The sequence below is a fragment of the Amborella trichopoda genome, chromosome 8 (assembly GCF_054954075.1).
Source record: "Amborella trichopoda isolate Santa Cruz 75 chromosome 8, AtrichopodaSantaCruz75HAP2 v2.0, whole genome shotgun sequence".
In the NCBI taxonomy this organism is placed as follows: Eukaryota; Viridiplantae; Streptophyta; class Magnoliopsida; order Amborellales; family Amborellaceae; genus Amborella; species Amborella trichopoda.
The window spans coordinates 14,824,664-14,896,752 of NC_142343.1; the positions used below are offsets into that span (position 1 = coordinate 14,824,664).

Below are 72,089 nucleotides of genomic sequence, written 5' to 3' on the forward strand. Positions count from 1 at the left end.
AGCCGAGGCAGGTACCGTCTCGCCCCGTATGACGCAAAAAGGTCGAGTGTATCCAGGGCACAACCACCATGTTCGATGGATCCCGTCTATCCCCGAATTGATGTAAAAGGGTCGGGTGTATGCTTCATCGTTGCATGACGCTAAACTGTTTAGAGGGCTCTATGGTTGCAGGAGTTAAACTGCTAACCATCGGAGTTTTTCGAAATATCTTTCTCTTTTCAAAATTTTCACTATATGTCTTGTGTTTTCTAAAAACTTTAATTTCTTTGTTAAAATCGTAACATGTCCTTACTCCGTGTTCTATTTCAAATCTCCCCCTACTTTCAAAAAATTCTAAAAAATGTTTTTAAAAATATGAAAAAGCTTGGACACCCTTATATGATGATTACCGCGTTGCCACAATTGCCACGTTGCTGCCTCGTCTTTCACTTCGGATTCAGCTAGACAAGTCTCTTCTTATAGAAATCTTTTTTTTATAGACAGCCTTAGGAAACCTTAAAGAGATTAAAGAAAATGTTAGGGTTAAAAATTCAAACTACAAAAATCCCTGAAGTTAAGTGGCATGGCTAGAAAATTCAACTCGAGTTTCAAGCTTGTATAACTCACCAACATTGCACGTCGAAAACCCTATGAGGAAAAATGCCCTAGGTGGGTGAGCTCAGTGTGCGCAATGACTTGGAGGGATAGTTGGTGTGCCCCCTGACCACGTGACCTCAGGAAGAAATTTAAAATATCTTCTTTATCTTTGACGTTCACCTGCCCCTCAAAGGATAGGGAATGTCAAAGTGTCTACTTCTTTGTCACTTACCTGTCCCTCAAAGGATAAGGAATGAAAAAGAGGGGCAACTGTAGACACTCCATTTTAAATCTGGCAAATTCTATGGTTTTCTAACTCTTAGGACCACATTATCTATTAGAACCAATTTAATTACCCCAAAACCACCCAAATCCTATCCCAATTTGAAGTAGAGCCCAAGAGCTTTCCAACAGTCTAAGAATCGCCTGAATTTGACTTACGGATAAAATGATATAACAAATGACAATTTAGTCCTTATGAGACACAATTATCAGGCTACGGGCCGGGCAGTAACGGGCCCAACATGCCCAGACGCGGGCTGATGATGCAATAAACATGTTTTTTTAATTAGATAAGGCTAAAACTTCAAGATAAATCCAAAAAATTCTGAAAAAAACTCCAAACAATTTAGAAAAAATCAACAATTGAATCTTATAAATACCCCCTCTCCCTAAGCCAAAAGGAGAGAGAAAAAGATACCAAAAAAATCTTAGAAATTCCCGAAATTAGAAAAATTACCCAAAAATACCAAAAATAGGAAAAACCCTTAGAAAATTTCGAAAACTTTAGGAAAAATCCTAAAATATTAGAAAAAATGTTATAATTCATATTCAACCTCAGGAGATCACAAAACCCTTAGAAAACCAAGGATATTCTCCTCCAGACCCCAAAAAGATCGATAGCTTTAGAAAAATCTCTAAATTGAAAACCCTAAGGAATATAGAAACCCTAACCTCCTGAAGTCCTAGCCCTCAAAGACTGAGAAAACCTAGACCTAGGGCACAAAACCCTAGATCAAAACTAGAATTAGGGCACAACAACCCTAGATCTAACCCTTTATACTAAAGATCTGCTGGTCAACATCCGAATCAAAGAGGCAAAGAGGACTGGTTCTGATACTGGCGAGCCCTCGAAGGCGAGAATTTCGGGCCATTCGGCCCGGTTTGGTATAATTTCTTCCTCTCTCTTTCTTCTTCTTTTTACTGTTCTACTTTTTTTATTTATTTTCGATCTGTTAACTTGTCTTAAAAATTATATTTTAATGCTCTCGATCATGTTGGCTCTGCCACATATCTGAAAGTAGATCTGCTCATTTCCCTACAAATCTTGCCTCAAATCTGAATTCGATCTATCCCACTTTCTCTACCACTTTATTTACATCTTTTTAATTTGTTTAAGGTGTTAAAAGTCGAGAGAACTTCATCGAAAAATCTGTCAGATTTTCATTGTAAAGAATCCTCTCAAAGACAAATATGCGAACCCATTTCTCAGCAATGAGATATATCCTCTCAAACACAAATATGCGAACCCATTTCTCATCTGCTTGCTCGGCTTTTATAACCCTTTCCAAGTGATCGACTTCAATTTTCCTTTTACAACCAACAAATATCATCTTCACATCTCCATCGTCGATTTCTTGATGATGTTTATCCTCTTCCTAGCCCCCATGCTAGATCCTCACTTTGTCTTTATCTTTTACATGAATTTGAATTTGTGAGATGATCAGCAGATTTTATGGATTTGAATTTGAACTCAAGGCTTCACACGAGTTTAAAACCATGGGTAAACCTGTTGACCCCAATCTCAATCACACGTAAATTTGAATTTGTACTTATCATGTGTGGTCAACCATTACCCATATGTGAATTTGAAATCATGCCCATCACATGCAGCCAACCATCTCTCTTTGAATTTCAAATATGCGATCTTGTGAGTCAATCGAGCTTTCTGATCAGAAAGACTACGATGTGTCCCCCCCTTTCTTTACTCGTTGGTTCACCTTTCTGTTCATCACGCTCAATACACTTTCTTCATTTGTACATAACATTTCCACACCTTTTAAGGGTGATCGAACTGAGGATCCAATGGTCTCAATATCTTGGGAAATTCCTCACATTAAGGGAGAAATTACAATATTAGTAGTCAAATGTTGTTATATCTGGAACACACGAGACATGGGGCTTTAAAGCTCCAACTGTTGATATATATGGTCAATGAGCTATCCAACCTCCGACTAATACGAAACTTCGAGAAGAGGGGCACAGTAGTTCAGACATCATTTCCTGAGAGTCTCAATTCGGTTCCGAAGGTATGGAGCTTCAGGGTGTCAGTTAGGCATATCCAAGCCGACGGTGGATACGGACATGGGTTAAGCCAAGTCCAAATATCGTCCAAGTCATATCACCGTTGGACTTTAAGGCACATGAGGCCTTAATATATACATTTTCAAAAGTCACCTCAATATATTATGCTGAGGTTTTCTTTAATCTTCATCAGTCAAAACCCCATTATTTCAATGTATCATGGATCCTTTAAAGAGTCATATCACATATCACCCATAACTCCTACAATATCCAATGGAGAGGCAGGGAATATATGCATTCTGAAGTTTCATCTCAAATAGAAATGCCTTCATGGTCTCTTATCATCGATCATAAGTTATAGCACATGTGCACAGCCGACGATGTATGCCAATATTAAGCTATATATGTTCCTCCTCATAGCACATGCATATTAATCCTGTAGCTCAGAGCAATCCAAAGGCTATAACCACACGAGCACATGACTCGAGCACCATCCTTTCCACTCCTCCTTCCTTCCACGCACGAGTTAGCCCCGGCGGCAGGACTTAGGATAGGAGCACACCCTCGGCGGAAACCAGTCAGCATTCCCTCCTTCATACAAATCTGAACCCCCAAAGCCGCTTACGAGCACCCTTCTTCCCGGACACCACACTCTGCCTGTTAATCGGCTTTGCTCGCACATCCATCGAGCGAACTTAGCAAGAAGAAAACTGGAAACGTTTCCTATTCTGGGGAAAGATTAGCGGAGCTTGCGGCTTAAACAAGCAAAGGGGATGGAAGTGCCACCCCTCCAATGAAAAGTAAAAGTCTTCTAACTCATAAGACGTACAAAAATGAAACCGGTTCCACTTGTTACAAGACACGAAGGTACCTGAGACGAACGACATTGTTCATTGCAATGTCGTAGAAATATAGGAGGGTGAACCCACTTCGCCCAATCCATGGCCCCAAGGCCGTCAAGAGCTGTTAAACGAGATATGGCTCCAAGGCCGTCTCGCGCTCATTCAAGTCAAATGATGGCCCCAAGGCCTTCAAACGCCAGGCTCAACATCAATCCGGCCCCAAGGCCATCCAAAGTCGGTACTCACATGTGCTACAAGGCATATCCAAGCTCAAACGGGGCAAGCCCAGCTCTTGTTGCTCGGTGTGGTAGACCGAGGTATGAAGAGGACCAGGATCATCCCCCTGCCGAATTACCTGACTTTGACGAGTAGATTGAGGTAATGGTGGTAAGCCATACTGGGAAAGACCCTGAAAACCCCATGGCCCACTTTGAGAGTATACTAAACAACATCTTGGACAGGCTAAAAGGCTTGAATATGCTCGGCCCTCAGTGACCTCTCACCAAGAGGCAAACTCACCTCTCAAGCTGCAACACGGATAGGAAGAAAGACCTCAACCTCTCCTTATGGCCCAAACCCCAAGGCCTCCAAATCCTCCAGTCTCCTTTGAGGACCAACCCAATGTAGCTTCCCAAGCTATGCCATCGATGTCCTCTTGCCAGCGGATGATCAATAAAGGCATCCAAGACTTACAAGCATCAAAAACACAATAAAGTGTTTCATATCAGAAGCCTTACCCACATTTTATTGATCAAATCCCCTTGCCTATCATGTACCAAAATGAGAGATTGTCGGTCTTTGATGGCACGGGCTCACCTCAGCAGCACGTGGCCCATTTCATGTCTACATGCTAAGAGTCAGCCTCGGACCCCAGACTGCTGCTCCGGCAGTTTGTAGAAACTCTCATTTGGCCCGCTTTCAAGTGTTACGCCTGCCTGCCACCAAAATCAATCCACTCTTGACAAGAAATGGAGCAGTTATTCTATAAATGCTTCTACGAAGCAGAGCTGAATGTCTAAGCCAAAGAGCTCCTCACAATTGCCCAAAATGCGGATGAGTCAGTGGGCTAGTACATTCAAAGGTGGAGAGAACTTGCTATGTGCCAGAGCAATCCCATGGGTGAGATTGAGGTTGTACAACCACGTATAAGGAATATGAAGAAAGAAATCTCCTTCCATGTTGAAGCTTACAACCCCACCACTTTCTCCAGCATGATCACAAAGGCAGCTAAGATTGAAAGCTTACTAAGACATCATGGAGGAGACCAAGCCCAAACCTCAGGCGGGGGTCAAGCTCATAACAACTGGTCTAACCCCCCCGCTAACCAACAAAAGAATCTAATCAGCACGGTGGTCATGACCACCTCTAAACTCGTAGCTAATGTTGCTCCTTTGCCAACATTAGATACCTCTCGGGTCCTACGGCCAAAAATCAAGGGGAGCCGCAGCAGCAGGCAACCCGAAGGCAGAATTATAATAGGGTGCCTCCGCCACAAAGCTATTATCGAACTGAAGAGTTCGAACGGAGACTGAATCAGCAATATAGCTTCAACAAGTCATGGGTCCCGACTCTCTTGAAGATGCTGATCGAGCAAGACATGGTGGTCCTTCCTGCCATCAAAAGGTCGGAATAGGCAAAACTTGTAAACCACCCCAACTATTGTGCCTATAACCGAACGCTAGGTCACCCGGTGCAAGACTGCATTCAGCTGAAGGAGCACATTGAGGCCTTAATTCAAAAATGGCAAATCAACTTGGAAGACCTTAAGAAGGCTTTCGAAACTCCGGAAGCTTCCCAGATGGTCACAGTCCAAGAGGAGCCGACTGACAAGGCCTCTGCCACTGAACTATCTCCTAGCTGATTTCCTGCCCTCTTCGACATAATGGTGCAGCACGAGATGATAGCGCCTTGCACACCCAAGAAACGAAGGCAGACTGCCGAAAGAGATCAAGACTCTTGGTACCGCTATCGTCAACTAAAAGGGCACAACTTATGCCACTGTTTCGAATTCTAATCCATCCTGGAAAGGTATCTATGAGGTAGGATCGTCCTAACTGATGGACCATCCCCGCCTTTGGGAGAAATTCATGAAGCTAAAACCCCACAACAAAAGGAGGCCGAACAGGCTCGAAGTCCTATCCCCAGTACTTTGGAAGAACACATTTCCTGCGTTCCTAAAAGAACACCCACACCATGGGATATGTATCATGATCGCAGCAAGATGAAAAGCCTCAAAAGGGAGGCTTCTCATCAAGCAGATGTGGCACCCGCACCCCGAGCTCAGGGACACCTCCGCATGAGGAAAGGGAGGAAAATCAAAAGAGCCCAACAGTGCAAGGTCGTAGTTTCAAATCCCCTCGACACCCCGCCGAGGCAAAATCCTTCCCCCCTCTTCCTACCTTGTATGACTTCATCCTAAGGCAAGTTCACTTTGCTGTGGAAGGTCAACACATCATTGCAAGGACTATCCAGGGTGTACCCCATACTGGTGAGAAACTCTGAAGCGCATCGTGTTAGCAGTATCGAAGGCAAGACTTTAAACATGCCTCACCATGGTCACGGCAGTATAACCTTAAAGCTACCTCCCAAAAAATATATATATAAAAGCCTTGAACGAAAACCCTATCAGGCATTCAAGACAACCATGAAAGAATTCAAATGCCTTCTCAGTAGGGCTTTGAGTTCATCCCTTCATTTCCCTTCTCAAAGAAAGCAAAAGACGAGGTTTGGGGCTGAGGCAGGAAAAGCAAACCACCGATGGACTAGGCATGAAGCAAGAAAAAGATAGCCAATCATTATATACATCGATCAAAAAGGTTACAATAAGATGGGGGGGAAGTAAGTAAGAAAATGAGGATTCCTCCAGGTCTCAAAAACTGTCGAGAGCCTCACGCATCTTTACCTTCAGCCCCAACACGCTTTCCAGTGCAGCCTGCACCTGCTCCTCATCGCAGGCAATGTTCTGAGCGACTAATTCAGACAAAACAAGGATTGCCCTTGCCTCAAAGCTCAACTACTCCAGTCTGCAAGAATTGTGGCCATCACCTCCCGATACCGGTGTCGACGAGCTTTCGAATTAGCCACACGGGCCTGCAATAGAGCGATCTCATCTTCTGCATCCAGAATTTCGTGAGATATGCTCGCCTCTTCCTTCATGAGGTGAGCCTGGTGAGAAGTGATCTGCTTCTTCCTTTCCTCATGGACCTTCACGAGAGTTGCCTCACCCTCAAACAGGTCAGGCATTCCTCATGAGCGGCCTGCACCAAAGTCTTGCGTAAAGTGCCTCAGCTCCCCGATCCGCAAGATTTTGCAACAACTCTTTCAACTGGTCAAAGGTCTCTTCATCATCATACACGGCATTTAAGCTAGTTGTACAAGCTTTATCTGCCTCGATCTCTTCTTTGAGATCAGAAAGGGCACACTCCCTAAGCCCTTAAAGTGCCGACCAGAGCATACACTTCACAGTGAGCGCCTTAAAATTCGGCGTTCATGGAGCTGGGGTCGAAGAACCAATGGAAGAAAGCGGTGGAACATCAAGCACTGAACCCCCGAGAACAAGGGCTAATGATTCGGGGAGGACGGCGTGACGTCCGGATGAGGGCTCCCCAGCTTGTGTCCCTGAAGCGGATACCTTCGGACCTGACGACCCCACCAACACTGAGGAAAGAACTCCTGAACCATATTCCAACCTCCACTCCCCTTCGGGAACAGCCGAAGCAGAAGTCGCTGGAATTGCCACAGCAACCCTCATGACCTCGTCCTCAGCCTTGGCAACAATTAGCATCGACGTCGTAGGAGGTGGGGTCGAAACCACACCAGCACCAAACTTCACACGCTTGGTAGAAGGAGTCACCGGTGACTCACCCGCAACAGATGAATCCCTCCTTTTTGAACAGGTGCTCCTCTTCAAAACTGAGGAGACCGACTGGGGATCCTTGGTCCCTTCGCTCCTTCCTCCCTCTCGCCTCTCCTCCCCTACTCCCGAGGGAACACTTTGCGACCTCGCACTTAAAGGAGTCCTCTTGCCACGTTCGAGCCTGGCAGCCTGGCCAGAGCTTAACCCACTTCCCGTTGGGACACCCATGACATCCTCACAACTATTAGGCTGAGCAACTCCTTTGGCATGAGTAGTGCTCGAGAGTCGCTCCATCACACAAGAGGGTGCGAGGGCCTTAAGAGAACTCCCCCCGACAAAAGAAATATCAGTATTGGGAGCAGCTCCCAATTGCCCTTAACGGGGCAGGCAGTCTACATCCAGGATCTCCACTACAAAGGAGAGTCAAAAGGAGCAAAAAGGAGAGTTAGCCCCAAAAGGAAACAATATCATGGTCATGCTGAGGGCACCATCAAAAAGAAAGAGCGGCATACACTTCCTAGAGGAGGAGTCAAGCAGGTGCCGGCCATGGTCGTTAATGGAAGCACTCAAGGGTAGCAAGAGGCTCTACTCAAAAGAGCGATAACGAAGGAAGGCATAGGTAGAAGATAGAAAAAAAATAATAGAGTTTTTACTCTGGGTAAAAAGGACCTGGTAAAAATAAGAACTACCCCCGCACACCCCTTTTATAAAGCCAAAGGGAAAGACAGCGCATCGCAGAAAACTGGCAGATTGACACGTGGCCCAGTCATGAAGGAGCATAGATAGCACGCAGAGCGAAGCGTCGTGTAAAAGTCGGGGCACAGAAGAACAACCAGCATGCGAATTGAAACACCACATAAGCAAAACGTCACATGTCTCAGAGGTACAGAAGTATGAACAGCACACGAAGCGACATGTCACACGTGTGAAAGATCATGCCCTGTCCGAAGGAGGCACATAGGACATGTAATCGAGATGTTGCGCAGTCCCGATGTAGCCCTCTGATGCAGCATTTACTGCCCAACATGCATGTCTCTAATCGTCAAAAACGGCGTGCCCACTACTGGAAAAACAGTACTCAGGTACACAACACTACCCCTCAGCCCACACATGTCTCGAGCCCATTCAAGAGCTCAGCGTACACTCACTCGTCGCTACACTGGGTGGACAAGCGAACCACATTCCTTACGCTATCCACGTGCACAGTGCTCAAAAAAAAAAAAAAAAAAAAAAAAACCATTGCCGGGGACCTTGCAAAAATCAGAAATGACGCATACCCCGAGGGTTGGGATGAAAACCCGCAAGGGCATCACAACCACCCAAGTCAAAGCAAGCGGTTGTTGCCCCACGGGCAAAACGAGCATCCTATGGATCATTCCTTATCCTCACCATCAGTAGGGATAAGAACTGAACAGAGGAAAGAAAAACGAGCAAACCATGGCAAGAAAAAGAAAGGCGAAAATATAAAGCCATAAGGAGAATTCAAAGCAAACGAGGATTTATTTCATGAACAAAAAGGGATTACAAGATTGTTGTTACAATAAAATCTTCTGAAATGGGTCTCTCATTAAGAGATACCGCCTCCAAATGCGTCGCAGCCTTCTAAGGCGGCAATCTTCTCCAAGACGCATTTTCATTCTCTTCAAAGGGAGATTGAAAATAATGAAAATGACCTCTTGCTCTTTCTCGCCCCCTCGTGAAGGAAAAGAGTCGTATGCTGGTTAAAAGGAGCAACCAAGAGCGAAAGCTTCAGCAAAACGCTCACGTCAACCATAGCAATGTTTCATCCAAGCACTGAACAGTGGAACTGACCAAATCACCCGATTGGTCAGCGGGCACAAAGAGGATGTTGGGTCAACAAAGACCCTCACAATCAGCCATCATGACTGGATGGACGAGATTGTGTTCAGGCTCGACAACCCTCAACATCTCACGCACAGCCTTGGACCTCACGCTCTGAACCCCAAGCAAGCAGAAGGGCCCTGAAGGCACAAGCCCATACTCTAGGATCCGGGACCATGAGCCATCCTCAACAAAGGACATGGCCTTACTGAGGAACGCCTTAGGAAAAGAGACTCTCTTTGCCTGCTACAAAGAAAGATGGAAGGAAGAAGCTTCTTCAAGGAAAAGCGAGAAAACAACCTTCCCACTCGCTCCACCTGGCCTTCTTATAGGCACATCATTAAAGCATTTCACTTCCCGAGCGACACTTTGCCCAACCACACGGATACGAGTCATTGCGACGGTGCCTAATTTGACTGTCATTCAATTCTTCTGCCACCTCGCTTCCCAGGCGTCACTGTTCAAGAATCATCGGTCACGTCCTCCACTGCTCCGCTTCCTAAGTGTCATCATCGACGAATCACCAGGTGAATCTCCTGCCTCTTTGCCTTCCAGGTGTCATTATCTTCGACCATGTGTCAGTCGACCGATCAAACCCCGCCTTTCGGATGACATTCCCCATATACGCAGGCTAATCATCGAAATGGCATGCTTTCCTAGCAACAAGGGACCACTCCGCAAATCCATTCCACCTCCTCCATGTGTCGTTGTCAGCAATCAGTGGCTGACAAAGACAAGCGCTCCGTGCTTCCACATGAGAGCATGACTAAGTCGCATTCACCTCCCGCTCTAGTTAAGACTCCTCTAAAAAAGAAGCCAGGCACAATGAGAATCATCATGAGTAAAAGAAAAATGGCTTCAGGCAGACATAGCCACTAATGCTATGAGCAAAATTGCTAATAAAACAAAAAAATGGGCATGGTGAAAACCCACAAGGCCGCCATGAGTAAAAATGACAGGCGGGCCCTACCACGAAGCAGCGAGTAAAAGTGTCCTGAGACTAAGAAAACCAAGCATGGAGAAAATCCGCAAGGGCGTCATAATTACAAATGGAAAAACAAAAGGTGGATGTGACTTCGATGTCCCGAGAAAAAATACCTCAATAAAAGGACTTGGTGAAACCCACCATTGTGGCACCACTTCCATCCGGTTCAAGTAAAAACCTGCAACGGCGCTTGAACCAAACAAAAAATCTCTGGCCTCAGTGCCAACTTCAAATCTCTGGCCTCAGCGCCAACACAAAAATCTCTAGCCCCAGTGCCAGCCTCAAAATTTTCGGCCCCTGCACCAACACAAAAATCTCCAGCCCCAACGCCAACACAAAAATATCTGGCCACAGCACCAACACAAAAATCTCCAGCCTCTACACCAACACAAAATCTGCAGCCCCAGTGCCAGCCTCAAAATTTTCGGCCCCACGGCCAGCCTCAAAATTTTTTGCCCCAGCGCCAATATAAAAATCTCTGGCCCCAGTGTCAGCTTCAAAATTTCAGGCCCCAACGCTAACACAAAAATCTCTGACCCCAGTGCCAACCTCAAAATTTTTGGCACCAGTGCCAACTCAAAATTGTTTACCCCAATGCCGACTCCAAATCCAACTTTTTGGCCCCAGTACTAGCCTCAAAATTTCCAACCCCAGTGCCAACACAAAATCTCTAGCCCCAGCACCGACTCCAAATCAAACTTTCTGGCCCCATTGCCAGTCTCAAAATTTCTGGCCCTAGGGCCAAAACAAATCTCTAGCCACAAGGCCAAAACAAATTTTCTTTTTTTTGCCGGCTAGATAGGGATCAACACCTACAAAAGGGCACCCACTAGTTGGCCCCAACTTCAAAACTTCGGCCCCAATGGCAAAACACAAAAATCTCTGGCCCAAAAGCCAACACAAAATCCCCGGTCTCAAGGCCAAAACAAATTTTCTCTTCTTACTAGCTAGATCAGTCCCAACGCCCACAAAAAGGGAACCTGCTAGCTAGGCCATCGGGAGGTTCTGTTGACATGGAATGGTAAGCCCTCCACGAGGCAGCCTATCAGCATGCTTTCCTAGAAAATAGACTCCAACAGAATTGGAAAAAAGCCCCTAAGCGAGGCTCCAGTCTGCCAGAGACCACTTTGGTCACCCCACATAGAAAAGCTCAGCATAGTGTCCCCCTCAAGGATTGCACTAACGCCGGTGATTAAGAAGAAAAACATCTATTGAGAGGCAATAAACACCTCTTAGTGAGGATTCCAAAAATGAACTTCAAGGACAAAGTTTTCATTTCGAATGTTGCACTTCTCGCTTCTCTCGAAGTCCAACATCCGTTGGGGCAAGTTGTTATATGTCATTTTTTACATACTTACACCCCCCAAACGAATAAGGAGAGAGCCAGTGATGACTTGGTCCTACTGGTACTCAAGACACTAATAGACCAAAGTTGTACTGTGAAATAAGCCTCAAACTAGACAACTTGAGAAGAGTATTATCATACCAATGAAAGAACTTACAATTGTAACCCTATGCTAGCGGCTTCAAAACAATACCAGACCACCATCGTCATGTTCAGAATGTCAACAAAACCCCAAGGATCAAATTTGGGCTCCATCGGACCATCCAAAGGGTTCTGCCCCAAACCATGGAGGCTGTGACTTTATGTCTCGAGATGAACTTCGAGGATTCACAGAACCTTCGTTTGGAATCATGAAAGCCCCAAACTTGGACAAGTTCTAGATCACGATGACCACCTCGTCATTTTTTCCTGGAGCATGCACCATGGAGCGACCCATAGTCAATCTTCTTTTAGAGAGATGGTGACCACAAAATCAGAAAAATTAGGGTTTTAAGAAGAAGATATCTCAAACCTCGTGAAGCACAGCTCGAGATCCGTGCATTGAATGATCGCGAAAACGAGTTCAATGCAACCACCTCGCGAAGAGCTGCAAACTGGTATAACTCATATATTTAATCCAAGGTCAGATAAGCACAAATCCCAAAGTTACAAGAAAAGCATGTCTGCTCGGTCGCCGAAATCCCTTTTTTGGGTGACCTTTCAAATTAAGAAATGACACAAATGAAGACCTAACCATACAAAACTTCGTCCAAAACGACTGTGACAATCTCCTCTTTCATCTGCAAACAAAATAAAGACTCAAAGCATCATAGGATGAATAACATTAGCAACCAAAGTTCACGGATCTGGCCACACTTCCACGCCATGGGAAAAGGCTACTTCAGCACTATTAAAAGACACCAAAATGCTCATAATCGAACAAGCATTGAAGATATAATGGCAAATCGTCTAAAACATCGCTACAAGTTTCTGGAAAAGCTTTCAAGATCTGGCAATGGCGGGAGGCCCCTCAGAGAGGGATGGTTTCATCATTAGCATAAATGATTTCAGCGGTGTTTTGATTATTGTACCTAATTTTAGGATTTTATTTAAATTCTTTTAATGCCAATTCAACTTAGTTTTTGAGCATTCACCTCTGTTTGGTGAGTTCTTTATATAAATAAGCTTAAAGTCACTTGTAAAAGGGCGGATTATTCATCACTCAAATAGAGGCATTACGCTTGTTTTCACTCGTCTTTTGCTTCTATACCCTTGATCTCCCCAAGAGGAGAGAGAAAAAATTTAGAGAGAGAAAATACCTCTAAGTGTGTGGTCCCATTCCCTCTCTTTCCGAAACTAGGGTACATACCTAGCCCTGTCTCTCTCTTCTCCTCTAATCATCACCTGCCCGCACGAGTAATCCATGTTCGCAACAAATGTGTGGCCTCGAGCGATCCCAAGAATTCCAATCTTCAGGTCCTTCCTCACCCTTCCACTAGCCAGTCAGCCTCTTTAAGGAAATTGCCACATAGAGGGATAATCGAACCCCCATTGCAATCGCATGCATGAGAGAGAGAGAGAGAGAGAAAAAATAGATCTTTTGAAGGCCTAAAGAGAGTCCCTGTCCAAACCACGCTGGCAAACAGTCAGAGGGCTTCGTAATTTTTCTAAGAGGGTGAACCACCTGAGTGTATCCCCCGAACCCCAAGCGACGAGGGGAGCATCCGAACGCATCCTTGCCACAAAAATCTCTCTCGTTGTTGGTTCCTATCCATGCTCAGGAGAGCTCACGTACACACTCCCACGAACGTGAGATGCGCGTTGACCCTCCGCAGTTGTTTGAGAGAGGATTTTCTCCCCTGTTTGCGCACTGCCCTCCCCTCCACCCCATCTGCATGAGAATCGAAGCGAAAATCAGGCCCCGGTCAGGTATCTCTTCTATAGCTCATATCTTTGTGGGATCTATCTCGATTCCATGATGTTGAACGATGAAGCCTAGAAATTTCCCCAACCTCAAACCAAACACACATTTTAAAGGGTTCATCTTCAGTTGATGCTTCTTAGTCTTTTGAACATAGTTTCCAAATCAATGTGATGAGTTCTTTTGACTTGACTACCAAGTCATCAACATAGCACTCTACGACATCATGTAGACTATCTTCGAATATGACAGTCATAGCACATTAGTAGGTGGCGCCCAGCGCCCGTGTTCTTCAAACCGAACGGCATGACTTTGTAATAATAAATTTTCTTTGTGATTCTAAATGCTATCAATTCTTCGTCTTCTGGAGCCATTCTGATTTGGTTATAACCAGAATAGCCATCCATGAATGAGAATACCTTACAAGCTACCGTGGAATCAATCATGAATATCATGAGGGGCAGAAAAAAATCATCTTTTGGGTAGGCAGCATTAAGGTCGCAGAAATCTATGCAAACCCTTATCTACTCATTCTTTTTCTTGATTGATACTACTTTAGCCAGTCATTTGAGATATATCACCTCCCTAATGAACCCAGCCATTACCAACTGATTCATATCGACTTCGATTTGAGGAGCTATGTCTAGATGGAACTCTTTTTTAGGTTGTTTCACAAGCGTGATGCTAGGGTCAACAGCAAGCTTGTGAGTAGCTACTGCGGGGTCCCAACCTGGCATCTCGTGAACACTTCATGGTTGAAGTGATGGAAGTCTATGTGCTGCTCCTTCACGTCCAGGTCTAAAGATGAACTGAGGAAGGTAGGTATGTGATCACCTACTTCACCTAAGTCGATCTCGGTTAGCTCATCAATAGTGGTTTGCCCTTCTTCTTCCAATTGTCGGGGGGCAATTTCTATCCCATCATCATTATCAGAATCAATGTTACTATGGCTGCTCACAGATGTCCTAGAACACTGAATCATCCACCTCCTTTATGCATGCTCTTTGAGGCGAATTCGAGCGTTACAGTGTACCTGAGTCATTGAGTACTAGGCCTCCCTAGAGACACCTTCTTAATGGCTTAAAAAGGGGACACCATTCCTCTTCCATCATTCAAGCCTTGATTGGTGGCCAGTTTGTAATCCATATTCATCATAATCTAATGAGCCTGGGGGCTATACAGCTTCCATTTTGTCTTAGAGGTTCCATCCTTTATCTTCTTTTTGGTGCACTTTCTTGAACTTTGCTTTCAACGGAGGGCTTATTAGACCATCGTTGGTGTGGCACAACATGTCATGCTAAACCTTCACTAGCACTACAGAGGTGAGAGGTCGCGTACCAGCTTCAATATCTAAACCTTCAAATACTTGTATTAGGGCTTCTCCGAGTCCATGATCATCATCAAAAACACTCTCACTTTTCGACATCTCCACAGAGTAGGAATCCGGGTTTTCGAGGTTATAAAATTTGGCATCTGCGAAATGAGACTACTTTGGTGAACGGCCTTTGGTCTATGTAAACCGTAAGTTGTTTACCCTTGTGGAAATATTTGAAGCACTAGTGGGGAGTGGAGGGGATAGTGTCATTGTCATGCAACCGTGGGCGTCCTAGTAGAACATTATATGATGCTTCGGTTTCTATGACTTCGAATGTGGTGTAAGCCTCTAGCTCCCTAGTTCTTAGCTTCAACCTGACACTTACTATGCCTACTAAATAGCCTGATTGAAGCCTTTGATTATCTTATGCCCTTTTTGTAAGTTTTGTATGTCCATCCCTCCAACCTTCAGTGCCTTGAGAGGGAGTAGGTTTACAACTGACCCTTCATCTATCATTATTCGATTGACGTGGGTGCCACATAGAACTCCGACTACTATCAACGGGCGATTGTGAGGTTTTTCCCATAACTATAAGTCTGTATCTGAGAAAGTGACTGGCATGGCATCAGCTAGAACTATCGATTCAATTTCTACTTTTCGACTTCACCTTAGAATTCCTCCAGAGATGACAGGACCTGTATCAGGGCTGCCCGAAGCTCCTTGGATAGCGTAAGAACATCATAAACACTTATGGCAGCTGGTATTCTTCTCAAGTGGGATGCTACATTGTAATCACCAATCTTCCTAAACGTGGACAATTTTACACTTTCAGCCGCATTAGAAGTTTCAGCCTGTATTTCTATGGCAGGCATAACCTTCTTCGACGTGGTACCTTTGGGTGATTTTATCTTAGCAGTCCTTCTTCCAAATCTCAAGGCTAGTCACATGACAAGAGGTTTTGGATCAGCTTCCACCATCCACGTCATGTTGCAGGTTTCTTTAGGGTCGCAGGTTTCTTTGGGGGCTTCATAGATCTCCTTTTACCCATGAAAGCCATGCATCATTAAAGGCCTTGGTATGAAATCTTTCAAGGTGGGATACAAAGGCAAAGTTGGTCGAATGACTACATTCACCTCTCTTACTCGTTTTCTTTTTATCTTATTTGTGCCTTTGGAAGAGGATGGAGCAATCCCTTCTTCATGTCCTTCTGTTATTTGTGTTTGAGAAAGTGTCGTCTTCAATGCTTCTAAAACTGCTTTTCTCAGGGCTTCAGCTTGCATTCATTTCTCCTTTCGACTAACATAGATAGTCCAGCCCCTATCCGTAACTTCCTCTATGTCAGCTGAAGATTTGAGGGTCCCCAAATACTCCGAGCACAACTCAAAAAGCTTCGAGTGAGGGAATCCTTCAACTTTTTATAGAATAGGGACTTGATGGACATGTCGTTCGGGAGGGGCATGACCCACGGATATAATCCCATTATCTATTTGCTCTTGTATAAATTCCTTCACAGGCCAATAATATTCTAGCCTGCACGTGCGGGGATCATAATATCGACAGTACGGAGTACCATTCGAGGAAGGTTTCCTCCTTGATGCTCTATTTCTCCTCCAAGGGGTTAGGAGTCCCATAGCAAGGAGTTGATCATACTTGTCGGACACCATGGTTCTGTGTAAACCATAAGGGCCCTCATATGAAGAATCCTTCACCATCTGCAAGGGCTCACTTTCATGGGTCATAAAAGAGATTACATTAGCTGTCGCAGTTTCAGAAACTAGCACCTCTCATTCCTTTTGTCTGAGTTTGCCTTTTGTGATGAGATCCTTAATAATATCTTTCAAGGGAAAGAAATTTATCACTACCCTTAATAATGTCTTTCAAGGGAAAGGAATTTATCACTATGTGTCCCAACATTTGGTGGTACACACAGTAACTGAGGTGATTAGTCTGGTCGACCTGATCAGGATATTTTGATGGAGGGACCATAATGGTCCGAGCCACTAAGATTCTTTCTAGTATCTATGAAACTTGTTCCCTACTAAAGGAATATTCTCTCTCAAGGCGTTCGCAAAATGTGCGATGTCTCCCCCTTTGGCCTCCTCATCCATGTCCAGATGGCCGTGGAGCGTCGTAGCTTTTTGGAGGTGGGATAGCAGCTCCTCTTACCCCTTATGCCACCACAGAGGTGGTTATAGAGGTTTTAGCTTGCGTAGTCCTGGGCTTGCTTTTATCAAAATCCCTTCTCATGATTATTGACTAGGTGCCGATACTGAAACTCTCCATGAGATTCTCAAGGTTCACAATACTGGAGACCAAATCACTGAAAGTGCGGGGATTGAAGGTATGCAAAGGTATCCCAATCTCAGGTCTCATATTTTTATACACATGTGCACTTCTTGCGTTTTGGGGAGTGGGGTCCCCTACCCCACACTGAGGTTTTACCATCGGGTGATGTATTGTTGTCCTGGTTCATGAGCCCTTTGCTTCTTGTTAAGAAGCTTAAGCAAATCAACATCCCTTTCGGTACTGTGGAAGCGTGCTAGGAATGCTTCCTGCATCTGTCTCTAAGAGAATATACTCTCAGCAAGTAACTGTGAGTACCAAGAAAACGTCGGCTCAGATAATGATTGGACAAACTACTTCATCAATAGGTAGTCATTATTCGCCATATCTATGCATAAGGATACAAAATGGCCTAAGTGCTGGTGGGGGATCCCTGCCCATCAAATTTAGGAAATTTGGGGTAATGGTACCCCGCAGGGTAAGGTGCTTCGTCAGCATATGTTGAGTATGGTTTATGGTATGCATGTACTGGTCATACACCAGGGAGGTGCAGCAATTGTAGACTTTCGATAACCATGTCGTGCACTGTCTCGGTAGTCAATGCTGCATTGTGGATGTGCGGAGGCAACACAGGTTCGTGTATCGATCGATTCCTTGTCACGGGGTTTGGGGACTGTTGCCCGAAAGGATCCGCTGATGCAGCAGCTATTTGAGCGGCTCTCAGTGTTTCGAGCACCGCAGCCTGTGCCTAAACTTCGGCTTCCCCTTGAGCCAGTGCAGACCTTAAGCGTGCCCTTTCTTCAGATTCGTCTGGATTATTTACCCTATCGACCATCATCACATTCATGATAGGCTGCTGCTCGATTAGTCCGGTGGATTCGCTATCCGATATTAGCACATCGAGTTCTCATAATCCAAAGCGAAGAGCCAGGGTATTCTCAGTTGCCGAGCAGGCTTTCCTTGCCTTGGCTATATTGCGAATGACATGGGGGATGGGCACAACTTGTCGGTTCTTGTTTGCCTTATTTGTCTTTTTGGTTGGTGGCTTGATGGGCAGAGGCCCGTCATTAGATGATAGAGACGACACATCATCGAACCCAAGAGCAATCTTTTCTCTTGCAGGGCCCTCCTATTAATCGAGGAATGTCCTTATCATGTTACACGGCCATACCTCATTAAGATAGTCCCTCGAGTCATATACTATCTTGTTAGGCTTTTATTAAGGAACCCTATCAATGTCTTAATCATTGGCTCATCATTGGGTCGATTATCCACTTGGGTGGTCCTTTCGCAAACTTACCGATCGAGGACCTCTCATGCATGCTTAAGAACTACCTGGACATGCGCCTTTTGGGGCCGCATATATCTCTTCAACCATGCTTTGGGGATACAGGGAGGCTCGTCATCACCTTGAATTAGACCACGAAAGTCGAGATCTCGAAAACTATCAACCGTCCAGGGATGATCAGCCCTGGGTCAATCGATGCTCAAAGCATTGGTACCAATGAGTGGTTGGTTAAGACAATTAGGAGAGAGAGCGTTGACGTCATGAGGATATACAACAGTTAGGGTATGAGAAAAATGACGCGAGCTAGCGAGGCTTGTATCACGAGGATGGCTAACCGCCAATCAATAATTGGAGTACTTAGGATGCGAGCCAGTGGGGTTGGTAACACAAGGAAGACCAGCCGCTGGTCCATAATTGGATTAATTGGGATGCAAGCCTATGGGGTTGGTAACACAAGGAACACCAACTGTCAGTCGATTGTTGGAGTACTTGGGACGCGAGCCGATGTGGTTGGTAACACAAGGAAGACCAACCGCCTATCGATTGTCGGAGTACTTAGGACGCGACCCGGTGAGGTTGGTAACACAAGGAACACCCACCGCTGGTCGATAATTGGAGTACTTGGGACACGAGAGGGTGCGTTGGTAACACAAGGAAGACCACCGCCGGTCGATTGTTGGAGGACTTGGGACACGAGCCAGTGGCGTTGGTAACGCATTGAAGACCAACCTCCCATTGATTCTCGAAGTACTTGGTACTCGAGCTGGTGGAGTCGATAACATAAGGAAGACCAATCACTATCGATAACTGGAGTACTTGGGACTCGAGCAGGTGGGGTTGGTAACACAAGGAAGACCAACCGCCTGTCGAATGTCGAAGTACTTGGGACGCGAGCCGGTGTAGTTGATAACACAAGGAAGATATCAGTCGATAATTCTAATACTTGGGACACAAGCTGGTGGGGCTGGTAACACAAGGAAGAAACCATCGGTCGATGATTGGAGTACTTGGGACACAAGTCAATGGGGTTGGTAACACAAGGAAGACCAACCACCAGTCGATAATTGGAGTGCTTGGGAGGCAAGCTGGTGGGGTTGGTAACACAAGGAAGACCAACCGTCGGTCAATGATTGGAGTACTTGAGACACAAGTTGGTGGGGTTGGTAACACAAGGAAGACCAACCACCTGTCGATAATCAGAGTACTTGGGATGCGAGCCAGTGGGATTGGTAACACAAGGTACAACTGGCGGTCAATTTCGGAGTACTTCGGATGCGAGCCGATGGAGTTGGTAACACAAAGAAGACCAACCGCCAATCAATACTTGAAGTACTTGGGACACGAGCTAGTGGGGTTGGTAACACAAGGAAGACCAACCACCGGTCGATTGTCGGAGTACTTGGGATGTGAATTGGTGGAGTTGGTAACACAAGGACGACCAACCGCCAGTCGATAATTGAAGTACTTAGGACACGATCCGGTGGGGTTGGTAACACATGGAAGACCAACCACCAGTCAATTGTTAGAGTACTTGGGATGCGAACCAGTGGAGTTGGGAACACAAGAAAGACCAACCGCGGTCGGTAATTGGAGTACTTGGGACGCAAGCCGATGAGGTTGGTAACACAAGGAAGACCAACCGCCGATTGATTGTCGGAGTACTTAGGACAAGAGCCAGTAGGGTTCGTAACACAAGAAAGACCAACCTCTGGTCAATTATTGAAGTACTTGGGATACGAGTCGGTGGGGTTGGTAACACAAGGAACACCAATCGCCGGTCGATAATTGGAGTACTTGGGACACGAACCGGTGGGGTTGGTAACACAAGAAAGACAAACTGCCGATCAATTATCGGAGTACTTGAGACACGAGCCTTTGGGGTTAATAACACAAGGAAGACCAACCACTGGTCGATTGTTGGAGTACTTGGGACGGGGTTGATAACACATGGAAGACCAACCACCAGTTGATAGTTGGAGTACTTGGTACATAAGCAGGAGGGGTTAGTAACACAAGGAAGACCAACTGCCGATCAATTGTCAGAGTACTTGGAATGCAAGCCAGTGTTGTCACAGTAAGGTCGCATAGCAGTCGGAACTGAGTGCACAAACAGCGTACTCAATGACGCAAAGTTAGACCCCTGAAAGGAAGGGACCAAAAGGCTCAGGGTCTGTGGCTCTTTCCCGACCTCTCACAGAAACCAAACAAGGATTGTTCCCATGAGGTGGGGTAGTGGAATTCGCGTAATGCGATGAAGGCATGTGCTCCTACATGGGGTTTATCCATAGCACAGCCGCTACTCCTTTGAGTTTTGTCGAGGTAGGTGAGAACTATCGTCAGCAGCTAGATACCTGGGACTAAGTCCACCTGGGGTCGCAGCTTGGGGGCTGCAACCTTTCGCCTTGTAGCTCCTGGGTTACCCTGATTATCAGCAACGACAAGATGATTCGCGCGTGAGGGGAAGCTCAGTGGAACCTCCATAGTGTTGACTTGAAAGGAAGTCATTATCGCAGCCATCAGTATCTCCTGACAAGCTGTGTAATAACACAGGGGATCACTCGTCAGAGTCATAAGGAAGTGAGAATATGAAAGAGAAAGATACTCGTACTGAGGGTCTATCTAAAAGAAAAAGATTTCGCTCTTTTCTATACCCTGCTAAAAATGAAGGGTGAACTATTTCCAGTGTAGTCGTTAGAGATTTGGACGCTCCTAAATATGAATTGCCGTAAGAAAGGGGTATTTGATGGTTTAAAAGGCAATACGATTTAAAACATGTTGAGACTCCAATTAAATACTTTACCAAAGAGCATCACATTCGAGGCCAAATTCTCTCATGTATTCCATATAATAAAAACACATGTTTTTATATTATATACTGTGATCGGAATAGTTCCAGGAGTTTAATCCCCTATTACAATTTACATTGACCAAGTAATGCAGTAAAACTAAATAAGGCCAACTGCCCTTGATTATAGCCTTAAGACCTATACATTTGTTTATACCAAAACAAGACGTACAGAAATCTAAAAGGAGATAACATCAAATGGGATACTAACCCATATACCTAATCTATGACAAGGGTGCTAATCCTACATCCTTGTCTCTTTTAGAGAAAAGACCTCAAGCGGGTATTATCAGATATGGGGTTTTAAATCTCCAACTATTGAGCTATATGGTCAACAAGCTATCCAACTTCTTACTAATGCGATTCTTCAAGAAGAGGGTCATAGTGCTTAGGACATGGTTTCCTGAGAGTCTCAATTCGGTTTCGAAGGCATCGAGCTTCGGGGTATCAGTTAGGTAGATACGGACATGGGTTATGCTATGTCCAAATATCACCGAAGTCATAGCACCCTTGGACTTTAAGGCACATGAGGCCCTAATATATGCATTTTAGGAATTCACCTCAATATATTATGACGAGGTTTCCTTAGAGCTCCATCAATCAAAACCCCATTATTTCAACGTATGATGAATCTTTTAAAGAGGCATATCACATCTCACCCAAAACTCCTCTAGTATCCAATAGAGAGGCATTTATATGTCTGTGAATATATGCATTTCGAAATTCCATCTCAAATAGAAACTTCTTCATGATTTATTATCATCGACGTAAGTTGTAGCACATGTGCATAACCAATGATGGATGCCAATATTAAGTCGTATTTGTTTCTCCACATATGACATGGATCGACGTACATAGAGCCTTAGGAGTATATGTATCCTAGAACCTGTCTCAAGATGAGGTGGCTTTAGCATTTATGTCAACTTTGAATATGTTTAGCTAACGGGCTCTTGGCATTATCAGTTGTGAGTCAGGACCTTAAAGGACTAACCTATGAGTCAATATTCCTTTAGGCATATCAAGCCTTTTATATGATGGATCTTGATTATATCATATATTTTGTATCACATGAGGTAAGCTTATCTGACATATCACTATCAAAATGCATCAAGTCCTTGTACGTTACTGAAAACATACCCAATTGCTCGAGATGCCTGAATTTGAGGATGGCACCCGTATCAGGACCACAAGTTATTTACATCTCTTGCCTTCAATTTTCTTATTGAATTTGGTTGAATTCTCCCTTTCAAATTTGTTAAAAATCTTCGCTACAGATGGTTAAAAGAGGTTAAAATTGAATTAAGGGTTTGTAGCTTAGATCTAGGGTCATGGCTTCTAAGATCTAGGGTATGAATATTAAGGCTCTACAACTAAGGTTTAGAAGACTTAGTCTAGGGTTTTATTCTTTGGAATTTAGTTTAGAAAAGTAGGGTTTAAGTCTCTAAAGGGTTAGGCACTCTAAATTCTAGGGGTACTATTTAAAATTGGGTGTTGAGATTTGGGATTTGGGTCGTGTTGTGAATGACTCGACATAGAACCTTTATATAAGCTTCAAAAGTTGGTTCCAAGTCGGTTGGGAATAATTCCACTAGATTACACTTAAAATTTTGGGTTGATTGCATCAAAGAATCTAGACGCCGTGGTATGTGTGATTAGGTAGTTTCTAGGCAGACGCCTCGAAGTGCTGCATCTAGGGTTTTCTGGCCAAAGAGCTAGATTTTCGGGGGTCAGAGGCTTAGATGCCACGGTGTGCAGCATTTAGGGTTTTTTCTGTCCAAACGCCACGTGCCACGGTGTCCAGACCGCTATGCAGCCAAATTTTTGATATTTTGTTTTGGTTGATTCTTAACTCCATTCTTGTCACTTATTGATTGGATATATCCAGAAATCCCTTATCCTAGGCTGGTTTTATCCTTTAGGATGACTTTTCTAGATTTTTAGGATGACTTCCTCTGTTTTTAGGATTCTTGAGAGATTCTCAAAGATATTATTGCAGGCTATGGACATGTTTCAAGGGATTATGGATCATATGAAAAGTAGCCTAAGGTCTACTAGGATAATATGGTCCTAAAGGTTTACTAGGCATTCTTAAGTCTTCTTTTTGGATTTTAGGGTTGGAAAAAATGAGGGAAATTTGAGAACAATAGCCAGTTTCAAAATGGAGTGTCTACAAGATTTTAGGAATTATATATTTCCAATATGAAAATCTCATTAAAAGATAGGAGTTCCTGGGATAAGCTTTATCACTTTAAATAGCAAGATAAGGTAAGAGTCCCACATGCAATCTCTTTTAGATTTCTTTCTTTTTTCTATAAATACACATGTAGAAAGAGAAAGAGTTAAAAATGTCTAGAGAGTCCGTAGGTTGTATAGAGACAGAAAAATCTTGGATGTATAGAGAGAAATTGTAGAGAAGCTAATTGAAAGATTGAGTTTGTCTCTAGTTCTCTCGAATCAAAGCATTCCTGTGCTCTTTGCTTTTCAGTGAATAATAAAATTTGTCAATCATTTTGTTTTGTGGATATAGTCACATCTATGATGAACCATGTAAAATCTCGGTATTCTTTTTGCATTATTTCTTGTTGGGCTTTCTTGCTTATTGCTTGCTTGTAGACAGCTGTATTTTTCTAGTTCTTTACTTTGCCAAAAAATCAACTCATCATGTTTTAGAGCTTCCTCGTAAGAACCATGAACAATGTTGTTTAATCGCAATTCTATTTGATACTAGGTGCTATTCCTTAAAAATGATGGGCACGATTGTTTCCTTTGACTTGTCATCTTTTTTTGTTTTTAATAATTGTTAAACAGAGAAATAGTACATTTGAAAATCCAGAGGAAATTTGTTCGACTCTTATACAGTGGAAATGGCAATGACTGCAAGGAATCTATAGATTTTAAAATTGGTTTCCAAACATTAAGATTTGAGAAATCTTAAAACATGAGTATTTGATTTTCAAAATCCACACTTTTTAATATAAAAAATTCTTGATTTTTTACTCCTACCAAAATGGGCTCGATAAAAAATGAATCAAATTAATTTCAATGAGTTTGCAGGCCAGTAGTCAACCTTGGGAAAATCCCACAAGGCGCCAAGCCGAGGCAAGCAAGGATTGAGGTACTTAAAATGGAAAGTTTTGAAGTTACATAATTTGTTTAAATTCGACTAAAAAGTGTTGGTAAATTCTATTTAATCATCCTTGGAAAATGATTGAACTTATAGAATTCGCTCTATTTGTAGCTCAAAAGATCAGTAAATTAAGAAAGGGATTGGGATCCTCGCATCCCTACACCCAAGTACCATATCGTGGTATCCAATTCTACCGCTGACACCCCCAATTAACACTTTCAAAATATAACTCTCCGAACTATTGAAAAAACAGGCAGGTGCATGTCTTCCCCAATTGAATTATCCACACAAAAAAAAAAAAACAGTTCACAAACTTGGCAAGGGCTCTGGACCGAGGCCATGCCAGAGCTAGTAACTCGGGCAAGTTCAACTTGACTCGCCTGAGTATTATATGGAAAAAATAATAATAATAATTTAAAAGAAATAATAAATAATAAATATCAAACTAAACTAAAGATAACATTAAGGGATTGTATACAATGAGACCATTTACCTTTGATAACCATAAGATTGAAAATTATATATAATATGGATTTAGACAAAAATAATTTATACTTGAAGAAATTTTAGAAAAATAAAAAACAAGGAAAATATAAAATATATGACATAAACACTCCCAAATCATCATAAGAAAACATCAAAATTACATACCTATCATTTGTACATTGATTTTACAATTCAACATAATGTGATAATTTTAAACTTTTTAAATATCCCAAAGTTTTACCTGAGTACTAGGCTAGGCAAGGGAGACCAGCCAAGCTTTCGATGACTAGAAAATTCAATTAATCATCATGAAAGTCTTGAATTCATGAACAATTGTTATTAAAAATATCAGCAAATTCCCCTAATATCAATAAAACTCACTTGAAGACTAATATTTTGAACAAATGTTCTTGAATTCTAACAACCCCGAAAGATTGAAATAGTGTTTTGAGTGGAAAAATGGAAGGGGAAGGGTGGGCCATGGCCAAGCCACCATTGCCCAAGGGCAGAGCTAGGCCGGGAGAACCAAGGCCACAACTGCCATTTTAAGGCCAACCTAGCTCAACCATTTTTTCTTTTTTTCTTTTTTGTTGAGTGTTTAGGCCTGGATTGGACTGGACCGGGATGGGGCCATAGCCCCAACCCAGCCCATTGCCAACCCTAAGCAAGTGGATTTAACGGATACGCATAACTACTACCCGGCCCTGGCCCGTTGCAATCCCCAAGCAATTGGACTTCACGTGTAGGCATGGTACTTCCATTTACATAAAGCTTACCAAACTGTTGCGAGGATTAAGAAAAAATTTCACTAACTGTTCAGCAGCTTCTTCTTCTTCTTCTTTTCATGGTCTTGCTTTTCAGACCGTTATTGAAGTAACCGAAGCCACGAATACGATTTTTTTCAGAGGTCAGCCAAGATGAAATTTGGTCAGTCGATCCTTTTCAATTGCTCAGTCCGTCTAGCTCTTGGCTAGTCTTTTTTTTTTTTTTTTCAATAAAGCAACACCCTCTACCGATCGCTTGAAGGACGGCACATATCCATTGCTGCACAACAATGATGTTTTATTTTTGTGCACGCTTAAAAGGGAGTTCAATGAAGATGCAGATTATTTTGGCTAAACAGGGGTATCTCGTAATTTTTGGTGGTTAACAGATCTAAAGTTCTAGAATATTTTGAGATGTGTTTTAAAATATTGTATCTCGTTTTCATCTGATACTAACGAAAGGAACGTTAGTTAAAATAAAGAATATATATTTTACCTCTCTCAAAGTACACAAATAAATTTCATATGGTTAAAGCTAAGTTACACTTTATATAAGGCTGCAAAATATAGAATTAGAAAAGTCTTCCCAACGCGAAAATGAAAAGTAATTTCACCTGCCCTCATCACCGTCCAAATTTTATCGTACGATCATGAGTTTCCAGTAGTATTTTATTTTTCATTTTTTTTTACAAATCAGAATGACCTAAATTTTAAAGATATGTACATCTTACTTATGCGCATCTAATAAAAACATTAAAAAAATTATCCACTAAAAAAATTGATGAAAATACCCCCAAAACTTTCCAGAACATTTTGATTAATTGTTTTCATGTAAAATATTTTTTATATATTTTTCAAAAATTCATCTATTTTTTATAAATATGCACTTCAAATTTCAAATCATTCTGATTTGTAAAAATAAAAAATAAAAAATAAAAAACTACCGAATAATTATGACCGCACGATGAACTTTGAACGACGATGGAAGTAAACGAAATCACTGTTCATTTTCGCCAATAGACGTTGCATAGTATTTTCCATATATATAATTTTCGCCTATAGACGTTGCATAATATTTTCCATATATATATATATATATATATATATATATATATATATAAGTCCCAAAAATAATACATATTACAACTTATCATCTGGACCGTCCACGTTCAATATTTTCATGTATTTATAAATATGCTCAATTTGAACTACTTTTAAAGTTTAAATTTTCATAATTAGCCATCCAAAAAACTTCCACACCAAAATTGTATCTTATGATAAAATTTGGAGGTGCGCTTTACGTTGATTGTTTAATGTTACAATCTTGTGAAAACCACACCCTACAATATTAAAAAATAAGTAAATAGAACTAAAAGACCTAATTTTGAGACCTAGAATCCTCAAAACCTGCTAAAAAACCTCAACAATAATGTTGAAAACTAAACCATCACTGCAGACCATCTTAATGTTGAAACTCATTGACCAATAAACCTTCGAACTAAACCATCAATCACCAATCTCAAACACGTAGTAATGTGCAACAATAGGACTGCACATTGCAGTCGGTCATATATTTAGTTTCTCCAGTTGAACAAGTCGTACCAACCCTGTTACAAGTCCTGATTCCGTTACAAGTCTTCCCAATTATGTTATGCAGCTAGGGCAACCATGTTCTCTAAAACTTTTCCATGTTCATCTTATGGCAATGGACACTAGTTGATGTGGTTACAAGAAAATGGCATTACCTTGTAAAAACTGAAAAGAGATGTCTCCAAATCAAATCAACTTCCTTGTATGGTAAATAACTAAATAACATGGAAATACAGTACAAAAAAGAATAACCGTGAAGAACATGGTACAACACTAGTTTACAGTAAATGAAACTGCAAATCCTAAAATAACCGACAGAAAAGACTGATAATGATGAACAGAGAATCGATATAAAGCTCCCATAAGGTGAGAGGTTCTTCATGCTTCATCATTCCTTTGATGAATTGATTTTTCACAAAGGAACTGACCCATAAAATACCAACTCTGCAGGACCAGTCATATACACATGGTTGTCATCCTCTCTCCACTCAATCTCCAACAGGCCGCCAGGTAAGTCTACAGCACATTTCTATCTCACACATATCGAACACAGAATCAGCCAAAAGGGTACTGAATAACAAAATGACCGAACTATCAAAATTTTATTTGGAAGTTTTGAAGGATATATATCCCCATTTATGTGCTGACTTACCCTCTCAGAACGACCCTCAAGGACAGACGCAACAACAATTGCACAAGCTCCAGTTCCACAGGCTAATGTGGCTCCTGTATTAATTCAAAAAAGCCTATTCAGCTTAATGTCATCTTCCATGGTCCAAACATAGAGATGTTCAGAATCGTCAAGCCAGATCCTAAATTTTAATGACGTTATGGACATGGCCAACTACACAGCATGTGAGATGATAAATGCTAATCTGCTACAAATTAACACGAGGTCATGATCAGCTTATATTGGACCATTCAGAGGAAGCAAAGAATTGAAATGCAGCTCTTAAAGAACAGTTTTTTTTTCTTTTGGTGCACATACACAACCGAGATCATTTAGGCTTTAGAGATAAGAAAACGAGTCGTGCATATCAATAAGGCAGGTGCATAAAGAATAGGGGCATTACACTGTATTATGGTACATTTCCAACATTGCACAGTGTCCAAGCCAATCTTGAGGACATTAAAGGAAATAATATACAGATAACAAGAGATTTACTTTGCAAAGATTTTGAATTGAAGTAAGAAGTTTGAAGCAGTAACAGAGTCAAGCTAAGGGGTTAGTTTAAGCAGGAGCATGGTATAGCAACCACTGATTGCCAAATCCTACCCAAATCTGCAGTTATTAAGCTTTAAAAGGCATATTTCAGCATGTCAAATTGCAGGAACCAAATATGATGGATACTGCCCAGTACTGTATCAGTGAATAGTCAGATTACGTGTATTGCACGTAGGATTGAAATATAATACACGTTGGATTAAAATAGGCAATCATGTAAATAATCATGAAAATATGCAATGGAAAGTATGTAGTGCTATAATGAGCATTCTTATAAATAATTATATAAATATGCAATGCAAGAATACATTAATATGCCAAAAGTGATCATATAAATCATCATGTGATTTTGCAATGGGAGAGTGCGTAAATATGCGATGAGAAATATATTTTGAATACTGCACATCCACAAATTAATAGGCAAAATCAGGTATATATCCATCATTATTTGATCTTAATAGAGGAACATACAAAAAATGAAAATACGTGTATAATTTCTTAATTAAAAAAAACGTAAACAGTAAATATTTGAAGGAATAACACTTTGTTCAAATATGCTTTGTTTGTTTTTTTAATCTGTGGCATTTCGATTATAACCGCATTTGCTGATTATTTATACAAGGACAAATCCTATATGACAATGTCAATTTTTTAGTTTTGAATAAAATAATTTTTTATTGACCTTATAACTTTTCCACCCTTCATATTGAAAGCAATAACTTTTCCATCCTTCATATTCAAAGAAATCATAACCATAGGGTTTGACATCATTTTCATCCTTAAAAAGCACATGCAATTCTATAAGCACGTCATTTACATTAAGTGATACTTTAGGTACTTTTTTACTTTTGTATCTTCATGCATTTATAAATGGGACTTTCCTTCATGTTGCTACTCATTATACATAATATACATGGTTTTTACGATTTATATATCATTGAACTTTCAGTTTTCTAAAAATGATTTAGAACTATTTTTTAAAAAAAAATTATTACGAATTTCAATTGTTTAATAATTATTATGTATTATTTTCTACATAAATAAGATACTAGCTCTAAGAACTTTTATAACTTTAATTACAGTTTGTTATGATTTAAGAATTATTTAAGACTAATTTTCAAATTATCTACTTATGAACTCTGAAAAATTAGTAGAATAGAAATCCAACAAAAAATATATATATCTTGAAAATGACACCCTACTCTATAGAAAAGCCAGTGTAACTTCTAATTTATTACAAATTTCATTATTAAAAACTCTAAAAGATAAGTCATTCAATATTTATCAAAAATAAAGTTATCCATAACCACAAGTTCTTAAAATAGGAAAAAAAAATTAAAACTTGCATCATGTATTAAATACTAATGGAATCCGAGAATATTAAAAATAAAAATACATTATAAAAAAGGATAAAATATTTATAAGTAAGATATTTAAACCTTTAAAACTAAAAAATATTTTAAAATAATTTTTTGAAAATATAAAATAATTTTTTAAAAAATAAGACCTAATTATTTTGAAAAATTAATTTTTTTTATAAAAGCTAAACATAAGTCAAAATAAATTTTGAGGCAAAATTAACAATATCAAGCTCTTATATATTTAAAAACAAAAAACTTTGCAGTAAAGATATCACATATATGCTTTTTTTTTGGAAAGCTTGTAATGAAAAACTAAAAATTATTCATAAATAATTTTCAAGATCATAAGTTCTTTGTAACTAAGTAAATACAATTTTCCTGAAACTGGTATCTTTTTCGTGGAAAGGAGTATAAATTAAAAAAAGCATTTACAGATTTGTTACTACAATTGATGAAAAATAGGTCACAATTTGTAAAATAATTAAAACACTGAAGCTCTCAATAATTTAAAAAATAAAATAAAATGATAGATCAAAAACCCTTAAATATACATATGATCATTGTTATGCATAACAAATTTGAAACGAATCCCTACACAATAGGGAAACAAGTAAATATAAAAACGGGTCAATAGCTATAGGTAATGAGCCTTATAGCAGTTATGAGAGATCACTTATAGGAGGCCACTATTCACCCAAAAAAACTTATAGGAATCCACTCAAAGAAGATGCATACGATATTGTCTAGATTTCATATAACATAACAAAACGAAAATTATTGTTATAACTAAATAATGGATCTAAAACCATGAAAATTTATAAAAGATGATACAGAATGAAGAGAAAAAAATGAGTAAAATGGGGAGTTTACACAGGGATTATTAACCTTCTCTTGTGATCGTCATCTTCAGCTTCTAATGCATTATAGTATCACTACATATCTCTCCCACCTTAACACTGCAAATGAACCTCCATTGTAATAGCAGTGGAGATGCCAATGCTATTCGAGGGAAGTCTATATTCAATGGAATTAATGGTAGAGAAGACGAAGAGAAAAAGAATATGCCACCTAAATATTTTGATAGAGAGATACGTTGCTAATTCTTGTTTCTCTCCATACCTTTCTATCTTAATTTAGTAAATCTCTTGCCATGAGGTTAGAAAGGGGACATATGCTAATTCAAATCACCACATATGTACCAAAATAAAAAGTAGATATATGTTATATTAAATTTTAATTCTTATAACGTCAAAAAATATCTATATAAAGAAAGTAGATCTATGCCAATTCAAATTAGAATAGCATGTAAAACTTGGAATTTATAAATCGCTAAAACTTGTACGTGCATCTCTCCTAAAATTTTGGCACAAGTTAATTATATTTCTTCTAGAGAGAATTCATTTACCCTACATCATGCCCCAAACTCCTTGCATCTAAAAGTCACTTTCCTTACCTTCTCTCTAGTAATAGGATCCCTTTTTATTTTCCGACACGTGTCCACCCCCTAATTATGGCTTAATAAAGTAATACAGATAAGCCCCAAACTCCTTGCATCTAAAAGCCACTTTCTTTACCTTCTCTCTAGTAATAGGATTCCCTTTTATTTTTGTGACACATGTCCACCCCTTAACTATGGCTTAATAAAGTAGTATATATAAGGGTTCTGATAAAGCTATGCATCTTAGGTGGGGGTGTCCACCCAGTGTGTTAATGGTCTTCATTCACATGGCATGCCATGAAAAGCTCACTAAGAAACACAATCAAGCCAATCATATATGATTTAAGGAAAGCAATTCAGGAGCATCTCTCTAATAAAGGTTCGGCTTCAGCTTCAATCTGAAAAAGTATGCCAGTAAAAAAACAGTGGAAAGAAGTTAGAAAACAGTAACAGAAATGAGCTAGGAGAGGTTCACCAGTACAGCAACAACCCAACTACTAATTGCGAAACAGATAGTACTTTTGTTCCAGAGAACGTTTTTTAAATGGACACAAAATATAACTTCCAAGTGGCAAGGCTAAAGGACATAAAGATCAAAGACACCACTACAGCTGTTTGCTGCTGCATTTTGACTTGCAATTAAGGAAGTTCCAACTTCCAGGACAATACACCCTTATAAAAACCTTGACCAAGCAATTCAAGGAACAAATATTTTTATGGAAAAATATACAAAGAGACCATATTTACGTTTTGATACAAGGTCAGAATCATTCTTCTCTGTCAGATTTCAAATCGTGTGGTTGTCATAGTGTTATTGACTAGCCTCAAAGTTCCAACAAAAAAAATTCAAACTTCGTAATACACCCCAAGCCGTCCAATTTGACATCTAATGGCTAGGAGTAATTGTGACCTCCTTGTAACAAAGATGAATGGTCTCATAGTATGCAATCCCATATTTTATTGCTGAGATTCGAGCATGTAGTGTTGGGATGTGAGTATGACCCCATATGAGGGAGGGCATTAATGAAGAAATCACTCAATTGAGGAGTTATTAATTTACAAGACAATCTTCAAGCCTCCCAGTTCATTTATATAGAGACTAATTATCAAAAATTCCTGTTGACTATGATCTTTCCTTGTCATACCAAACTTGAATTCCTTGAAATAAAGAAAACTCAAATGGTTAGTTTTGTATCTGGTGGTTTGTAACAGGTCAGGACAAAGCAAGTAGACTTCCAAACGTTCTTCATCAGACTTAAATTGGCACAATGTGACATCCAATATATCCCAATATGAACTATTATTTGGAAAATGCAATTTTTGGAAATGATAAAAAAAGCATATTTACCAGCACCTCGTTCCCAAACCCGCATCTTCAAGTGAGAGCGCGATATAACCTCCACAAACTCTGCAAAATATACCAAAAGATGTCAATGCCATAAGTTGCAAGCAAAAGAATAAATGCAAATGCCAGTATATTTGAGATATACAGTAAAGGAAATTGTCCATGCTGGCATTGTGATAGATGCGAACCCACATGCAAGTCGCCATATTGTAAGGCATCATTCATAATTGGATGAATGCCCTATCTGGAAACTGGACAGACCATTGAGGAGCTATCTACTTTTAGGCTAACTGCCATATAATTGAAACAATCAAAATGAATGTTTTAAATCTGACATTAGATTAGGAAGAAAGTAGAGGGACCAAACAGGATTATTCATTAATAGATGATGACCCTTTAGTGGGAGACAGATCTGTAAAACCAAAGAATAGGAGCCTCTTAGAGAGAAAAAAGATCACCTATTAAGCAAATCAAAATGCAACTTTCAACTTGAAGCAAACACAACAGAAATTTTCACAATTCTAATGGACCGTAATAGAATTGGAATAGGTATTGGCTATTGGGTGTAATGTTAGCTGCAATGCCCTAATTGAATGCCGTAAAGTTGGAAAAAAGGGGCCCCCACAAACACTGCCTACATGTGCCATTTTGCAATTTATTGCGAGTGGTATTCTATATCGGATATGTCATGCATTAGGGCCCAGAGGCAATTCTAAAAGCATCGCCATACACACTACTAGAAGAAGTTCATTCAAAACAAAATAAAATGCGGTTGGCTAGCAATGGACACACCTACAACTTTATTTTATTTTTTGGGTAGCAGTGTGATGCGAAAGGAGCCCAAGAAATTAAATCCGGTCTTCCTTTGATCTCAATCAAGCAAAAAAATTTAACAATAATGGAGGAAATAAGTGGTTGTATATCAAAGCATAGGGAACAAGAAGCTCTCTTTCTTCTTTCTTAAAATAATTCTTTACACATAAAAATACCAAGTCTTCTTATCCTTATCCAAGAGGCACGTCCCACATCAAATAACAACTAAAAATAAAACCCACCAAAAAAACACTCCCTCTATCTCTTTAGCAAACATTAATAACTCTCTCTCTCTCTCTCTCTCTCTCTCTCTCTCTCTCTCTCTCTCTCTCCTATTCACATGGTTTCCAAGCCAAAGAAATAGTCTCTCTCTGTACTTCCTATTCCCGTGGTTTCCAAGCCAAAGAAATAGTCTCTCTCTGTACTTCCTATTCCCGTGGTTTCCAAGCCAAAGAAATAGAAAGTGGCTATCCTTTAAAATCACGTGATTACCCACCATGCCATTTCTTTTCTTAAAAAAATAATCCAAACTTATCTTAAAAATCTAAGGAGTGGGTCACATTAACCCCAAAATATGTAGAAACTTCCTATCCGACCCAAAATAATTAAATTAAATTTCTCCTTTCATCCACATGCTTTAAGTACAAAATTCGGCTAGAAAAAAAAATACGTCGATGCCCCTGAAAAATAAAATTTAAAAGATAAAGTTGAAGTTCAAAATCAACCCATTTAAACGTGATTTGCATCATCCCCCCCGAGTTGGTGAAAACTCAACTCCATTGGGTCAACATTATCATGGAACACAAACAGATCTCAATATTAAAGATTGGAGAGATATTCAATCTGCTTGGCAACTCCACCTCATAAGCATTGTCATTGATCTTCTTCTTGATCTGGCAAGGCCCAATCTTCCTAGCTTTAAACTTTCCATAGGTGCCAACAGTAAACCATTCAGGTCTCAGATACACCATCACAAGATCTCCAATATGGAGCAATTGCACATGATGATGTCGGTTCACAGCATCCTGGTACTTGTCATAGCTCCCCTCCAGCTTTCTTCGAATTTTCTTGTGCAACTCCATATATTCAAGCATGCTTGCAGCATCTGGATCTACAGTCTCACGTACAGGTAAAGGAATTAAATCATGAAAATGTAAAAGAGATATATTATATACCATTGTAAAAGGAGTCTTCCTTGTAGACCGATTTGTAGAATTATTATAAGCGAACTCAGCTTGCAGTAACATCAAATCTCGCACTTCCACATTTTCTCCAACCAAACTCCTCAGCATGTTGCCCACACTTCTATTGATCACCTCAATTTGGTCATCTGTCTGTGGATGATAAGCATCATTGAATTCCAACGTAGTACCCATTTTTCCCCATAAAGTCCTCTAAAAATGACTAAGAAATCAAATATCACGATCTGAAGTAATGGTCTTGGGAAGTCCATGCAATCGCACGCTCCTTAAAGAAGAGAATAGCAACCATTGTAGCATCTGAAGTCTTTTTACACGGTATAACGTGTGCCATCTTAGAAAACTGTTCCACCACCACTGTAATTGAATCACAACCACGTGTTGTCCTGGATAATACCATAATGAAATCCATGGATAAATCAACCCACAGCCTAGTCTGGACAGGTAATGGTGTGTAAAGTCCCATGTTTTGAGAATGTACCTTTGCCACTTGATATTCTTCGCACCTATCAACAAATTGATATACATCCCTCATCATGCATGGCCAAATACATCGCTCCTCCACCAATGCATAAGTCTTGTCTCTGCCAAATGACCACCAAGGCCTCCTCCATGAAGATTTGACATAAAACGTTCTCGTAAAGAAGTATTAGGAATATATAACCATGTACCATAAAATAAATATCTATCAAACAAAGTGAATTGGTAATAAGAGGAATGATCACTTGAGATGCACTTTGAAACAATAGGGCTGAAATATGGATCCTCCAAATATGCCACCACATTCACAACCAAGGTGCGCAAGAGGTAAGAATGTCGGCTCAACACATCGGTCACTCAATTATGATCCCCTAAATGGTGCCAAATAGTGATATGAACTCTTTAAGCACCCACTTTGCATGTCGCTCACTAAACTTTATATGGCTAGTGATGTGCATCAATGCATCATGATCTGGGTATAGGTTAAACTCTTGTTGCACCAAATAATGTCGTCAATGCCTTAAGGCTTGAACAACTGCATAGAACTCAACATCATAAGGGGAATACTTCCTTCTTGCCTCATTGAGTTTTTCACTAAAGAAAGCAACAGGGTTCTTTTCTTGGCTAAGCATTGCACTAATCCTCATGTGAGAAGCATCACATTCTAGCTCGAAAACCTTATTGAAATCTGGCAATGCAAGCATTGGAGCATTCGCCATCTTCTCTTGAATGGTGTCAAAACCTTTATTTGTAGCTAGGAAAGCTTCACCTTTCAAGCACTCAGTAATTGGGGCCATAATGCTGCTGAATTCTCTGATGAACCTCCTATAGAATGTAGCAAGTCCATGGAAACTTTGCACTTCAGTCACTGATTTTAGAACCGACCACTCTACTATAGCTCGCACCTTCTCAGGATCTACCTTCACCCCATCTAAAAACACAGCTTAGCCCAAAAACACTAGGCTATTGGTCAAGAAATTACACTTTTTGAGATTGATGTATAACTTCTCAGCCCGTAGCATTGTTAGTATCTGGTGAAGATGATGAACATGGGCATTGGTATCTACACTTTAAACAAGTATATCATCAAAATAAACCACCACAATTTGCCAAGTTAAGGTCGTAACACCTATGTCATAATGTGCATAAAAGTACTAGGTACATTTGACAGGCCAAAAGGCATCACTAACCACTCAAACAGCCCACTTTTGGTCTTAAAAGCAGTCTTCCACTCATCTCCTTTGCATATATGAATTTGATAGTAGCCACTTTTCAAGTCAACTTTTTAACCGAGGAATACGGAACTGGTATCTAACTGTTATTTTGTTAATTGCGCTATAGCCTACACACGCCCTCCATGCCCAACCGTTCTTAGGGGTAAGCAAAGTTAACACTGCACATGGACTCATGATATCCCTTATAAGCCCTTTTGCCAACAATTCATCCACCTGCCTTTGAACCTCGTCATGCTTTTTAGGACTCAATCTATAACCTGGTAGGTTAAGTAGACTTGACTCAGGTATGAGGTCTGTACGATGTTGTCTATTCCTCATAGGTGGCAAGTCAGCATGTAACTCCTCTGGCACAAGGTCCTCAAATTCCAACAAAAGTGGTTTAAGAGCTTCGGACACTGAAACATGCTGCCAAAAGTCCTTTTCCAGAAGTGCATAACTGCCCAGTCTCCTAAATCACCTCCATAAACTGCCGGGTGTGAGAGAAGAACCACACCCTCCTCATTGGACGATTTGGGTAGAGTCTCCTCACGCAAGGATAGTAATACCACCTTACGACCATCCTTCCAAAAAGTATAGGTGTTACATTCACTATTAAAGATGGTTTTCCAAACATACCGCCACGGACGTCCTAGGAGTATGTGGCAAGCATCCATTGATGCAACATCACACCAAACCTCATCTTTATAGAAACTACCAATAGAAAACCTAGTTACGCATCGAGAAGTAAAAAGTACCTCAGCCCCATGCTTGGACCGTGCGACCTTGTGAGGTCGTGGATGCTTTCCAACTTTGAGATGCAACTTGTCTACCAACTCATGAGAGACCATGTTTGCACAACTCCTTGGATGTACACCTGGTGCCAAATATGTTAAGCTCACATGGCAATGAGAGAACACATCAAACCACCAAGGTACCTCCTTGATCAGCCACCACTTCGATCATCAAAATCAGCCTCATTTTCAGCCTCAATCACCTTGTGTTCTTCATGGACTTCCCCTTCTTCATATTCACGTTCTACCAAATTGGCATGGTGATGGGCTTTATTCAACACGCACTCTGCAGCTCAGCGCCCCACTTTATTGCACCTAAAACACCTCGGACCAGTAGTTCCACTTTAAATAGCTCAGTGTCCCACGTCCCACTTAAATACCAACTAAAAATAATTCCCACAAAAAAAAATCTCTCTCCCTCTCTCTATTCAACAACTAAACTTCATATTCATGTCGTTTCCAAGCCAAAGAAATAGGAAAGTGGCTATCCTTTACAATCAACTGATTACCCACCATGCTTTGTCTTTTCTAAAAAAGATACCCAAACTTGTCCTAAAAATCCAAGGAGTGGGTCACATTAACCCTAAAATATAAAGAAACTTCCTATCTAAAATAATTAAATTAAATTTCCCCATTGACCCTCATGCTTTAAGTAGAAAATTGTCCATGCCCCTGAAAAATAAAATTAAAGTTAAAGTTCCAAATCAACCCATTTAAACCTGAATTGCATCTTTGTGGGTTAGGAAACGAACTTGAGATATAGTGTTGTCAATCTTAACTGCCAACCACTCAAGCCCAAGCATGATTCCTATCCACGACTCCTTAATTTGCACTAAAAATTACTTACAAATGGCAATTCCAAATTCCAGCTCACTCATAATCCATTGAGCATGAAACAAAGTCTAAAATAGCCCATTACACAACAATGGTTCTCTTATTTATTTCAACAGGTAAGAAAACAATCCTTTAAGGGTGCTTCAATGTGCTTCAAGAAGAGGCCTAGAAAGGTTATGGAATAACAAACAAGATCGCCATTAATCAAATAGTAGACAACATAATCTAGAGCGTTTTGATTAATGGAATGTCCAGAAGACAGCCATACTAGAAGCCCTATTGGATTAGAAGTTTAAAGCTCATTACCTAATTAAAGGGACCTAAAAAGCACCTAAAGGAGCCAAACAGAATGCAAACCCAATGAAATGATAGAGACACAGATCCAAGCAGATAACATTTATGCCCAGAGAGATTTCTTTTATGATTACCTCAATAATGTAGTATGCCTAATGATCGATCCCAGAGGTTCACACCTGATAAACATAGAAGTGATACTTACAACGAGACCAGCATATCGTTGGCATGAAGATAATTGAACTTCTATTTTTATTGGTAATTAAGAATTTAATATAGTTACATCGGTGCCGTCACATCTGTAAATAGTCCTCAGAGGCCAAGATGCCAGGTACAACTCATATACATATATTATATAGTAAAGACCAACTTTCACTAGCCCTACCATAAATACAGCAGCACACATGGAGATCGTCCTCAAAACTGACACATCAAAACAATGAGTATCAGTTCGGTTACCAGCTAAACATTCGGATTACAATAACTGCCCCAAATAGGAGATACATCACCACTCTGTTCTCATGTAAAAATGCCTGGAGGTAAAAACAAAAAAAAAACACACACACACACACAAAGTAACAGCTCTCTAACTTACAACCCTATGTATAAGATGTGTATCATGAAAAGTTTACTAGAGTTGCATCTGTGAGGCAACAGTACACATTAAAGCAACATACCGTGCTTCCAGCAAGACAACAGAAAAGAGACACTATGGGAACATTTCGCAAGAAACTAATGCGCCAGATTTCTTCTGAACTGTGAAATCAAAATTTGTTTGTGCCACAAGAGCACTAGAATGGATGGTCTACTGGATACCCATAACACATTACCCAAACTTACCATAAAAAAAATAATAATAAACAGGAATCCAGGGTAAAATTGTTTATCACATTTTATAAAGCTGGTAAACATGAAATTGAGATATTAGAGCCCAAGCAAATGGTTCATATACATTCTACCTATAAGATCCAACTACCACCGTAAAGTAAATAATAATAACAATTAGTATAGAGGGGCATGCAGTATATCCCAATATCAAGCCCTAAAGGGAAGGTACATGAGCCAACCTGTGTTTGTTCTAGAGGGAAACATTTCATGATGCTCAAACTTTGGACCAATATCCTGTAACTTCAAGTCATCAACCTGTAGTGCCTGTGCAGCAGTAGCATGAATTATAGAACAACTACTTATAGGTCAAATAAGTAAATGTTACAACTAAGTCAAACTGCACATGCCTAGTCAATACAAATAAATTCTAATCACAAGAATCAATGAGAAAAAACTACTAACCGCTGGCCTGAACCAGGAAAAGAATACTCTTTCAGTCAAACAAAAACAAAAGCTGAGTCTAAGAAAAAGAATAAACGTCAGCCACCCTAAGCAGTTTCTTAAAGAAATCAGCAGTATACTAGTTTGATACAAGCACAACATTTATGTTGCGGGAAAGGTTTCTATGCTTCCCCTACGGCATAGAAGTTCTATCCTCCCCCTACCATCCAGCCGTCCAATTTTGATCAAGAGAGCCACTTACCATTTGATCTTAGATCCGACGTGTCAAAGTAATTTATTTTTAGTTTTTTTTATACAAATTGTATGAATATGAAATTTGGTACGTGCCATCTTCTTATTGGAGCGCACCTTTAAAAAATATTAAGAATAATTTTTCAATAAAATATAATGACAAAAATACCCCTTGAAACTTTCAGGGTTATTTTGGTCATTTTATTTTATTGAAAAAAAAATTTATATTTTTTGCTAGTGCGAGTTTAATAGAGGAATGGACGTCCAAAATTTGGTGCCAAGATAGTTTATAGAAAAAAAATTAAAAATAAAATAGTGTAGAGACATGACATTGTGATTGGGGCAATCTTAGCCCTCCATTCAGAATGGACGGTTGGACAAGGGGAAGGATAGAACTTCTATGCTGTATGGAAAGCATAGAAAGCTTGGCCTTATGTTGGAAGTTGAAAAATAAAAAAAGTATTATTATTCATCCCATTGGGTTCATTATACAATGTTAAGAAATGAGCTTTCTGTCAAGGAATATTACATGCAACCACTCAAAGATGCCAATTAACAAACTGACAAACATACCTTCTAAATTAAATACACAAGCACTAATTCTCAAGCAGATATAAGAACGTACAAGGTTATACTAATGAAGGTACAAGCGATGCAGAATGAATATAAGAAACATTAGAAACCTACATTACATTGTTTCGCACCAAATGTAACGCAATGAGGATTTCCCATGCTAACACATGTCACATTCCATGTTTTTCCTTCAACTAATAATTCTGCCCCAATGACAGCATCATCTTTATTTGCTGGTATTTTTGTAGGTACAGCTAATGCTCTGAGCACTGGCTGACCCATATCAACTGTAACCTACAATGCGACCACAAAAAAAAAGGATATAAGATAATGAAAATAAGGCCCATTTGGACATGCTATTAGTCATATCAAAGAAAAAGTCCTAACCTTTATGGTCAATATTGACAAACTGTATTTTCTTTTCTGGGAATAGAGGAAAAAAAAAAATTAAGCCTTTTGGCTTTAGCAGCATTAGATAGATGAGCACGGTAAGAAAAATAAATGCTTCCCCAGGAATAGTGTCACACCAAGGTGGGATATATATCACTCTTAATTAATGGGTGAAAAAAACAGTACCATTCCCAAAATCTTGTGAGTTGAAATGGGGCCAAAGTGACCAACATGATATCTTCAAATCAACTTTGGGGAGGAACTTGAAGATCAGGATTATAATGCAAAAGTCCCGACAGAACTTTCTAAAACCAATTTATCCAGATTTTCCTGACAAAACACAAAAAACTATGGGGCCGTTTCTATACTTGGAAAAACATTTCTAGAAATGTTTTCCTATGGAGATGGCACATTTCTGGTGTATGAATTGAAATTTTGGGACAGAAACGCATTTCAACCAAAAATTATTTTCCTCATTTCAAGCCAAAAGAAAGGACATCTATATCCTTGCCTTTACCCTCAGAAATTGATTTCCAGCCAGATTTCCCCGTTACAGAGACGTCCACTTCATAAAATACAATTAATTCTGCCAAAATACAGCTACGAATTAGAGAGATAAACTATCTCAAATATAAAGTTTAAAGAGATAGAATTTGAATGGAGAACCAGAATTCATATAGCCGACCCCAATTAATTGGGAAAAGGCTAAAATGATCATGATGACGAGAGAGAACGAACCTAAAAATTTTAGAGAGAGAAACTATATCTAATTTTAGAGAGAAACTACTTAAAAATTTTAGAAAGAGAAAATATCTCAAAAATTTTACAAATAAACTATTTCAAATTTTAAATTTTAGAGAGAGAAATTATATTAAAATTTTAGAGAGAAACTATATAAAATTTTAGAAAGAGAAGTACCTAAAAATGTTTTAGAGAGAAAAACTATCTCAAAATTTTTAGAGAGAGAAACTACCCCAAAGTTTAAGTCTTAGGGAGAAAGAACTTGAAAATTTTTAGAGAGAGAAACTATATCAAATTTTAAGTTTTAGTGAGAGAAACTATCTCTAAATTCTTAGAGACAAAATATCTCAAATTTTTCAGTTTTACAAAAGAAAGAGTACCTGAAAATTCTTTGAGAGATTATCTCAAATTTTAATTTTTATAGAGAAAGTACCTAAAAATTCTTAGAGAGAGAAACTATCTTAAATTTTGTCTTAGAGAGAGAAATTATCTTAAATTTTGTCTTAGAAAGAGAAACTATCTCAAAATTTTGAAGAGAGAAACTATCTCAAATTTTAAGATTTAGAAAGAAAGTACCTTAAAATTTTAAGAGAGAGAAACAATCTCAAATTTTAAGTTTTGGCGAGAGAGTATATTAAAATTTTAGAGAGAAACTATATCAAATTCTAGAGACAGAAACTATCTTAAATTTTAAGTTTAGAGAGCAAGTACCTGAAAAGTTTTAGAGAGAAATATTCCTAATTTTTTAGAGAGAAATTGTCTCAAAAATTTTAGATAGAGAAACTATCTCAAAATTTTAAGTTTGAGAGAGAGACAAAGTACTTGAAAAGTTTTAGAGAGAGAAACTATCTCCAAATTTTTTGAGAGAGAAACTATCTATCTAGTCTTAGAACGTATCTTACAATTTTAGAGAGAGAAACTATATCAATTTTTAGAGAGATAATATTTAAAAAAAATTGAGAGAGAAACTACCTCAAAAGTTTTGAGAGAGAAACTATATCATATTTTAAATTTTAGAGAGAGAAGTATCTTAAAGGTTTAGAGAGAAACTATATCAAATTTTAGAGAGAGGAAGTACCTGAAATTTTTAGAGGGAGGAAGTACCTGAAATTTTTGGAGAGAGAAATTATCTCAAATTTTAAGTTTTAGAGAGAGAATATCTTAAAATTTTAGTGAGAAACTATATCAAATTTTAAAGACAGAAACTACTTGAAAATTTTTAAAGAGTAAAATTATCTCAAATATTTTTAGAGAGAAAATATCTCAAATAATTTTAGAGAGAAAATATCTCAAAAATTTTAGAGAGAAAATATCTCAAATTTAATGAAAAAAGGACATTATAATGAATAATACAATCAAGCGCATTTAACAAAAAAAAGGAAAAAAAAACAAAACCATGAAAATGTTATGCATCCATGTACCATCCAAAAAGCAGAAATCTATTCACAGGAAATACTTTTCTCAAGAAATACATTTCAAAGGAAATAGAATTTCCAGGTAATCTTTTTCCATGGATCCAAATGGCCCCTAAAAGTCAGCTTTTCACAAAAATCAATTTTCCATTCAGAATAGAAGAGAAATCCTTAGCCCAAAGTCAAAAAGCTTTTACAGATTCAAGAGAATGCATAAAAATTGGCTTCACACAAAAATAACATCTAAAAGAGACTTTCCCTTCGCCATATCAAGAAGTCCAGTAAGAAAGAACTGTAAGAAGCTACAAATAGAAAGTTTCTCCATCCCTACGCACATTTTTCACAAAATTATTCAAGTTTAAATACTTATGAGTGACCACAATGAAAAAAGAATAGACTATAGAACCACAATACGAAATTATAGTCCATCAATGCATTCTTACATCACTTCAACATTGCCAGTGATAATACATGAACCTCAGGGCACATTTGATGTGTCGGTTGCAGTTTTGAAAAAGGAAAAGAAATTTTTTGGTACGCCCACCATTGCAAGGGAATATGTTAAGGCATTTCATATACTGAAAAAAGAAACAAGGTGAAAAGCAAAAACTGTCTAGCATAATTAGAGACTAGAGAATAGGGGAGCAATGACTGCATATATCCAGAACCTCTGGAGATATCTTGAACATGGAATTGATGACAAAATCAATACAGGTAGGGGAGAACAGTTGTCAAGAAATCTCTTGTCAAAATAGGATGACAAAAAAAGTATTTTTTTCCAACGATACTTAGTGGTTGGACATAGTTTGAAATTACTGACCTCTCTCAAGTGGTGCCATAATTTATTGTTTCAAGAGATAAAAATCTCAGGTGGAAGCCTGAGATATGCAGGCAAAATTATTAAAACGGGTCATGCTTCTGAGAGGATCAGAAAACTTGAGAGAGAGTGAATCTAGCCCCAATCTCTGATACAGTGATAATATCTAAACTGCATCACAAAATATTAAGAGTTCTTGAAAAACTTATCTTACATATTAATGAGATTATCATCCAAATATGTATAACTAAATGATTAGGTCAAAAGACCAAAATTATTAAAACAGGTCATGATTCTGAGAGGATCAGAAAAACTTGAGAGAGAGAGAGAGTCTAGCCCCAATCTCTGATACAGTGATAATATCTAAACTGCATCACAAAATATTAAGAGTTCTTGAAAAACTTATCGTACTATTAATGAGATTATTGTTCAAATGTGTATGACTAGATGATTAGGTCAAAAGACCAAAATCACTGTCACCTGAATGAGATGTATAATAACATCTGAATGAGATGTATAATAACCGAGTGTAAATAATGATTATACTGAACACAACACCAGTAGACAACATAGAACAATATTTACCATGCATGAGCAGATAGGGGAAATAGGATGGTACATGTAATGGAATTTTATCCAATCTAACATGCAGTTATAACATATATGAGTAGGATACATCTTCTAGTTTAACAAGTGCATAATGGAGGCATGAAAAGGATTCAATGCTCTTACGACGAATAGTCACCTTGGCATCATCTTCAACTCTTGGAACTATTAGACCAGCACCAGTGTGAATGGTAAAGCTGCAGAATAAAGAGACAAAAGACAGACAATACTAAGTCAAATACATCAAGGGCGACCTCATTTACAAGGTATCCTGAGATCGACATGTAAATTTAGTAGAAAAAACAAAGAGTCATACGCTCCAAATATCAAACTCAAGGTCATAACATATAATACTTAAAGAGCAGTTCACAAGCCAACGACCGAGAAAACAATAGGCAGATGGAGGGAGAGGAAACACATGGTAAACCAAATGGACGTGCTTCTTATAACATCCCATATCCAGAAAAGAGTAAGTAAAAAGAAGCTTTCTAATAGTTCAACCATCAATAACTCAATTATCAGGAAGTCCTACGGCATTAGGACAATAGAAAACATGCAAGACAAAATAGAAAAAAAGCTAGTAAATACCGAGAAACTTACTGATGTTTAGTGTAAACAAACAGGTAAACTTTTTTTTTTCCTTTTTCATTTTCTTTTTCCTTTTTTTTTTCTTTTTTATGTGTGTGTGTTGGGGGGGACAGACTTCAAGGGTTTGAACCTTTGACCTATGCATGATACTAAAGAACATGTAAGCCAAAAGAGAAGAAACAGCCAGTAAATGGCAAGCAACTACGGATCTTTGGTGTGAAATCAATAATGTTGAGAGACCATTTCATAGCATAAGCATTTAGGAGAGGATATTGCCCATCATAATTAGAATATACAAACCTCCACAAGAACATTGACAAAGTATGCATCTTTGCTGGTATGGTACATCATCATCATCCGAGCCTTATCCCAACTAGTTGGGGGTGGGATACATAAATCATGCCCCACCATTCTGCTCTATCAAGGGTCATACCCTTAGTCAGACCATAAGTCATCATATCTCATCTTACTAATTCCATCCATATCATTTTGGGCCTTCCCTTTGCCCTTTTAGAGCCTTCCACTTGAACAAATCGTCCCTCCTAACCGGTGTTGTATTAGGACTACGCTGCACATTGCCAACCACCTAAGCCTACTTTCCCTCATCTTATCGCCTATTGGAGCCACATATAAGTTCCCTTGTATGTATTCATTCCAAATTCAATCATTTCTTGTCTCAGCTACATTCATCTTATGGGACATGTTGTTTCTTGACCACCCAAGATTCAATTCCATAAAGCATGGCTGGTCTTACGGCGTCCTATAAGACTTTCCCTTTAGTATCATTGGTATGCGATAATCACATAAAAGTCCATATACACATCTCTCACCCACCCAGCTCTAATTTGATGTGTGACATCTTCCCCAATCTCTTCATTCTCCAGGATTACCAACATAAGATATCGAAAATAATCTCTTTTAGGTAATTCTTGGTCATCAGTCTTAACTACTTCCTTGTTTCTACTCTTATTATTATTATACTTGCATTCTCTATATTCTATCTTAGTCCAGCCATCCCTTCAAAGTTTTAACTTTGCATTGACGCCACCTCTAATCTCATCAAACTATGTAATATGCGAACAACATACACCACCGTACCTCATCCTATAGATAACTAGCTAACTTGTCTATAATTAAAACAAAGAGATATGGGCTCAGCGCTAACCCTGGCCTTGATGTACGCATACTGTCACTAAAACATCACTTGTCTCTCCACTAGTAGCCCTCACATTAGTTAGCACTCCCTCTTACATATCTCTCACCACATCAATATATTACTTTGCTAGTACAATACAACAGACCTCAAATGCTAAGAAGTCCCCTCATCTTTTCTCAATACTTCCAACCATGTTCTTTTGGGCTTACCCCTTGCCCTTTTTTATCCTTCTACTTGAACTAACTTACACCTCCTAATAGGTGTTGTAAGTCTACTTTCTCTCATCTTATCAGCTATTAATGCCACACCTAAATTATCCCAAAAGTATTCATTTTGAATACTATCACTTCTTTTCTTGACACTCATCCATCTCAACATCCTCATCTCAGTTACACTTATTCTACGGGCATATTGTTTTTTGACCGCCCAACATTCCCCCCCATAAAGTAAAGTTGGTCTCACAGCTGTTCTATAGAACTTGCCCTTCATCTTCATTGGTATGCGGCGATCATATAAAAGTCCGGTTGCACATCTCCACTTCACCCACCCAGCTCTAATTCTATGTACGACATCCTCCTCAATCTCTTCATTTTTCTGAATTATCGACCCAAGATATTGAAAGTCAGCTCTTTTTTATATTTCTTGGTCATCAATCTTAACTACTTCATCATCTCTACTGCTATTATTACTAAACTCATATTCCATATATTTTGTCTTAGTCCGGCTAATTTTAAAACCTTTAGATTCTAGAGCATCCCTCCAAAGTTCTAACTTTATGTTGACGTCGTTTTGGGTCTCATTGATCAAAACTACGCGATTCGCGAAAAACATTCACCATAGTACCTCATCTTGTAAGTGCTAATTAAGTCGTCCATAACTAAGACAATGAGGTCTGAGCTCAACGCTGACCCTTGATATAGACCCATTGTCACCCAAAACTCACTTGTCTCTCCACTAGGTGTTTGTACACTAGTTAGTGCTCCCTTGTACATATCTCTCACTAAGTCGAGTAGTGTCTTGAGACTCTTTTCTTTTCCAATACCCACCAAATCAAATCTCTAGGTACTCTATCATATGCTTTCTCTAGATCAATAAAGACCATGTGGAGGTCTTTTCTCTTCATACTAAAGTTCTCAATCAATTGCCTAAGTAGGAAAATAGCTTTAGTTGTTGATCTCCCTGGCATAAAAATAAATTGATTTTTTGATACACTCGTTTTATGCCTTAGTCATTGCTCAATCACTCTCTCACAGCTTCATAGCGGAGCTCATAAGTTTGACCTCGATAGTTCGCACAATTTTGTATGTCTCCTTTGTTCTTGTAAATAAGTACCACAGTATTTTTCCTCCATTCGTCTAGCATTTTCTCTGTTCTCAACACCTTGTTGAACAGCTTGGTCAGCCAGTCAATACCAATCTCCCCCAAGCACTTCCAAACCTCTATCAAAATACCATCTGGTCCTAAAGCTTTTCCTATCTTCATCCTCGTCAAAGCTTCTTTCACTTTCGATATCCTAATCTTACGAATGGATCTATGACCTTCACCCTAATTTATGCCAACGGTTCCTTGTACCACTATGTTCCCATTGTATTCGTTATTTGATAATTTTTTAAAATAAACTCCCCCCCTTTCATTGCCCTCTTCATCCTTCACCAAGACCCTTTGATCCTCACTTTTAATGTATTTAATATGGTCTAAATCCATATACTTTTTCTCTCTCATTTTTGCTAATTTGAAGCAGATTTTTCACCATTTCTTGTTCCCAAGAAGTTTAAATGCCTATCTTTTTAAAACCAATACATAACTTCAAAAAATAAAAAAGTTACAAGTTATTCTATAAGAAGCAACAATAAACATTCTCCCATGGCATGTTAAATAGCAGGATCTCCACAAAGATGTCCATAGTTGTCCACTGGAATGCGAACAAGATTGTTTCCTAACGCCAAATCCCCCTTTCCAATTTTGAACTGATATTTTAATTGTAAAAACTTGGTCACATTGTGAAATGAAAACATTATCTTCCTCTTATATTGTTTGTTCTTTCCAAGAAAGTTTTAATGTATGGCATAGAAGATTAAGATACATTGGTTATGAGAAGTTGTTTAGAATGATAATAAAGAAAAATTAATTCCTTATAAAAAGAAAAGAATGTGAAAATTATTAAAGGAAATACGCCTAGAAAACCAAAGGGAATAAGGGCAGAAAATGATATAAACATGGTCCATATTGATATTTGTGGGAAAATTAAATGCAAAAACTTTTAAAGGACATGAATATTTCATCACCTTCATTGATGATTACTCATAATATACATATAAATAAATGATTTCCAATTGAAGTGACACTCCAGAAATTTAGGGAATATAAGATGGAGGTAAATTTTGAGAAGTGGGTGGAGAATATAATTTGCTTAAACTTAAAAACTTTTGTAAGGATCATGGGATCTTAGGCAATAAAAACTCCTTTACGCACCCCACCTAAATGGTATGGCTGAAAGAACGAATCATAGTTTCAAAAAGCGCTAGGCGACACCCAGGCGGCCATGGGGGTCCGGGCTGCCCAACGCCTAAGTGTGAGCCCAAAACCTAAGCAGCCTACTTGAAAAAAAAAACAAAAAATGATGAGTGATGACTGATAATGATTAATCCGTAAGAATTTTGATAATCCATAAGACCATAATCCACATTTTCATACAATGCTAAAACAGTAAAAACATACAAGCATACACTGATAATCTGATACACTGTAGACTGTGCACACAAAAATTAGACAGTAGAAGTAGAAACTAAAAATAAGAAAAAGAAAATATACAAAAATTTAGAAAATATACAGTCTAGGACACAATAGTCAATACTCAAGACTCAACACAACAGTCATCAATCATCACTCAACACCAAGAGTCTTCAGTCATCATCATCAGAAGGAATAGGGTAAACTTCATCATATGCATCAGAATCGAGGCCATCATCATCAGAGTCATCTCCCTCTTCAATATAACGCTCGTCCTCCTCTTTCTTTTGAATCTGCCTCTTCCTCCACTTCTTCTACCTCCCTCATACCAATATGTACAGATGAGGCCCTAGGAGTCTTGACTGCTCTACCTTTTCTATCTTTTTGTGCTTCCCTGAACTCAAATATTGTATAATTTCCTCTCTGGTAGCCTCAAGAACATTTTTACACTGGGCAACATCTCCCTTAATACCGGCAAGGTGTTTTTTAAATCGATAAATGCCTCCATTAGTATCCTTTCCACAATAATTACATTTAATATGATTTTTGTCATTCGGATTCGTATTATAACCATACTTCCAACCCGGATCACCACTTCTAGAAGAACCTGAAGAAGATATTTCCATAGAACAAGGCTCATTTTCATCATTTTCTGATTCTTTTAAATTCAAAAGTTGTCTAATCTCATCCCGAATAGATTCAAGAACCTTTTTACTAGAAGCAATATTCCCTTTAATACTAGCAAGGTGTTTCTTGAATCGGTTAATACCCCTATTAGCATCTTTTTCACAAAAATTACACCTTATACGATGTTTATCATTTGGTTTTGGGTTATAAACATACTTCCAACCCGGATCACTTCTTCTAAAAGTAGCAAAAATAGATCTATTCAAATGACAAGGATTTTGTTCCTGTTTTTTTTTTACGAAACTCATATATTGCTTAATCTCCTCTCTGATAGCTTCAGGAACATTTTACAAAGGGCAACATCCCCCTGAATACCGGCAAGATATTTTTTAAACCGGTTTATGCCTCCTTTCGTATCTTTTTCACAAAATTGCATCTAATGCAATTTTTGTCATTTGGATTCGGGTTATATCCATATTTCCAGGCCGGATCTCCACTTCAACTAGATCATGAAGAAGGCATCTCAAAATACAAGTAATTTAAAAAATAAATTTTTGCACTTACTTTGATTGCTCCAACTCCAAACTCCCACCTCTGAGATGCTTTTTGGTGCTAAAATAATAAGAAACACCCTTTAATAGGATTATAAAACTCCAAAACTAAATTAAATCTACCTGGGTGATGTTGGATCCGTTTTCCGTAACTTTGAGAAATACTTCGATCCAATGAAAGTCACAAAATTTAGTTTTCCTGAGGTTTCTCCCTCTAAAATGGGTTCTTGTGGGTTTAGGTTTGAAAAGAACTTTAAACCCATCCTTTATATTTCAAAAAAAAATCAATACAACAAAAAAAAAAAAAAAAACTTATGCCCCTAAGCGGGGCGTCGGCCATGGGCGCCTGCCTAGCCGGGTTCCGTACCACTTAGGCGACCACCCAGGGACTGCCGCCCAATTTAGCCGCCAAGGATTGTACGACACAAGAAGCAAATGTATCTCACCAAAGTATTATTAGCCTCAACTTATATATTAAATAGAGAACCAAGTAAATCTACCAATATAACCCTTTCTAAAGTATGGTTTAACAGAAAACCTAACTCAGATTACATAAGATTGTGGGGTTGTCCAGCGCATGTACTCAACCCAAATAGAGAAAAGCTTGGATCCAAAACAATCAAATGCACTTTTATTGGATACTATAGTCACTCAAAAGACTATAGATTCAATGACTAAAGGTAAAAACCAAAAATTATAAAATACGAGAATAAGAAATGGGACAATATAGTAACTCTAGCGAGAACCTTAGAGGTATTGATCATTGCTCCTATGCTAAAGCTTAGGACAAGTAATGGGGAAACAAAGTGATCACATTACTTGGAAGACTACTATGGTATAATGTAGAACTTGATGGTGAGTCGTAAGCCTTAAAGAGGCTATGAGTTCAAGTGAGACATCCAATTAGATGGAGGCACTGAAAGATGAATAGAACTTGATTTTTAGGTAGTTTAGTAGGGGTTGGATCGCCTGTCCATGGTAGGAATGGAACCCAAGACACCATGTTTTGGTGCCCTACCACCTTGACGACCTAGCCTTGAGCCCATTCATGGATAAATATCACTCATTAATGAAAAATAAGACACAGATATTAAAGACCTACCAGAAGGCCAAAAAGCCATTAGTTGTAAATGGGTCTACACTATGCAATTGAACCCAGATGGAACAATCGATAGGTGTAAAACTAGACTAGTTGCTAGGGGTTCTACCCACATAGAAGGGATAGATTACAAAGAAACTTGCTCCCTTGTTGCTAGACAATCATCTATTAGAATTGTACTATAGCTAAGGATTATAACTTTAATATACATCAAATGGACATAAACATTGCATTCCTCAATAGTGACTTAGAAGAAGAGGTTTTATGAGACAACCGGAGGAACTTGAGTCCACAGGAAAAGAATACAAAGTGTGCAAATTAAAAAAATCCCTTTATAAACTCAAACATTCCTCAAGACAACATAATTGAACTTCAATGAGGCACAAAAGACCTACGGCTTTGTTAATACAAGTGCAGACCATTATGTATACATCCAAAGTAGGGGAGTAATTATCTCATTTGGTATTATATGTAGATGGCATTATTATTATAGATAGTGATCCTAAAGCTATTAAAGATACCAAAGAACGATTATTTTCACAATCTGAGATGAAAGACTTACGAGAATACGAGAATTAGAACACATTCTTGGTATGAAAATTACAGGAGATAGGAAGAGAGGACTACTATGCCTAAGTCAAGAATTGTATGGTAGAAAGATATTAATGAAGTTCTGAATGGATGAATCTAAACCAATTGGAAGCCCATAGGAGAAAAGGCACATAGTGTTTAAGTAAATGTATCCTAAGCCTAATAAAACGGAGGAGCTTATGGAAAAGATCCCTTATGCACAAGTAGTAGGTTATTTAAACTATTTGATGAACTGTAACTCTGTGACGAGCATATGCAGTGGGGGTTGCTAGTCGTTACACGATTAGCCTAGGCATGGGACATTGGACGCTTGTAAAGAAAGTCTTTCGATACCTTAAAAGGACAACCAGACATAGCCTAAGCAGTGGAGAGAGTAAGATAGAATTGCAAGATTATAGTGATGCTAATATGGTGGTAGAGAGGATACATTCAAATCCACATCTGGATGGCTTTTCACTTATGGAGGAGCATGTATATCTTGGGGCAATTGTATACAAAAAAATATATCACATTCAAGTATGGAGGCAAAGTACTATATGATGAGGCCAATGAAACAATTTATTTGAGAAAATTGCATAGTGAGATACTGTTGGCTAAATTTGAGAACAGTCCAACAATTGTAACCAAGTTCCAATAGCTATTTCCAAATACCTACACACCACAATATAACAAAATATGTTGATAGAATGTATCATTCTGTGTGAGAGTATGTGGAATGAAAAGATATGGTCATAGAGAGGTAACATATCTCCATATACATTTTATAATAGCTGCCCCTTGACTAAGGGAGTAAACATAAACACACATGAAAAGTGTGTAAGGGGTATGGGATTGAGATATATAGGCTTCTTGTGATGAACCTGTGATGAGCCTTAGTGGCGTTGCTATTGATTATGTGCCATGCTATGTGATTACCTCGTTGCCTGTGTGGCATAGCCACCTTTGAGGCAATGAAGCCTATGTGGCATGTATAAGCGCCCTCCAAGGGTAGTAGAGAATATCTTTGGATATTTATTAGTTCATTTAAGTGGCAAAATCCCTCCAAAGGCAAAATGTCACAAAACACCACCAACTAGCAGTCTTTCAACTCCAATTATCCACATTGCGAACGAGGCTAGACTGGATAGTTATAGTTGGCATGGCTCATTGAGCATAACCACCAGCTAGCAGTTTTTTTATTGCGTTCCAAATTGTGATGGCTAGCTCAGCTCTCCGTACAGTTAAGCATGACCTCTGCCTAGAAATCTTTTGACTCTGTGATGCTCACTGTGATGGCCAGAATGGACAACTATATGTGGCATGGGTTATTGAGCATGACCTCCAGCTGGTGTGTCTTGTTGACATTGCTTTCCACTCTATGATGGCTAGTTTGGATAATTTAAGGATCCTCTGGAATCATGGCATGATTCACTATTCCGATACTTCAATTTCAAAGAAAAAAAATATTCATTGTTACGATGGTTACTCACCTTTTCAGGTGGCAGAGACCCATTTCTTAAAGTGGTATACATTTCACGGTATGAGTGTCCCATAATCCGATGCATTTTGGAGGACAATAGCGAGAGAGAGAGAAAGAGAGAGCACTAATCTAGAAGCATATAGGTGAAGTTCATGATATGGTTGAAGAAAAATGCAATACATCAAGACCATTGAGTGTGGAAAGTGTGTGTTTGATCCATAGTTACCGGTAGCACCTATGTAGGGGGTCTACTTTTGCCCCGAAATCTCGATCCCACGCTTCAAGTGGCCGGATCTTGATTCCAAGCGCTTCCCTGCTTATTCGAATCTCGTATTCGGAGTTATGGGAACTCGATTCCTATTATTTGGGAACAAGGTCCCTACCAAGCGGGATCCAAATCCCCATGACCAAGATCATGGCCCCAATATCATTCGGAACCATGATTCCATCATACCAAGAACCGAGAATCCTATACCATGGGAGTGAGATGCACCTATAAAGTTTATTTTATCCATGTATAGTATTCGGTTTTCCTATTATTTGGGAACAAGGTCCCTACCAAGCGGGATCCAGATCCCCATGCCCAAGATCATGGCCCCAATATCATTCGGAATGATGATTCCAACATACCAAGAACCGAGTATCCTATACCATGGGAGTGAGATGCACCTATAAAGTTTATTTTATCCATGTATAGTATTCAGTTTTCCTCAAATTTTCTACAACACACGCATTTTGTAATGACACTTGTGTCCAATTTTAAAGACAGGAACTAAGGTAAGGACAGGATTGGAAGGAGGTTCAAAAGTTAGCTGTGTTGCAATTTTATTGTGAAGTGAGGTCACGATCGATACACTTCATTACAGTAAAAAGGATGTGTTACACAATCTGTTGATGTGTTGCACAATCGGTTAATGGTGCGTTTCCAACGAAATAAGATAATATTATGTACAAGTCTCCGAGTACAATTGGAATGGGTTGCACATTGTAAACTATAATTGTATTGTAATATTGAACTGATCATGTTGTGTCAATGTACCATCGTTATGTAGACGCTTCTCATCTCGGGTGAGATATGAAAGGGTAACAGTGGGTGGATGGCCATTGGTTGTGGCATGTTTATTGTTCATGTGTAAAGAAAATGAAACCAAATAGTGTTAAAGGACCTGTAACCCCCAACACTAAGAACTCACACCATCTTAAATACTCAATGACTTTTCTTGCCAATCTAAAGTTATCACTTAATCCTATAGGAAAAGGAAGGGAAAAAGAACAAAAAATGCAACCATATCTTCATATTCATGTTTGGGATCACATTCTTGGGCATTAGGGTTGATTAGAGCACAGTCTTGGTAGAAAATATGTATAACCCATAGCATTTCACTCCCCCCACTCTCTCGCCCACTTGCACTATCCACCCAAGAGCCCATTATTAACATACCAAAAAATGGAACTCACTCCCAATTTACAATATAATTGAAATAGTAAACTCTGGAAACCTTGAACCTAAGAATGGCACAACGTGATCCCTTATGGTAGGGAACCCGCTCCTGTCCATATAGAAATGCGCTCCCCAGAAGTCATGGAACTCATTCCCTTCCCTAGACCATGTACGGAGCTCACTCTGCCGTCTAGGAAACTTTAAGATAGACTTGCTCTGTGCTCCCATTCCCGTTCCCGAAACTCCCCACGTTCCCGTTCCTAGTAACTATGGTTTGATCCCATTGAATGGATGAATCATATGTGTGCATAGAGTTGTTGTTGTGTTGATAGAATTGTTGTTTGAGAATGTACAGCTCAAACAACTTATACATAGCTACTAAAGTTTTGTTTAAAGGTTTTACAAATATTTTAAAACGAGTGGGGGAAAGTTAAAGAAAATGAATTGTTTATAAAATATTGGAAAAACAAAAGAGCCCATTTTTATTTGTTTTTTCCTTTTCTTTTCTACCCCACTTGAAAGTGTTTCAAAAAGTGAAACAAATAAAATAAGAAGGCAGCCACATGAGATGAGGGACAAATAGCTATTGAAAGGTACCACTTGGCCATTCTCTTTCTGAAAGTGTCTCCTTTATCTTCTCGTTTAAAGTGGCCAAATATTGGAAGGGTCAAGGCACCTTGCATGAGTTCCTTTCTCTCTCTAAAACCTCTTTCTCTCTCTTATGTCCTGGTGAGCTGGGTATAGGGACGTGCCTCTCATCTCTGTGAGAGCTCTTTAGTATCACAGGATGAATTATAGCACCATATTCCCCGATTCACCTCTTTCTCTCCCTAGATTACTTCCTAACATTTGTTCTCCAGCAAGCTTCTCTTCTCTCTCATGAGCTCTACCCATGGCAAGCTCTTTCTCAACAAGTTTCTCTCGCTAGGAAAGCAACAAAACAGGGCATGAAAGTCTCCACAAATTTGGTGAGTTTTGCTCATCTTTTGCATTTAAAATATTACTTAAAGTTGTGTAAAAGTTGCATGAGCAAGGAGAAACTCATCGGGTAGCATTCTTAGTTATTTGAAATGGTTTACATGGAGTTCTGATTTAAACACTCTTGCTTGAAATTTGCTTTAGGTTGATGAGAACTCTTGGATAGTTGGATGATGTTCACAACAATCATAATTGATTTTGAGTTTTGATTTTTTTTTACGTATCACATGACTGTGATCCTAATGCATGATGTTTTTAAATGGTTAATGAAATTTGCAGCAAGCTATAGTGATTGATTTTGATATTAAATGAAGGTTGCATGTCAACTATTTGATGATTTTCCTAGTTTAGCTGGACTATCAGTTTACATGCTAATATAGCTCTATTTCCTTTTTAAAAACCAAAAGATCCGTTGTATTGGGCCAGAGCATTTCTCGGATTTGTACTTAAAAGGGCATCCCTCCTGGGAATTCCTTTGCTTAATAACATTTCTTGGACACCTATACTATAACAGGCGAATCAGAAGACCTTGAAACCAAGATATCACATATATTGCTCTAGAAGGCCTTTCCTATTGATGCAATAGTCCTTAAAGATGCCATAATTGATGATGAATGGGTTTGTACTTACAATATTTGGATTTCACAGATAGTGTTTTGAATTTGTTAATATTGTTTGCATTTTAATCTAATAAGCTCTTCGCACACAACAATGAGGTTACAAGGCTTTGAACATAGGCAACAATTTATGTGCTAAATTGTTTAAGATGTATTTGACAGACCATTCAAGAATATTGGAGATCTAATGAACTGGTGGAGATGAAACTAATTCATACACTTATCTAGGATGAAATGATAGATGACAAAGCTTTGAAATTTTCACAGCATTTTATGTAGCAAAATATAGCCTGTGAGCATTTTCTCATCAGTTTTACGTAGTAAAATATAGCTTGTAAGCATATTGTGCATATTGTACATGTCCCTTATTTCACACCAATCGACAATTGCAATGATCAATAGAAAATATTTTTTAGAATAACCATATCTATAAAAGAACAACTGAATGCTAGAATAGAAGACCCAACTAAAGTAAATCATCAACAATATATATATATATATATAGAGAGAGAGAGAGAGAGTCTAAGTTATCCACTAACTGAATGGAGAATTATCTGAACTGTCTACTTGTATCTACTGCTATGGGTGGTATGCCCAAAAAGCCTCATTCAATTGACAAATTTTAACACCTAATATATGAAATTTGTAATGAATGATTCCCAAAATCTAAAGCTGCTAATTTTAGCAGACAAAGGAAACTGAAATGAACCACTAATCCAAACAGGCGAGCAAACAACGGTTTGTATCTTCTAGGCTCTAAATTTCAGATCTCCTATGTTCCAAGGCTCCCAGTTTTTTAGGGAAACTGCATGGGAAATGATGGAATGTCCCCCTGAGACATTTTCTTGTGATTTATTGAGATCAACTTTCATATTTTTCAATCATGGGTTATAACTTCCACTCAAGAAGTAGCTTTTTTTCAATAAAAAAAAAAATAATAAAGCCAAAAACAGCATGTCTAAATGTAGTGATCACTACATAAGCTCAAACTTCATGCACCAAAACATTACCTTTGAGATCCCTGTAGATTCTTAAGTTCAGCAATAAATCGAGCAAAGCACCGGATCCCATTCCCACACATCTAAAAGCATAAGAAAATGAGAGAAAAGAAAGTGGTCATAAAGAGATAGCATGGACTAACATCATTAAAGAAATAAAATCAGTATAATCGCTTGAAAGGGAAAGGAATATAATGTATAAGCATATGACGCCCCCAACCTCATAAGAATTACCACTAACACCACACAATATGTCAAGGCAAGCAGCCTATTATAGACCCTTTCAGATCATGCCATGGTTTAAGACAAGGGAAAAAATATGGTAAGCTTGTGAGCTCAGCATATACAAGTTTGCTCAAGGTTCGAACACCTAGCGAGGGGATTCGTTAGACTTTGAAATTTTTTTAAGTTAGTAATCCCTTGCATTGTGGATGAAAAAAAAAAAAGAAGAAGAAGAAAAATATTATAAGCACTAAAAACCCTAGATCTAATCATCCAAGCAACTTATGGTCTAGCACCATTCTTGGAGCAGGAATTTATTTGGAGCGTTTCCTAAGCTCCAATATTTTTGTCCTTTTTTGGATTGATCATAGAGATGGATAAGGATGATTTGAGATTTTTGGGGAAAAACTAACTCAACTAGCTAGGTGCTCAGCCCTCAGGCCAACTTGACACTTTCAGCTCATGGGCTAACCAAATCTCTTCGCTTAAGAAAAAGCATATATATTGCAGGCACAACCTTTTCCCAATACCTGCAATAGACTGCAATTACAGGTCGATACTTGGCATACTTGAAATTTAGGTTGCAGACTATCAAACTTCACCATTACCAATTATAAGCATTAGGAGACCTCTCAAAACAAGACATGTTGATACTAAACAAACTTGAAATGTTAGTTGTTTCCTAGTGAGTTCTTAAATGGAACCGAGTTAATCGATGCAAAAGAGAGAGAAGACGACCTATTGATCTTAAAAGAGAAAAAGAAAGTTAAGCAAAAATGCACATGTCAAATTACAGTAGATAGTTAACAGATAGACACATGCCAATGAGCACATACACAATTCACAAAAAGGTCTAGATTGCCATAATACATAAAACTCTAGATTGCCATAATACATAAAACTATGTAAATCACAATATCTTACTGGATTCTTGCCTAGGATAATATAAATACAACATAAGTAATAACAGGAGAGAGAGAGTGTGTGTGTGCGTGTGTGCGCTTTGGACTGAACCTCTGGCTCACTGCCATCGGAATTGAATATACGCATGGAGTAATCCGTTCCGTCAACGCCGGGCATCACAAATATCACACCATCAGCCCCAACTCCAAAGTTTCTATCACAGAGCTTCACCGCCTGCTCTGGGGTCACCATGGGCTCCATAGAATCTCTATTATCAACCTGATCACGAAAGCATGGACAACAAAAACTTCATTTCTCTACAAATAAGAACAAAGCAAAGTAAAAACCCCAAAAAGAAAAAATATTTCGCAGGAAATTACCATTGTTAAACTTCAATTCAAGAAAATCAAAGAAAAACCCAAAAGACAAGGTTCATTCTTTATTCTTTTTCTTTTACTCTTTTGTCAGAAAACTCACCATGATGAAATCGTTGCCCAGGCCATGATACTTTGCAAAATGCAGGAACCCACAGTCTTCATTTTTGGATTTTTCCTCAGTGGTTTCAACACCAAGTATCGAAGGAGCTGATGGGGTAATGAGGGCTCTGATGCAAGGTAGAAATGGCGCGGCTCTGAAACGAAGGTTAGGGTTTCGGGGTAGTAGAAAAAGTGATTTTGGAGTGGGTTTTGTGCAGAAGAGGTTAGAGGAAGTGGAAGAGGAGGATGCAGACATGGCCATGGCGGCTCTGAGTGCAAGGCTTGCTCTACTGCGACTTCCAATTTCACATGTTTGAGAGAAGACCCAAGTTTTTAAGCGCGTTGTCATTGGGAATGGCCCCAGCAAAGGTCCAATCCGGGACCATCCTAGTGCTGGGCCGGGTTGGGCTGCTTTGTAAGGTTGCCCCGGCCTACACCGATTTTGATTCGGCTGAAATTTAGTAGGCCTTTCGTTCAAATGCTCACAATTAAACTTAATCATTCGATGTGAAATTAGAAGGTGGAATTTACTTCATTGACCAACCACAAATTTCAAAATAAATTTTCTTGAACTTTATAAAAGCAGTCAAATTTCATATTATAAATAATTGTGATCTCCTTCTATAAAAGTAAATCGTCTCATTATATTCAGTCCCATTTTAGTTTGGACTCGGTTTTGGTGAGTCAGCCGACTCACTATGGTTCCTTGTTTATCTCATGTCCATCTCTAAGATGGGTGTCCAAAAATGTTACATCCACTAAAAGTTAAAATCGACGGTGAAAAAAATAATTCTAAGTTTTATATTTTTTGAAAAGGAAAAATTCCAAACTTTGATCATTATCATGGTTGAGATTGTCAAACTCCAAAATTTTAGATGGAAAATTCATCTTTGAGATATGTTTTGTAGGGAGACCTCACAAAAATAGTGTGCATCGGCGAACTCACCAAATCTTTTCCTTTTAGTTTTGGGAGCGGTTTGTATCTTTTAGTTTTGGGTGCGGTTTGTATAGAGTCATGGTTCTAAACAATCAAATTTGAGCCCACCTTCAAATAGTGTCGACTGGGAAAGTTTTGTGATAGCTGTAAATTATATTTTCATTTTTAGGTATAAAATTTAAAGCTTCAAAAATATTGTAGATCGATAAGATCTATGAAGACTTGAAAATCTTAAAAATTGACAATTGAAAATACGCTACAAGATGCACAATTTTCAAAACTTGAAATTCATTTTTTTCTCATGTCCATGCATCTTGATATCGAGATGATTAATTTGACGATATTCGAATATCAAAACAACCTTTCCTAATGAATGTTTTGAAGTAGGCTCCAATTTGATTGTTTAGAGCGTAGGCTCTATATAAACTTTTCCCTTTAGTTTTTTAGAAGTGGGATCGTGTATGGATAATTTTTTATGCTTTATTACAAGGTCATATCTTTCCAAAAATTATACGGAGACCGCCTGCACCTCGTGGTCCTTTTCTTTTACTAAATTGTTCGTCTATTGCATTTATAACACCAAATACGTGAGAAATTCTAAAAAATATGGTCATCTCCATTAATAATGACATGATTAGTACTACCAACATCAAACAATATGTTGTTGGTATTTGTAATACTGGATAGCTCCACTTATAAAAAATAATTTTACTCAAGCGTGTCTGATATTAATAATAATGAACAGCCTTGCTTGATGTTTTCAATGTCGAACAACTCAACATTTTAAGCAATCCAATATTAGAAATATCATACTTATTATAAGTAATTAGTATTATTTAAATTATTACTAATGAATTGGTATAATAGAATTTGTGTGATGTAATTAATTTTATTTATTTATTTATTGTATTTGTATTTCAATTTATTCTTTAATAAACTTTATTGAAATAGAATTTATCATAATAGAATATTTATCTATTCTTGAATATTTAGTATATAGCGATATTTAATTAGATTTTCTATGTGCATTTTATTTTATTTTAAAAAAAATTATTATTAGAATATAAAACTACATATAAAATAATAGAATGGTTCAATAGAAATGTAAAATAGATAAAAAAAATAGAATATAAATAAATTAGAAATTTAGAAATAGAAAATTATAAATAAAAAAATTAAAAACTAAGTAAAAGATAAAAGATGATCTATTGAAAAATAAAAACAACAATAAATTAAAAAATAATTACATTACATAAATTCTATTATACTAATAAATTAATAGAAATTTAAATAATTCTAATTACTTATACTAAATTCGATTTTTCTAACATAGGATAGTATAGGATGTTGCCTAAAGTTAGTAACAACCACCCTAGCCTTAAGATATTAAATACAACAATTTAAGGTGTTGCAAGAGTAAGTAAAAAATCGTATTGGCCTTTAAGCCAGTTCAATGGCACTACCGTAACCACCTGACTTTACATCCAATTACCAAAAGCGATTGGTACTTCGTTTTACCTAAGGTAAACCATCTTTATTGGATATTTTTCTTAAATTATATATTATTTTTTCTTATAATTTAGACATAATACTTTTAATTTAGATAAAATATTTCTTATATATATGTATTACAATTTTCCCCATCTGTGTCTCTAGTGGATAGAACTCAATTCTCTCTCCCCCACTAACCCACTATTAAGCTCTCTCTCTCTCTCCCTCTCTCTCTAGCTAATCCTATTATCATCTCTTTACATAAATCCAAATCGTGACTCTCTCTACATAAATTCATCTTACTTCTCTCTCCCTCTCTCACTCTAAAATAGATCCTTCTTGCTGCACAAACAAATTGTTTTTCTCTCCCTATGGCTTTCTATCTAAATAACTAAGAGAAAGGTTTCTATACTTCTCCTACAGCATAGAAGATTTATGTTTCCCCTACCATCCAACTGTCCAATTTTGATCAAAAGAGTCACTCACCATTTGATCTTAGATCCGATGTCTCAAAGTATTTTATTTTTTATTTTTTTTATACAATTCGTATGAACATGAAAGTTGGTACATGATATCTTCTCATTGGGGCACACCTATAAAAATATTAAAAATAATTTTTTGATAAATATAATGACCAAAATCCCCCTTGAAACCTTCAGGGGTATTTGGATTATTTTATTTTATTGGAAATATTTTTTTAGATTTTTTGCTACTGTGAGTTTAATAGAGGATTGGACGAAAATAAATTGGTGTCAAAATAATTTATATAGAAAAATTTAAAAAAAAATAGTGTAGAGACGTGACATTGTGATTGGGGCAATCTTAGCCCTCCATTCAGAATGGACGGTTGGATAAGGGAAAATATAAGTTTTATGTTGTCGGGGAACCATAGAAAGCTTGCCTAGTAACTAATCCTACTCTATAGTGGGCAAGTTGGCATATTGTTAGCCTTTTTTTAGTTTAGAAGAGAGAGAGACTAGTAGTATTGACTTCCATTACCATTAACAGCTTTAAAAACCAATTACTAATTAAAATACGGGTAAGGGCTTGTCATCCCCATTGAATTACCTAAGAAAAAAAAAAAAAAAAAAGTGGAAGACACCCAAAGAAGGGCAAATTTTGAATTAAAATAGGCTTTATAAGGGTTCGGAGTTTCCCCTAACTTGTCTTTGTTAAGCCCCTCTTAGATCACAAGCTTATATGTGGCTGGGTAGGTTTTTGGAACCTTATATTCTATGATTGTGCTCCTAAGAGGCCTGCCCTATACAAAATACCAAGTATCGAGGGCATATAATTTGGATAAGCATCCATGCTGGTTCATGTCTCCTAAGTAGACTTTCACTTTGCCATAATTGAATGAATCATTGAGGAGAAGAATGAAATATTGATTGGCCATCACCGAATACTTAATTAAGGAATAGTTTTAGTATTTATCTCTTACCGTCTTGATCTCAAACTCATATAGTTTAGATAAAGACTTTATACTGGGCCCACACTATACCTCGAACCCAATCCCCCATATTCACTTGTACCAGATCTTTCTTTTTCTTGAGTATACCTGTATCAAGTCTTTCTTTTTCTTGAGTAGATTATAAAAACTTGGCTCATACTTCTCATGACGAAAAAGTTTTAACTCATATTTCTCATAAGAAAAAAGTTTATGTAAGATCGCAACCTTATACTATTGAAGTAAGGTGCACATAAAAAATCCTCTAGAAGAGACTTCGTACAGAGGGCAATTTGATAGCACTGCTTGCGCACTTGTTTGGGGAAACATGGGGCAAATAGTAGGGTGCACAATTGTACACTAGCCGCTATAATTGCGAGCAAAAACATGGCACGAATCGCACACATTGAGTTGAGCTCCCACGGTGCGCATGTGCACTAAACTTCATATAGAGGGCAATTTGGTGGTAATTCTTCTGCATGTGTTTGGGGGAACTAGGGAGAAATTGTAGGGTGCGCCATAAGCTGCCACAATTTGCACGTAGAAAAAGGGCACGGTTTTCGCGCGAATCGCACGCGTTGAATTGAGTGCGTGCAGTACAGATGTGCACTAAACTTCGAACGGATGGCAATTTGGTGGCACTTCGTCCGCACGGGTTTGGCGGAGTGTGGGGCAAATAGTAGGGTGCAAAATTGTTCGCAAGATACCATAATTGTGCACAAAAAAATGGCACAATTTTTGCGCGAATCACACGCATCGAGTTGAGCGCGCGACGTGCACATGTGCACTAAACTTCATACGGAGGGCAATTTGGTGGTACTTCTTGCGCATTTATTTGGGGGAATGTGGGGCAAATAGTCAGGTGCACAATTTTGCACAAGCCGCCACAATTGACAACAAAAAAAAGGTACGGTTGTCCCGTGAATCGCACGCATTCAGTTATGTGCGCGCGGTGCGCAAGTGCTCTAAACTTTGTACAGAAAGCAATTTGGTGGCACTTCTTGCGCACGTATCTGATGGAACGTAGGGAAAATAGTTGGGCGGAAAATTATGCACAAGCCGCCACAATTGCGCGGAAAAAAATAGGACAGTTTTTGCCCGAATCGCACGCGTTGAGTTGAGCGCGCGCGGTTCGCATGTGCACTAAACTTTGTACGGAGGGCAATTTGGTAGTACTACTTGAGTCCTTGTTTGGGGAAACGTGGGCCATTATGGTAGGATGCACAATTGTGCACTAGCCGCTACAATTGTGCGCAAAAAACGGCACGATTTTAGCGTGAATCGCACACGTTGAGTTGAGCTCGCGCGGTATGCATGTGAACTAAACTTCATACGGAGGGCAATTTGGTGGCAGTTCTTGCGCATGTGTTTGAAGGAACCAGGGAAAAATTGTAGGGTGCATCACAAGCTGCCACAATTGCACTCAAAAAAGGGCACGCATTGAAGAACCCTCCAACTGATTATCTCGACCTTGAGATGTGTGAATATAAAGAAAGAAAAAAAGAATTTCAAATATTAAAAATAATATATATTATAATAAGTTATGTGGACCGTCTATTTTTTATCTTTTTAAGTACTTATAGATCTGCTTGCGCTGTGCTATTTTAAAACTTTTAACTTCAAACCTCAACTTTCTCATAAATCTATACTCGTATATACCAAAAGTGAAGTCCGAATATATCATACCTTTAAGATGATACTTTTACTCCAAAAACAACTATGACTATACACAACTTTAGCATAAAATACTAGTTGACATTTGCTCTAATCCTTTTCAGCCAGTGTTCGAAATTTCATCGATCCGGATCAAAATAGCCCGATTCTGATCGGATATCGTCCAAAGCGATCCTAATCCAGTAATATATCAAGATCCAAAAAAATCAGATTTTTTATATTATTTTAATATAAAATATAATTTTGTCACATGTCTCTACCACAAGTACCTAATACCTACAAACCACCACCATAATGCCATAATGTGCCAATGTTTATTTTATTTTAATATGAATTTTCTTCCACATCGATCAGTACCTTCTAGTACCCTATGAACCACCACCATAATGTGCCAATACTTTATTTTGATATGAATTTTCTTCCACATTGACCAGTAGTAAAATGACTTGAGAACCAAGCTAAGTCTTGTCAAAGCCCTCGTTGTTGAGGGCTTTTTGCTGTTCCCTCTCCAACTTTTTGACACTACAAAGCCCTCAATAACAAGGGCTTTGACCTTGCTACCACTGGCTTTGCTCGTTACCACCTCTGCCATAGTCGCGAGAAGATGTGTAGCCATCAAAGCACTCATGACTATGGCAGAGGTTGCTCGTTGCTAGAGTGCTTTATCGGTTACCAGAAATGAAGTTCGTTCCTTTTTGAATCTTCACTTCAGTCAATGATTCAAAGACGTCTTTTCCTTTTCCTCGATCTTGATTCACATACAAATTTTGGAATTGTGATACCTGTTGAACCAGAGATATCCGGATTCTCATGGGTATCACAGAATTACTCAGGTACCAGATCAATAGGTTCGGCAAATTTGTATAGCTTCTTCTATTTCTCGATAAAAAGAAATATGATCAACAGTGGTTCGAATGTATGTACAAACGATTTCTTTTTTTACACTTTTTACAATTCGATAGTGCTTGTGAATCTCATGGTATATACCCAAAGATTCATATTGAACTTCAATAGCCATTTATTGAGGCAATCACGCATTGATCTAATCGCCACCGAAGCCACAAAGGACTATATAAGTCGATTCGTTTCTGATGATAAGCTCCAAGCGCATCATAGGAACTACAAAAAGAAGGTTCTTTCTCTTTTGTATACTTAAAGTTATTATCGTCGACTATTTCTTTTTGATAGTTTATGTGGTTACATGGATTATACCTATTGGTACAAATACCTCGACGATTCCCAATTGTTAGTACATAGAGGCCAATAAGCGTATCTTGAGTTGGTACAAAAATAGGATCTCCAATAGCTGGAGACAAGAGATTCCTATGAGAAAACATAAGTAAACGGGCTTTTGCTTGAGCTTCCAAAGACAAAGGTACATGAACAGCCCCCATCGAAGTCTGTATTGAATCCCTTACGAACTAATGGATGTAAACAAATAGCACATCCCTCCACTAGAATAGGTTGGAACGCCTGTATGGTTAATCTATGCAAAGTAGGTTCTCTATTCAACAATAAAGGATGTCATTCCATAACTTTTTGAAGTATTTCCCAGGTTCTTTTTACCTAATTTGAATTTAGCAATTCCTATGTTGAAAGCAACATATTGTCTGATTAGACCACGAATTACAAATGTCTGAAAGAGCTTTATTGCGGGGTAATCCACATTGATGTAATGAAAGCGAAGGGCCCACCACAATGATAGAATGACTCGAATAATCGACCCATTTACCAAGTTGAGTCTCGCGAAATCTTCCCTCTTTGCCATCAATTACATCTGAAAAAGACTTGTAAACTTTATTGTGACCGTCCCTCATTGGTTGTCCGCAGATTCCATTATCAAGAAGTGTATCTACGGCTTCTTGTAGTAATTTTTTCTGACACATCACTGATTCCCCTAGCGTAGATCTACTTGTTGTTAATGGATCAATAAGAGTCTTATTCTTATAGATAATTCTTCTATAGAGTTCATTAATATCCGAACTCATTGGTTTACCCCCATCTATCTGAATGATTGGCCTCAACTCGAGAGGAAGAACTGGTAATAGGCACAAAACCATCCGTTCTGGTTATACATTTGAAGAAGATGCTTAGCCAATTCCATGAGTCTAACCAAAAAATCCTTTCTTCTTACGCTTTTTTTATCTTCCCATTCATTCCCAGTGGATCTTTCTTCCCCCAATTTCTTCCATTCTACCAATGAACAATCTGTATTCGCAAATCCGGATCGGCTAATTGTTCTCTGATAACACCTGCTCCAGTAGATCTTTCTTGATTTCTAAATAGATTGAAGCATTGGGTAGTAAAAAAAGGTGGGATGCTGTATTTTCGGGATTGGATTTCATATTCGAATGAACCTCGTAATCGTAAGAAAGTGGGCTTTTTAGTTATGGGCCTAGCAAAAGAAAAATTGGGATAAGTTCCTATAGCCCACAAAATCGGAAATGAAGGTTTCTTCCCATCTGGCTCAAGTAGTTGTACCAAATAAAGGGGTTCTCACTCCAAAATTTTACTCTAGATAAATCCCAAAACTACTCCTTACTCAAGTTCTCGGTGAGGGCCAATCATTATTTCATTGATAAAGCTAGACTTCTCCTCAATGACTCATTAAATTACCGCCTAAGTGGAATTATTGAGTAGTCTCCTTCACTTCGAATGATAAATTCTCTTAAATTTAAAGAAGACTAGGGCTATTAGGGATTTACTTGTCTATGTATCATTCCATTCGATCTTTTAGGTCCCTACTTCGCCTCGACAGTTATGCCATGGTGTCCCTTGAAGTGAAGCATATATGTGACGGATAGACTCTTGTAACCATGTAATATCTGCTTCTTTGAATAGAATCTCTTTCTAAACTAAAAGAAATACAATGGCTAGTTCTAGTTCCACAAAAGATGTTTTTTTAACTAGATACAACTAGAATTCCCTATTGGTTGATCCACTATGGAATCGACCATAGATCAATTCCTCTTTCATTTGGAAGTCTTGAATAGACCTAGAATTCTGAGCTTTATGTTACTTCTCCTAAGAGACATGTCAGAGCTAGAGGCATCCCAATTGGATTGAACGGGATGACAATTTTTCATTCTGAACCTGTAGAATTATAATTTCGATCAAATCACACATCACAGTATACCAGGTCTTCTAATTTTTTAAGAGGTCTATCTGAAAGATTTGCAATATAACTTGGAAGACGTTTCAAATACCACACATGAGTCACTGGACATGCCAGTTTGATGTATCCCATTTGATATCTTCGTATCCGAGAATCAGCAGATTCAACTCTGCATTGTTCACAAAATTTCGGGGCTTCTTTTTTATCCTCGATGACTCGGTAATTTCCACAAGTACAAATTCCACTTTTTAGAGGCCCAAAGATTCTTTTACAAAACAATCCATCTTTTTCCGGTTTATTGCTATTGTAATGAAAAGTATAGGTTTTGTCACTTCTCCAACCATCTATCCATTAGGAAGGATTTTGTTGGCCCAAACAATTCTTTGTTGAGGAGAAATTAATCCAATTGGAAGTTGTTGATGTTTATATCGGTCGATCATAAAAGAAAAATTCTGATTCATTCCGACCTTCCTATTAATCTGGAAGTTCTTCTCAGATACAAGGAAATGCTTCAGTTCCAGAGCCAAAGATCGTAGTTCTCGAACGAGCAATCAAAAAGATTCTGAAGCACCCTCAAGTTTAGGTATTGTTCCTACAACGATCGTGGTACCAAGTAGTTCATGACGAGCTCTAATAAGGTCGGATTTATAAGTAAGCATCTCTTGTAAAATATGAGCAACACCAAATCCCTTTAGATCCCAGACTTCCATTTCTCCTACTCGTTGTCCCCCTTGCTTGGCGCTTCCTCTATGGGGTTGTTGTGTAACAAGTGCATAATCTCCACTGGAACGTCCATGGATTTTATCATCTACTTGATGAATTAATTTCAGCATATAGGACTTTCCTATTATAACAGGTCGTTCAAAAGGATCTCTTATTCTTCCATCAAATATTCTGCTTTTTCCAGGATACTCGAGTTCAAATACCCATGGATTTGCTGTTTGCTTACTGGCTTCATATAATTCAGGAAACACTAGTTTTCTCGAAGCCTCTTGCTCATATCTCTCATCAAAGGGTGTTATTCTATAATGTCTGTCCAGCGGATCTCTCGCTAACCCCAGCGAGCATTCAAACATCTGTCCCACATTCATTCGTGAAGGTACTCCTAATGGGTTGAAGACCATATCAACTGGTGTTCCATCTTGCAAAGGCATATCTTGTCTAGGCAAAATTTAGGAAGTGATACCCTCATTTATAGCCAGGCGACTTTATCACCCACTTTGATTTCACGTTTTTGTGAAATATATACACGAATTTTTTTTGAATTATAACTGGAAACCCCCTTTTTTCTGGATCCATCTCACATAAAAAACTTGACCTCTTCCACCTATAGGTAGTTTTAGACAAGTTTCCTTTGCAATGGATACTTGAATTCCAAGTATGACTTGTAATAATATATCTTCCAGGGCATACGATGTTTCTTTCGCTGTCTGAGGCGTCAATTTACCTACTAAAACATCACCTGTTTCCACCCAAGATCCGAGCATCACAATTCCATTTATGTCTGAATTACGGAGCAAATGAGCTTCTAAATGAGATATTTTGTTAGTGATCTTTTCAGGGCATGGCATGTCACATGAGTCTAAATCTCATATTTCCGGATGTGAAACGAAGTCTAAATATCTCCATATACCAGACGTTCGCTAATTAGTACTGCATCTTAAAAAATGTAGCCTTCCCATGGCACATGAGCTACTAATATGTTTTTTCCCAAAGCGAGTTTCCCACCAACTGTAGGCGCACCATCCGCTAAGACTTGTCCCTTTTTAACATATTTATCTAAATGAACCAGAGGTTTTTGATGCATACAAGTCTTTTTGTTGGAACGCTGATACATAAGCAATGGAATGCTAAAAGGATCTTTTTAGTCTCGGTATAAATGACCTTTCCCTCATGTTGGGCTATAGCTGAACCCTCCGAATCTAAAGCCGCCGCTTGGCGCTCCAACCTAGTTCCAACAATGCATTTCTCGGACTGAGAAAGTGGAACTGCTTGACGCTACATATTAGAACTCATTAAAGCTCGATTCGCATCATTATGTTCGATAAAAGGAATGAGGGGAGCTCCAATAGAAAAATATTGGAGGTCTTCGAAGATCAAGATGTTCCCATGCAATAGTCACAAATTCTTGACGATATCGGGCTAGAACGACCTGTTCGTCTAGAATATCATGATTGAAGGCCAAAGAATTTCCTACTACTACCATTACCATATAGTATTCATCTCTCCTTAGTGATAAATAAACCATCTATTCCTCTTTTGATATATCAGATATTTCATCAAACGGACTTTGTACAGATCCCCAATTAGCGATCCTTGCATGAATAGCTAAGGATCCGATAAGTCCAACATTGATTCCTTCGGCCATGTCAATTGGGCAAATACGTCCATAGTGACTAGGATGGATATATCATATGCGAAAACTAGCAGTTCGCCCTGTTAATCCTCCATACTAGATTTTCGCCCATGAATTATTTGTGTCAATGGATTAGTTCGATCCAAAACTTGAGATAAAGGGTGTAGACCGAAAAACGATTCATAAGTGGTTGTTAATGGAGTTGAAGTTACCAAATTTTGAGGAGTCGGTATAAATTTATGCCTGATTGCTTCCCTGGAACCACATTTTCCAAATGAACCAGAGCTAATTCGAATTGGTCCTGTAACAGATCTGCTACAAAATGAATACGTTTCTGTTTCAAGTGATTCATATTGTCAAGTGTACCCATTCCAAATTTCATTCCGGTCAAATGATCTGTAGCAGCCAATACGTCTCGTGGCAACAAAAATGTATCGTTCTGAGGTATATCAATATTCAATCTCTGGTTCATATTTTGTCGACCAATCCTTCCTAATTCACATCTTTGTTGAAAAAATCTCTTTTGTAATTCCTTACAGAGGGACTCAGAAAATACCGGATCCCCTCCTACACAAGAAAAGTGTTCATAAAACTCCAAAATAGCATTTTCCTACGACCCAATTTTCTTTTTCTCTTTCTCATTCGGGAAATACAAGAAAATTTCGGGGTAGGAAACATTATAGAGAATTTCTCTTAGATTCGAACCCATGTAGAACTAGAATAGAAATTTTTTGTTTTCTGCTCACACGGGCCCATATCCTTGCTTTTCTATCGATCTCTAATTCTGATCTTCCTCCCCGATCTGATATTTTGGTGCCGATATAAATAGAAATCCTGTTATGCTCCAATTCTGAATAAATACCGGGATTTTGCAATCTTTGATTGATCACAATTATGTATATTCCATTTACTACAAATGTTTCCAGAGAATTCATTAGAGGAATGTTTCCAATAAATACGGTAAGCCAGGGCAGGTTGCTTGCTTCCAAGCGCTTGCTTGCACGAAGGACCCGATCAGACCCCTTCTTAATGACTTAGAGCGTTATGGCTTTTGATGCTCCACTACGAGCTAAGAGGCGTGTCGAAAGAACTATGAACTTTGTTCATTTCTTTCTTCAATCATTCATTCGATAGGCGTGATTCTCCGGAGGCAGGACACATGCTGTTCACTCGGCCTATTGGAATAGAAGGATTTTTGATGCCCTGCTTTGCTCTCACGTTCATATACAAGACCCATGGGGAAGAGGACCGAAAGGAACCTTAGTGGCTGCGAAACAGAAATTCTGCGGAGAATCAAAATGGGCAGATTCATAAGAAGCAAAAAATGGGGACAGAGTCAACCTAACCGCTTACCTTTTCGTAAGCCACGCACTTCAGGCCAGCCCTTGCTATAACCAACCTCACTAATCCCACTCAATCTTTTACTTCGATGTATCGTACTCTCTCGACTAGGTCATCATAATTGAATACTGCTCAATCTTTCCGAAGTAAGAGATTCCACTCGCTGCTCGCTGAAGCTCACTTTTTCTCAGCCACTAGTGGCTTATGTAGTGGTCGGCATTCCTACGTGCTCCTCCTTGCCTTGCCCCCCCCTACTTAAGATTCAAACGGTAACCAACGAGCAAAGCCAGTGGTAGCCAAGTCTTGTCAAAACCCTCAACAATGAGATGTAATATAATATAATAAATATTATATTTTATATTTATAATATAAAATGTAAATTTGTCGCACGTTTCTACCACAAGTACCTAATACCTACAAACCACCACCATAATGCCAGCAATGTTTACTTCATTTTAATATGAATTTTCTTCCACATTGACCAATAATTTCTAATACCCTAGGAACCACCACCATAATGTGCCAATGTTTACTTTATTTTAATATGAATTTTCTTCCACATCGACCAGTACCTTCTAGTACCCTATAGGAACCACCACCATAATGTATCAATGTTTACCTTATTTTAATATGAATTTTCTTCCACATCGACCAATACCTCCTAGTACCCTAGGAACCACCACTATAATGAGCCAATGAATTTTTCTTCTACATCTCTACAAGTACCTAGTACCCTACAAACCACCACCAATGTTTACATTATTTTAATATGAATTTTTCTTCCACATCTCTGCAAGTACCTTGTACCCTTACAAACCACCACCATAATGAGCCAATGTCTACATTATTTTAATATGAATTTTTTTCCACATCTACCACAAGCACCTAGT

General features: G+C 38.6%; 1 protein-coding gene across 13 annotated transcripts; it reads right to left on the reverse strand.

The window, feature by feature from the left end:
* Positions 1–27,292: 27,292 nt before the first annotated feature.
* Positions 27,293–59,145, reverse strand: LOC18434147 (diaminopimelate epimerase family protein). 13 transcript variants are annotated; one of them, XR_016061298.1, is made up of 11 exons: positions 58,840–59,145; positions 58,474–58,641; positions 57,250–57,320; positions 44,542–44,599; positions 41,344–41,412; positions 40,551–40,730; positions 39,410–39,494; positions 38,477–38,521; positions 32,721–32,780; positions 28,001–28,074; positions 27,293–27,877 (listed from the first exon to the last, which is right to left on the reverse strand). XR_016061298.1 is itself a non-coding variant. In XM_011625042.3 (9 exons), exons 1-9 carry the CDS (start codon positions 59,098–59,100, stop codon positions 27,761–27,763), a joined length of 1,068 nt encoding a protein of 355 aa, XP_011623344.1. In that variant the 5' UTR covers positions 59,101–59,145; the 3' UTR covers positions 27,293–27,760. The 13 variants fall into 13 exon arrangements, 4 of the variants coding, with proteins under 4 accessions (XP_011623344.1, XP_006844286.2, XP_088730661.1 ...); XR_016061295.1 differs by having other exon boundaries at positions 43,423–44,599; XR_016061292.1 differs by lacking the exon at positions 41,344–41,412 and having other exon boundaries at positions 32,727–32,780.
* Positions 59,146–72,089: the final 12,944 nt, after the last annotated feature.

Bases quoted from the DNA above. Each gene is read 5' to 3' on its own strand.
- LOC18434147 (XM_006844223.4), bottom strand. From the start codon at position 59,100: ATGGCCATGTCTGCATCCTCCTCTTCCACTTCCTCTAACCTCTTCTGC. The intron at 44,600-57,249 runs GTAATGTTTTGG...TTTATTCTGCAG, and splicing joins AATCTACAGGGATCTCAAAG to CTTTACCATTCACACTGGTG. The intron at 28,075-32,720 runs GTAAATATGCTT...GAATTAATACAG, and splicing joins GGTTTGGGAACGAGGTGCTG to GAGCCACATTAGCCTGTGGA.